We start from the raw sequence: 72,089 nt of genomic DNA, 5'->3' as shown, positions 1-72,089 counted from the left end.
TAACATCAATTTTTAACTAACATACAGAGACTCTCTTGCAAGACAAACTTCTCCAAAAGAAAAATAAAATAAAACAAATAATAATACACAATTTAAAAAAAAAAAATGCAAAGAGCTTCCACGCATTGAAAACACTACTAACTAGTTTCTATGTAAAAGTTTGTTCACACAGTCATAGAAACTAATCTTAACTTATTCAACAATTTTGTTTAGTTTTCTTACTTAGTTTCTACTGGAATGAGTGTTTGTGCATAAATTTATCCAAACAGACCCCTACCTAATTTTGAAATGAAATTCCCCTTACATAGATAGAAGAGTTCTGTTAAGAAAAAAACAAGAACCTGGAAATTGCGCTGGAAACTGTAGCGTAATTCGGGATCAATTTCGATGGAATCTTCATCCTGGTGAAGATGGTTGGACTTGGAAGCCGGAACGTGCATGGTTGCGGTGCCATCACCCTGCCTCGTCACTTTCAGCTTTCCCTCTTCAATCACTTCGCTCTCCTCGCCTCGCCACGGCGCCGATGACATCAGTTGCTTCTTCCCCTTCTTCGCCATCTCTGAAATTTCAATTCTCCTTATCCCGATTCTCTTACTTCTTCTTTTATCCTCTTATATTAGGTTATGGTTATTGTTATTCGTCTTTTTCTTGGGAACTCTTTAAATCAAAATAAAATGGAATAATTGAATTAATAAAAATAATTAACTAACTGCCATTTGTAATTTTCAGTATAAATTATAAACGTGTATTTTATATAGTTATGAATTTTTTAAAATAAATAAATTATAATATTATAATTAAAGTTTATGATATATACAGTAATACAAAATTACTGATAATCAGTTTAAAAATATAAATAAAAGTAGCATAAAAGAAATGACAATTAAAAGGTTAATTTTTAGTTGAGAGATTATATAGTTATTGTTAGACAGAAATTGTACTATATTGTATTTTATGATATAATAAATTTAGTTTAATTTAAAATAAAAAGTAAATTAGTCTTTTAAGAGGGATTAATTGAAATAAGACAATATACTTAATTTATTTTAAAGATCGTATCCAAAAATTATAAAATAATAAATTTACGGAATTTTTTTATACGGTACATGGTGGTCAACTTTTTTAATACGAGATTTAGAGTCCGAACATAGATTAATGGAGATTGCTTTGTACTGCTGATCTTTGTTATCATATTTTGTTTAGAATGTCAGGTTCTTATTTCCATGTTCAGAAATGGAAGATCACAGTGAAACATTCAAAAGCTAAAAGTTGAACACTTTATTTTATTCATTAACCTCAGAATACATGTTCAAGAAACAGATAATGCTCCCTGAATTATTTGGTAGAAAGTTTAAGAATTTGCAGTGAAATGACTGCAGAAATGAAAGACTGAATTCATTAGCATATGCAAGCAGATGTGAAACAAAAACTTGTCATCACTCACATATGCATGTTAGAATAGAAAAAATGAGATTTAAACCTTCCAGAGAGGACAATTTTCAAGACTTCTCACTGCAGTACTGCGATTGAAATCAGTCTCTCGCTCCTCTAGAGTCTCCAATGAGTACACATCCCAACCTCCATCCCTCCAATATGAGGAATAAACTGCTGGAACATTTTTAGCTCTCAAATAATCTTGACCTCCTTTTGGATGCAGTCTTGTGATCAATTCTTCAGGCATGTCAAAAAACTCAATTGATTTTAGTTTTGTTAGATGTTCAATGCCAAAGGGTAGCTGCTTCAGTGAACCACAGCGTTGGATGATGAGCCTTTTAAGACCAGGCATTGCTCCCTCCTCCACAGTCATAGATTTGAGTTCATCTAAATCATCAAGGCCTAAAACCTTCAGACTAGGAAACCCTTTAGCCTTGAAATTCAATGTCTCACCTACATAAACTTGAAGAAATTCCAGATGTCTTAGATTTGGCAAATCTTGAAGGTGTACCAGAGGATCCTCTGTTAGCCTGCTCCATTTAAGAAACACTCTGACCAAATTCTTCATAGAACTTATCCAGTGGGGGAAAATGTCTAAACGGCCACTCAAGTATAACTGGTGGAGATAAGGAGGAGGCCTGAAAATGTTGTGAATATCAATTATCTCATGTTTTTCAATTGCTGTGATGGACAGTGAGCGGAGATTGATCATCTTCTCAATGGATAAACTTAAAGCAGCACCATCTTGTTGCCTCATCTTTCTGATGCCAAGCCTTCTGAGTTGAGTGAGTTTTCCTAGCTCAACCATCAAAGCCTGGTCTGCCTCTATAAAACATAGCTTTTGCAAAGATCTCATGAGTCCTATAGGGGCAGCCACCTTGAAGCCGTGCCTTGAATGGAAATAAGCATAAGATTCAATCTCATAGCGATACACCAAAAGATGTCGTAATTGTTGCAGCTCCACAATTTCAACTGGTAGTACAGTGACCAGGGATTGTTTAAGATCCAGTGTCTCTAGCTGCTGCAGCTTCTTAATAGTACCTGGAATGCTTTTCACCTTTGTATTCTTCAGACTCAGATACTTGAGAAGGTAAAGGTTGACAATTTCAGCAGGGAAAACCTCCAATGGTGCATCCTGCAAATCTAACACCCTGATTAACTTATAACCAGTGGAACATAATCCACGTATAGAAAAATGCTCCAGTGGATCTGATAAGTCAAACATTAGTAGAGAGCGTAGTTGGAATGAAGCTCTATTTTGTCGCACATTATCCAATGTATTTATGATTGATAGGCGTCGAACTTTGTCTGGCCAGATTATGTCTTGATCTTTGGCTATTGTCGCAAAGTTTTGATCTTTTGCCTTCAAATTCACAATCTCCCTTAGAAGATCATGCATTCGACAAGTCTTCATTCTGCCATCACTGGTTTTTGCAACAACTTGCAGCAGACTTCTGTCCAAGAGCTCCTTGAGATAACTGTCAGCAACTTCCTCCCTTGTCTTTCCATCTTCACCATTCACAAAACCTTCAGCAATCCACAAGCGAATCAGTCTCATGTGCTCAATAGCATGAAACTCAGGGAAGATGCTTAGGTACAACAAACAGGATTTAAGATAGTAAGGCAACTCATTGAAACTGAGGGAAAGCACTTTCTTCATATCCTCCAGTTTGTCATTGCCTTCAATTTCAGACCCAAAACTTCTGCAAACCATCTGCCACTCTTCAATGTTTGCCCTCTGTCTGGTAGCCAAAGCACCACCAATTGCCACAATTGCTAGTGGCAACCCACCACACATTTTTAAGATCTTTCTGCAAACCTCCTCCAGATGAGGAGGACATGAGTTACCCTGAAATGTTTTCTTGCAGAAAAGATACCAAGCTTCTTCCTCAGGTAAGAATTCATGGTCAAAATCCTTACCCAGTTCAGCACAAGAATACAAAGCTATATCTTTTTTGCGTGTAGTAATCATCACTCTACTTCCACGGCTGCTACTAGGCAAAGCAAGTTTGACAGAATCCCATACCTTTACATGCCACACATCATCCAGCACAATGAGGTACCTGCTACTTTGAAGCAAGTTCTTGATCAACTCTTTGAGCTCCTCACTTTTCATTTGCCCAACTGCTTCCGGAGCTGGTTTTCCAATGACATTATGCAGCTGTTGAACCAGGTCTTTAAGGAGCTCTTGTAGCTTAAAAGACTGAGAAACGTTAATCCAAGCATGAATCCTAAAACGCTTCTTCACTTTTGGATCATCATAGACCTGTTTTGCCAAGGTGGTTTTTCCCAACCCTCCCATTCCATAGATTGGAATCACAGCCCTCCCTGGTTCTTCATTGAAAAGCAAATCACAAAGCTGCCTTTTGGGTTTGTCAATACCCACCAGATCAGCTTCTTCAAGCAGAAGCGCATCTCCTTGGCTATCAAGGCTTGAAGAAAGCCGTTGACTTGACCTGGAGCCTATCCCAGGTAACTCTGGTCGTCCCTGGGATATAACGTTCACTTTGGATTTGATACTTTGCATATCTAAAGCAATTCTACGCCGAGCTTTCATGGTCTTAAGGCCGAAAGTAAACCTATGAAGAGAAGAACCGTTGCCTTGTCCATGTTGATCAACAAGGCGAAGGTTGAATTCGTCTATGGCATCTTCCATGTCATGAGCAACACATCTCACTCCTTTGACCCATGCTTTGAGTTCAGGGTCTCTGTCCTCCATAGCATCAGCCACCCTTAAGATGGCTTTGTGACGTTCAAGCTCATATTTGATGTACTGAACATCTTCCCGAACCCCTCTCTGCAGATTCACTTCTTCTTGAAGTAAAGCATTCAGCTTGTCCAGTAAAAACGATACTGAACTATCTGCCATTTTTTTCTAATTCCAAGAGTTGTTGCAGAACTTTATCATGAGATTTCTGGGTCGATTTTTTGTGTATAAGAATAGAAACAGTTTGTAGGATTTGATCTTGGGATTTATGAATTCCTTTCTGGCTTTGGTGTTGTGCTTATATGGCCTTTTTCAAGGTTACGTGTTACAATAACACTCCGAATATGTGAAAGAAAATGTGCTGTTACTAGAGCCACCCAGGAAATGGTCAACTGCTATTATTTGATTGAACGTCTTATGTTTCCGCGTCACAAAACTACTGCGTAATACGATGTCTTCGATGAAAAAGATGTTATGTTGTATTTTACGAAAACTAAACAAAAGAAAAACACTAGCAAACTTTTTGTGAGATTAATGAATCAAAATATTCGCATCAGTTGAAGAATTCTGGAGAATAGTTTAAGTATTACGCGTATTGGTCCGTTGTTTTGAGTCAAAATCTTGCGTGAATATCAACTCTACTAGAGTTGTACGGTGTTATTGTGAAAGAAGTAGAACAATGAGCAAATTTGACTCCTTTAAAATTAAAATTAGAAAGTAATTATTTATTTGGTTAAATAAATCTTCCTTCGATAACTGTACATGAAAGTTTAGATTAAATTAAAAGAGATATCGCCTTCGAATAAAATTAAAGGAAAAGTATGGGTTGTATCAAGATTTTTAGAAACATATTTGTAAGGAATTATCTCAAAACAAATTTACTACAAATAGAGAATAAAAAGAGTGAAACCTGCAAAACTATACGGCAGAAGGAAATTGACGTTGTTCAATTCAAGAGTTAATGAATTTCAATTTATGTTGATGGAAGAATTTACTAAACTCAGATATTACAGTTTCACAAATCAATGATCAACTTGTTGAATTCATCCCGTTATTCATTAATTGTCTTTTCATCACTCATCTTATATGAGTACAACACTGCTTCAGACACAAAATGGTTCACTAACTTTATCATGTACAAGCTCTTAAGGTTAGTCCATGGTCCTATTGCTTAGTTTACTATTTTTTTTCTTAAACAGTAAGGATTAAGGCAGAGTCTCCTATAAGACAACCAAGAGAAAGTTATCATTATAAGAAATGTGCATTAAGGAACATGATGGAGATCCAACCGTTAAACCCAAAGAAGAGGTCTCGTAGGTCGATAGAGATAAAACAAGTTGAAGGTAGCGTATAAGGTACACCAAAATGAACCACTCTTTTACAAGTTAAAGAAACTCTATTACCACTACTACTTGAAATTGTTGTTTTTTAATGATTAAAATTAACTGATTATAATGTAGTAACTAATTTAGTTACCAATTTATAAACTAAAAGTTATTAATAACTAAAATAATTTCTATTATAAATAAAAAATTATAATTTTTAAATCGATAATTAAAATAGTTTTTATCATGTATATCTAAATTATCACTTACATTAGTTATTAAAGTTTTAATTATAAAAAAAATGATTTTTAATTAGAAAATTAGTCTTTGAATATATTTTTTATTACTAAAATTAGTCATTATTTAAAAAATTTATTGTAGTAGAAAAATATTTGTTATCTAATATGATCATTTTTAGCTTCATAATGATGTATATGATGCACCACTTCATATTTTAATTTATAGCTTTATCATTAACCAAAAAATATTTTAGTGATTAAGTTAAATTTTCTTAAATACTATGAAGAGAATTACGATATATTGGTTAAGAATGATTAGTATGAACAAATTTGCCTAATTTTAGAAATGTAGAGATTCAATCAAGAGAAAAAAAACTTGAATAATCAAAACTGCATATTGTTCAAATTAAGAAAATTATAGTAGTAACAAGAATAATTTGCCCCCATCCATAGGCGGCTATTTCTCCTAATTGGAACATGAGAGAATGCATCCTTTGACCACCACCCATTGAAGTGTTATAAAGAGCATTAACTAAAATAAATTGCTTACATACCCGTAATAAAGGAATAACTTTTTTTTACTTAAAAATATGTAGTTATAAAAATAAAAATGTATATATTATATTTAAATGTAACAATTGTTAAATATTTAAATAATTAAAAATTTTCAAGAACAGACATTGAATATTTCTGCCTTTGTTGCATAAAGGAAGAACATATATTTTTCCAAAAATCGTGAGTTTCTCTGCACCTTCTCAATGAATATGTTCTTCATATGCACTGCCAAACTCCTATATTGCGTGGATAATTGGCTACCTGCATTCAATTTTTTGGTGTTTTCTTCGTACCCAATGAAAGCTAGTAAAGTCGAATGTTGACACGGACGAGGTGGGAAACTTCTGACATAAATGACGGTCAATTTCGTAAAGAGAGTTTTTGTAGAGAGGGCAAAGTAGGAAGTTAATTCAATCAATCTTTTCACATTAACTTAAAATTAACTTATATACCACAACTTTTCATAAAGTAATTTATTAAACTTTTTCTCATTTCCCGTATTAATTCATATAAATCTTCTTCATGCAACATTGCTAGTTGATTATTATTAGTTTCATCCTTATTTCATTTAATTTTAGAATTTAGAATTTGTAGTGAGTTTTATTTCATACAAATTTTCATGCAATGTAATACAAATCTGTAAATCTTGTTTAATGAGCTCCACTCCACTTATAGAAATAAGCTGTTGTTTAACCTCTTATGAAAAGCAACCTTGGGTGAAATGGTTAAAAACTTATACTTTATGTTCACTTTAGTTGATTGTACGGTTGATGAGAAAAATGAGAGTGCATATTTACAGGGACGCATTATGTTCATTTGATTTGATTTTGAAAGAATTATTTGAGTGGATTTGGAGTTTCTCACTTTTGAGGTTATTCCATAAGACATAGATTGGGGTGATTTACATTAAAATCTCGTTTTTGTCTTCATAGTTTAAGGAAACACCACGTTTAAATTACAATTTGAATCCAATGATTTTATAATCGATTCCATAAAGAGCTATTGAAGAAGACCATGAAAATCAGAGGTTGAAGAAGGAGTTGTGCGGTTCCAATGGAGAGAAGAAATGCAAAAATGACTGTATTTAGTTTTCAGCTATTCGTATTCAGTTCCAGTTGAAGAAATGAACTTATGCATGTAATCGGTTCCATCTTCTCGTATTCGATTACACTACAGAGAAAAAGTGCAGTGAATGATTGTATTCGGTTTCCCACGGCTGTATTCAATTCCCCTCTCATATTCCTCTCATATGGTGGTGATGGGCATGGTGCCTAACAACTACACTTTCCCGTTTTTTGCTGAGTGCGTGCTCTGAGACTATGACGCTTTCAGAGGGTGTTCAAGTTCATGGGGCGACTGTTAAAATGGGTTTGGACGGAGATACTTTTGTCAACAACTCTTTGATACATTTTTATGCTGAGTGCGGGAAGGTTGAATTAGGGCAAAAGTGTTTGAAAAAATGCTTGAAAGAAACGTGGTGTCTTGAACTAGTTTGATAAATGGTTATGCTGGAAGAGACTTGGCAAAGAAGGTTGTTTCTTTGTTCTTTCAGATGACTGAGGTTGGTGTGAAACCCAATCAGGTGATTATGGTCTGTATTATATATGCTTGTGCCAAGTTGAAGGATCTTCGGTAAAAAAGTGTACCATTGGTTTTTTTTTCTTACAGTATTTTATCTACTAATACTATTTTAGTAGGTTAGTCATTCTTCAATATATTTTTTAACTTTATTTTTACATTTTTAATTTTAATAATTAATTTTAATTTTTTTCTTCTTTATAAATCTTTTTATAATTAAATATAACATTAACAATTATTATTTTATATTATTTTAATAAATATATGTATTTTAATAATCTTTAATTTTTAATAATTAAACAATTTTTTTATTTTCAATTAAATCCAATACTAATTTTCACAAATTTTACTTCTAAATTTATTCTTACTCACCTTTAAATCTACTAAAAAAATAACAATAACAAATTCACCGTCATATTCATCCGGTCACTCTTTCCAAATCATTCCTTTCAAATAAACACACCCTAAGTAAATATGATCCGTGCATAGGCACCCAAGAAACTAAAGATAATATATAAAAAATTAACAGCATAATAAATCGGTGTACCAACCTCCGATTTAAGGAGATGCAACCAAAGGAAAATAGTAAATTAATTAATTAATTAATCAATTAAAAGTCTAAAAATATGTGAATTTAAAATTATCATCTTGTAACGAGAAAAAAAAGCTTACAGGCACACACAAGTGCAAGCTACAACAGGAAAAGACTCACTAACCTATTTATAACTAATCTTTCTTTATTACCTTTTAAAGTAATAAATAACTCGAATAAAGAGTAAGAAATGACTGAATTCACATATTCCTTCAGCCAAAGATAAACACAGAGTCAATCATTCATCGTCAGAGTCGTCAAATGTTTTCTTTTGAGACTTTGGAGCATCAACAGGGATTTCCTTGAAGTGCGCCCCGTAAAGCTTGGACTCCTATAATAGATTGCAAAATTATAATTACAATCAACCAAAATCAAATTTTAATCCTAGATTTATCATAGAAAAAAACCTGAACAAGTGCAAAGAGAAAAATGGGGAAGAAAAAGGACCTTTTTCTTTACATGTGTGCCAAATTTCAGGAGGTCATCGGGTACGACTTGCCCTGCTTCCCTCAAAACATTCACCAGCTCCCCAGCAAGTCCCTGAAATATTTCAATTCTTAATTGATACCAGGGTGAAAAAACTCAAAAAGCAACAAAGTAATACTATAATCTAGGAGGATTAGAGTTGTTAGTTAGTACTACCTTATTCTGCTGTGTGAAGAATGTATGGGCAACACCTTTCTTACCAGCTCGTCCAGTCCGCCCAATTCTATGAACATAATCTTCTGTAGTCAGAGGAAAACTATAGTTTATCACTACTTCAACATCTGGAATATCCAATCCCCGTGCAGCCACATCAGTAGCAACCTGATCATTGAATTATGTCAAATAATTGGATATAAAGCAACACTGTTTGAGGGATCATGTCCCGTTCAATAGACATAAAGCTAGTTCTGTCAGAAAATTTCATACTGTACCCACTAAAGGCATTATTAGCAGGAGTCCTGACAATAATATTAAAGTTCAAAAATAGATTGACCTAAATTTTTTTTCCTAAACTGAACTGAATATTTATCGTTGAGGACTAACGGGAATTAAAAAGTGGGTTTAAATTCACCCACAGTTCAGAAGTGTAAAAATAATAAAACTCAAGCTTTAAAAGGGATAAGAAACAAGTACTGACAAATTTGCATAAAAACATTTTCCAGAGTTAGCAAGTGCAGAAAAACATATTGGTAAAATATAAAGTCAAATTGATGCGAAGAAAACAACCATTCTCATATATAGCTACAGTATCATGTAGAAAACAGTCAAACATTGCTGTGATACCAATTCATAAATTTCATTTAACTTTTGAGTTGTCATGCTGATATAAAAATTTATCACTAATAATAACAGTGTAAAACAAGTTACCATTAAAGGACAGCTTCCCTTTTTGAACAATGAGAGTGCCTTTGTGCGATCATGTTGAGCTTTGTCCCCATGTATTGAAACAACCTTCCAACCCCTGAAGATGGTATTTAACACATCCTAAGTATCTATTATATTTATATCAGCACGCACTTAGAGCAACCACCAGATATTTTCACAAGGAAATTATTATAAAGTGTGAGGTGACATACCCTTCTTGAAGCATATTTTCAACTCGTTTGGCTTCATTTTTGTACAAAACAAAGACCAATACTCGATTGCTGAGAAACAATATACAAGATCTTAGCAACACGTAGCAAAACAAAACACGTAAGAAGCAGATTGCAGAATATACCTTTGAGATTTGTGGTACTTTTCCAGTAAAGCAACCAGGCGCCTATCACGAGCACGATCATCCAAGACCTATGAATGTGAAAGGAATCAATATTAACCAAAAGCATATATAAGTATGAGTAATATAGATTTGATCAAATTCACACCTCAACTATCTGCATGACATCATGATTGGCAGCCAAGTCTTCTGAACCTACAACAACCTGTCACAAGTTTAAGCATTTTTTCCTCCAAAAACTTGTATGAAAATAGCTGAAATCTTTTTTGAAAAAGATACAGACTTTTACAGGATTGGGATCCATGAACTCCTGAGCCAAGTGATGAACTGCCAAAGGCCATGTAGCACTGAACATAACCATTTGACGATCTGCGGACAAGTATACTCTTTTTATTGAGACAAAAATGAAATGGAAAAACTTTAGCAAACAAACTATCTATGTAAGCTTCTTGGAGAATCAGTCGTATAGACCAGTTTTTACAATAGCCAAATATTAAAAAACAGTAGGACAAGATATTAAAAGGAATAAATTAATGACTAGTTATAGGGGTAACAGCTGATAACAATGCATCATACCAGAACTTGTCTGACCCAGTATAGAGCGGACTATTTGCTCAAAACCCATGTCAAGCATCCGATCTGCTTCATCAAGTACCTGGAACAACAAATAAATGACAATGTTTGCAAAAGTCTCACTACATTTTGCTTATAAACAAGCATCTACTTCTAATTCACATATTTAAAGCCAGAGAAAAGGCCGCAACCGACAAGCAAATTGTGGTAATTCAAAATGCATCATGTGTAGAACAAAGAGACTCAGACTGACCTTCCCACCAATGAATATAGTAAACAAAAAGATAAGATGGGTATAACAACTTGCTTAAATAGTATAAAGTGCACTAAAAAATAAGAGGAAAATTAACAACAGAATTCTGCTTGAAAATTACAGCTTACCACAAAAGATACTTCTTTGAGGCAACAGACACCCATTTCAATTAGATCCTGAATACGACCAGGAGTTCCAATGACAATGTCCTGGGTGGAAAAAGTGGTATTAAAATATCCATATGATGCTAATGAAAAGAGGACAAAAAAAATACTCAACATGTAAATGAACAAGCATTTAAATTCAATTGATATTTGAGTAGCAACAACTTACCATGCCAGATTTTAGTGAGGAGATTTGAGGGCCTTTGGAGGTTCCACCATACAAACAGATTGATTCCACACCACAAGAACTACCCGCATCACAGATGACATCTGATATCTATAAAACAATTGAAGAAAACTGTTAGATATTATCATTAAGTAAATCAGTAATACAATTCAATACTCTTGGACGTCGGAAAAGTAAGAAACATTGGGTTTGGTGGGGGTGAGGGGGGGGGGGGGGGGGGGGGGGGGCTTGAGTTGTAAAATTCACATAACTGTAAGAACTTAGAAATATTATTCTAAAATAAATAGCATCAATCAATTTCCTGTTATACACATATAGTGTTCAGATGTGTGTAAGTTATAACAGTTCACGTGACACCGATATTTAACACATCACACGCCATTTAATTTAACAATATCAGTTAGGTGATTAATTGTCTGTGACCCATCGTTTCTCACGTTCGAGTATACATCTCCTATAATGAGGGAAGTAGCAACTACATCATTCACACTGCAAAGCCCTTTGATTTGAATTTGAAATCCAAGTAAACCTCTCTTTTCAGTAACTTGAGAGAGATTCAAATTCTCTCATTTCAACGGAAGTAATTTAGGACTCTAATTTCAAATTGCAACTGAGAAGTACAAAACAGACATGAAATGATTAAAGAATGAAGTTTAAATTCAAATTCAATATATCCAAACTTCTTACTTGTTGTGCTAGCTCTCGAGTAGGAGAGAGCACGAGGCAAAGAGGGTTCCGTCCCCTGGAACCTTTACCCTTCCGCTTTCCCAAAACATGCATAATCGCCGGTATCCCGAACGCCAACGTTTTCCCTGAAAGCAAAAGCACCAAAATCAGAACTAATTTCAAGTCACGCGAAACACACATATACACAAACAACAATGCACCTGATCCAGTGGCAGCGATTCCAATCAAATCACGGCGGTCCAATAAGAAAGGCCACGCCCGCGATTGAATTGGAGAAGGCTTCTCGAAACCCTTGCAACACTCCAGCACATTCTCCGGCAGTCCCGATTCCGAAAAGCTTTTCACCGCTGCGTATTTCGCATCTCCGGCATTCTTTCCAGTAACCACTACAGAGCCGTCCGCCACCGTTTCATCGCGATTAGCGCCGTTGTCGTTGTTCCTTTCACCGTTGGTTTCCTCTGCATTCTCTTTGGAGTCGTGGTGTTTCTTCTTTTTCTTCTTCTTCGATTCGGTGCCGTTTTGCGGGTCGAGATCGTCGAGCTTTCGTTTGGGGCTGTTTTCGCTTTCTTGCTGCATGTCTTTGTTCTTATTCTTCTTCTTCTTCTTCTTCTTCTCGGAATCGAGCTCGGGGCTGTAGGGTGCTTCTTCGGCAACTGGTTTGCCGACCAAAACGGCGTCGTGTTTCCGCCCCATGTTTGGAGATTGTGGAAGGTAGTGGGGAGAAGGGAAGTTAACAACGCCGCGAAACAGCGAAAACCAGTGCCAAAAAATGCATGAAGTGCAAGCACGGAGATTTATAATTTTTAGGGTTTTGACTTTTTGACTTTGCTGGATTGCTATAATATATCATAATTTATAATAATTATCTTAATTAATATAGTAATCATCTTTATAATTAATTATAGGTTTAATTGATTCCAAGGTGCTTATTTCTACGTATTCGTGTCAATTAGGTTTTTGTATTTTGAAGTAGTATAGTTGTATTCCTATTTATGTAAAATTAAATCATTAAAGTCCCAACCGTTAAATTTTGTGGACGACGTCAAAAGTGTTGTCTAGTGGCATTGTGAGGTGACATTTTATAACCACGTGGCACATAAAGACGTCATTACGTGGACTTAAATGAAAAGGGTGCTTTCACAAGCACGTGGCACATAATAATTCTTTGGATTTCATTAAATCCTTGAATCTGAAGCTCAAAATCCCTAATTAAGTTGTGTTTACTTCCTATATATAGATTTTATTGTTATTGGTTGTGTTAGGGTAGCTTACCCATATTTGTGTGTGTTTGTGGTTGTGTGTCTTGCGATGATCATATAAATTTTGATTATATAGGAGTAGATGTTGCAAATGCTCCAGATGCTTGGTAGAGACGCGAGAGTGGGAAAAAAACTTGTGTTATTTAAAGTTTTGTGTTATAAATGTTAGCGACAATGTAATTGAGTTTACTTTTATTTCATTTTTTTCGGTATTATATAAGTGAATTTTCGCAATGGTATTATGATTTTAAAATTTTCAAATTTCACTTGTAATCAGGATATCCCAAAATTAGGGATGTTATAGAGGTGATAAGCTGAAGATCGCCTTCATTACAGAGGAAGCTAGCTACTATTACAAGCTCATGTCCTTTAGCTTAAAAGACGTTGGTGCAACATACTAGATACTTGTGGACAAAATTTTCAAACACCTAATCGATAAAAGTGATGAGGTGTACGTAGATGACATGGTGGTGAAGTCCTTCACCCCTACCCAATATTCCCAAGACATGTCTGATGTGTTCTTAGCCTTACGAGTGTACAACTTGCACCTTAACCAGAGAAGTGTGTGTTTGATATGGGGAGTCCCAAGAATGTCAGAGATTCAACAACTTATTGGGAGTTTAACAACCATCTCCTGTTTTCTCCCAAGGTTAGTTGACAAAACTAGATTGATGATAAAATTTATGAAAAGGTCTACCAAGTTTGTCTTGGATGACTAATGTCAAGACAGGTTCAAGCAATTCAAGCAGATTTTGACATGCCCACCCATCCTGTGCAAGTTGAATAATACTTAACCACTCTTGGTCTACATAACAGTTATTGCAAATGTCATCAATTTAGCTCTTGTTCAGGAGAATGATAATAAGGAAAAACTCATTTACTTCGTAAGCAATACCCTTCAAGATGTTGAAATCGGATACTAAATGGTGGAAAAAGTAACATTGTCCATTGTCACAACAACAAAAAGGCTGAGGCCCATTTCTAGAATCATATAATAATCATCAAAACTGACTATTTGTTATAAAAGATCTTGGAGAAGTTATACCTAATAGGAAGGATGTCGACATAAAGAATTTTTAGAATTTAACATTCGATATGAGCCGAGAGGGTCGATAAAAGCATAACGTTTAGCAAATTTTACTAATGAGTTGCAAAATGAGCATGTTTTGGAGGATGAGGAGTTATTATTCTAATCTTAAGGAAGCATGAGCCAATATAGTCCTTGAAGGACCAAATGAAGTTTTAATAGAGAAGTCATTGCACTCAATTTCAAGACATCAAACAACCAGTCCGAATATGAGACTATAATAGTCAGTCATACTCTAGCCAAAGAAGTTGAAGCTAATAAAACTTCGACTCAAAATGGAACATTTTACAAGAAACTATTAGGTTTAAGATGCCTTACTACTACAATATTATCACTTAGTCATAAATCTTATTTGATAACTTTATCGAGGTAAAGCTTGAACAAGTCTCTAAAAGAGATAACATGAGAGCTAATGTGCTCTCTAAGTTAAGAAATACGAAGAAAAAGGAAAATATAAGTCATTATTGCAAAAGTCATTGTCGTCACCCTCCACAGATAAAATGAACCAGCGTATGCAGGTGAAAGTGGAGAAAGAAACATGAATAATACCATTTGTCCAATATCTCAACACATGAAACATATCAAAGATTAAAAAGAAAGAATGGATATGAAAAGTTGTCCGTTGAACAATAAAAATATTATTCATAGGTGGATGTTGAACTCAAATTCTTTTATAATGTTTTGTTCAGTCCAATTTAGTTTTATTTATCTTCAAAATGATTTAAATTTCCAGGTTATTGAATGTATGATATATATTTTAGATTATTTTATATTTTATAAATACTGCTTTATAATATTTATAAGGGTTAAATATGTTTTTAGTTCCTAAACTATCACGCGATTTTGGGTTTAGTTCCTATGCGAAAGTTTTGTTCCTTTTAGTCCTCTTAGTTTTGAAACTCTTATGTTTAGTTCTTAAAATTGAACGGCGTTAAATTTTTTTTTTTGATGTGGCAAACGACGAGCCACGTTTGATGCAAGTTATTGTGCCACGACGTTTTGGTTTCTAAAATCATATTAGGGTTCTTAATTTATTTTATTTTTTAATTGGGGAAAAGTGATTGCCTCCTCCTGGTGAATCGTGATGACACTGTTCAAGAGCCTCTTCGAGATTGGGGTGCTTGCGATGAGATCCGCCTAGAGCTAGTAATCAATGGAGTGCTACATTCGCAATCACAACCAACTAACGCAATTAATAGATCAAGAAACTGTGAGGGATAAAGCGAGGAAAAACGGGAGGAGAAGGAAGAAACTTGTTCAATGAGATGGTGAACGTGACTTCCATTGGAGGTGAGATTGGAGGTTTCTCGGTACGTCCTTTTGACAGAGACGTTCTTTCTGCGTTTGATGAGGAACAAAATGGTGATGAGGGAGAGGAAAACGACACCGGAAACTGCACCAGCAACTTCAGCAGTTAGGGGTCTCTTGGTGCTGCTATTTTTCTTCTTTTAGATTTTTTTATTAGGGGTTTGTGGAAGAGGGTATGGGTTCGGTTCAGCGAGAATACCTGTTGTGTTGTTGATTTTGAAAACTTCAATTGCATTGAGTTGTTCATCCTGAATGAAGCTTTTACTATTAGGATGCATTTCTAGTGAGGCATGACCGAGACCGAGACCGAGCGGAGGCATGATCGAGACCGAGCGGTCGGTGAAGCAGTGGGTGGATTGAGTCTTGGCAACCGAGCGGAGGCATGACCGAGATCGAGCAGTGCATGATCGAGACCAAGCGGTGCATGAATGAGACCGAGCGGTGGTAGTTAGGATTTTGAGTTTTGATAATATCTTCTCTTCTCTTCCTTGCTTGATCATCCCAATTACATTTCTTATCTCACATTCATATACATCATTCATTTTGTCAGGACGAGTCCACTCGCATTTTGATCCCAACCCCATAATTTTTGTTCTAAGCTTCTTGAAATTGTTATGTTATTTTGATTGAATCTTGAGTTTAGAATTTTGTTCAGGTTTTGAATTGCGTATCCTTTTTAAATGCATCCATGACTGAAACTCCATAGAATTTGTCTCGACTTTTATTAATACGCTTACTAGAATCTTAAAGATTTCAAAAATTGAATTTCTTTGACTTCCCATGACACTAGTAGTGCTGGCTCATCAAGTGTATCTGACAAAGGAAAAACAACAATCTGGTATGGAGTTCTGAATAAAAAGAGAAACATAAACCAAGCTGGGAGCTGCATCTGGGTGGCGGCAACTTAAATAGATGAATAACTTTGAAAGAACTAGATCAGGTCAGTGTTATGGCGAGCTCAAAGCAAGTTTTAGGTTTTCTTTACTTCTGTTTTCTTTTTGTACTCGCTACTTGGGAACCTTTTTGTCTTTCACTCGCGTCTTCTCTTCTTCTTCCAACAGCATATGCAGAGAAGGTGTCGCCGGCAGAGGAGCGAAGCTGGGGATGGAGATGAAGGAGGTGAAGGTGGAGGTGACTATGGAGTCGCATGAGGATAAAAAGAAGAAGAAAAGAAACATGGCATACAATAACGAGGGAATGTGGCATAACATGTGACTCGCCGTTTGCCACATCAAAGAAAATTTAACGCCGTTCAATTTTATGGACTAAAAATTAGAGTTTCAAAACTAAGAGGACTAAAAGGAACAAAACTTTCGAATAGGGACTAAACCCAAAATCGCGTGATAGTTTAGGGACTAAAAACATATTTAACTCTATTTATAATTAATATCGAAATAGATTGAATATTAATATTATTTTAATAAATTATCAAAATAAGTAAAATTGAACATTTTAATTTTATTTTCTTGTAAATATATTATCTCTTAGTGTGTAATATTTATGGAGGCGGAGCTTTAGCAACAAGAGTCTAACACATAATTTTAGTATTTTCATACATATTTTTTTTATGGGACCCTTTCCACTTAAGTTCATTATTTCACAAATTAAAGGATAAAAAATAAAACTAACATCTTTTGATAAAATATTTGTACTTATTAATATCTCTTTTACGCCTTTGAATAAATTCAACTAGTCTAAAATTATATAACCACATAGTAGTACAGGCATAAAAAAAACTAATAAACTCCTACGTGCATGCATTTTACGGACGATGCAATGAGAATATTATATTAACACACAAATACATATTTGTTCTACTCTTTTATTTATCAAATGCTTTTCAAAAGTATTTTTTGTTTGAATTAATTAAAACATAAAAAATGAATTATGTGCAACAAGATAGTTCGATTAACTTAATTACGTTAAAGTTTTTCAAAATTGAAATATCTTCAATTGACTTTTTTTTTATCAAAGTATTTGAATTTTTTATATTTTCAATTATTTTTTATTTTATTTTTGTAACGAGGTAAAAATTATTTTGTTTATTTTATTGGTTAATATAGAATAATATCACAATAAATACAAAAATAACAAGTAATTTTTATTGTTTTAATTAAAAATGTATTACATAACAAATAAATAGATTTAACAGCGAATAAACTTTGTTAAAATAAATTTTAATAATACGTTAAGAAGTAAATTTTAAAACGTAACTTAATTTTATAAAACTGTCACGTCCCATTAATGTCCATGCTGAGTCACCTAGCTGCTTACATCAATGCATCATGCCACGCAACTCAATGCATTAAAAGTCCACTGAGAACGAGCCCTGCATGCACGCCACTTGTCAATTTGGAAACTTCTGAAGTCAGTGGTGGGGTGCAGGTGTCGACTAGAGGGACGTTCGTCCGTCTGACAGTGGGATTGAACAAAAGTAAAATTTTCTGGAAAATCTCCCACTCTACGCGCACCTCCTCCCCTTCCAAACTCAGAATTTTCATTTCCTCCTCAATCTCTCTAGAACCTTTCTTCTTCTCTCTTCTGCAACTCACCATCCTCTTCTCCGATCACATTTCAGAAAACGCAGAAATCTTCCCTGCACCGAGAGCTCCGAACAACTTACAATTCTGGTAAGTTTCACTGGACACTCGTTTTTGGATTTCCTGCAAACTGTATTCAGTTGCATGCAATGGTGTAGACTAAGCCCTTCATTTTCTTTTGGTTAGTTTAGTTGGAGAGCTTGAGAGAAACGTTGAGAGAGCCTCATATAGACGAATCAAGATCCACTCATTTTAGGGCGATCACTACAAATCCGGGTAAGGGAAGCTTATTAAGTTTAATTCTTGTGATTTTCTGTACTGCATGTGCGTTATGTGTTGAATGAAGTATGATTTATGATAAGTGGATTTTTGGTGTATGAATATGATCTTGAATTGATTGTATGGAAATGATGAAATGTTCTATGGTTGGATTAAACTGAAATGTGAACTGTATGATGAGATGATGCATGAAAATTGTAGATTTTGCTATGATATGCTTAATTAAATGTATGAAAGTTATACTGGAAAATGAGTTTACTGTAAGTGAGAAATTGAAAATGAGATTTGTATGATAACAAACGTTCGTTATCGAACGGTCCTTGACCGTTCGGTATTCTCTGTAACTTTTCTGAAAAAGCTGAATCCTTTCATTTGGAAAGAATTCTCGTGGAGGACGAACGCTCTCTTATATATATAGCTTTACGTTTGAGCGTTCGGCCAAACGTAGACATCATGAGTGCTGTATAAGAATTTGAGAAGCCTGAAAATATACCTTTGAACTCTTAGTCAAATTATTAAGACATAAACTTTAAGTATCTCATCTTATATAAATCCCAAATTTCTATGATTTTGAATCTGAGAATAGCCTCGACCTAAAAGCGTACGTCCTAAGTGGCGCTCGGTCTTAGACCGAACGCTCGTTCTTTCCGTCATTATCAACGAACTGTAATAGCGTTCGTCATAAATTTAAATAGCGTTCGTTCAATAGATTTATTAACGTTCGTCCAAGACTTCAGTGACGTTCGTTCAAAACTTCATTAAATGTCTATTTTCGCGCTCGGTCATCGACTGGCGGTTTGTCTCCTGAATTAAATCGTGCTCGGTTTATTTATCTAAACCATTTGTGATGTATATGTAACCATTGGATTTGTTCTAGCGTTATTGAACTTAAATTATTCTAAGTATTTTCCAGATCGTATTAGAGTCAGTTCATCTAACTGATTCAAGTTGTAATGAAGTCCGTCTAATAACCTGTATCCATTTTATTCTACTCGTGAATGAGTCTTCCTTGGTATTGTATTAACGTTCGTCCTCTATTACAAAGAGGGCTGAACGTTCGTCCTTTTATGGAAGTGGAACAAAGAATGAAAATGTAATTAAGAGGAAGTCTTATGATGTGCGAACACTATGAGAACTGAAATTGTGATTGTGAATCTTGAACGAGCGTTCTAGGGTGGAACGACTCTTGAATGGAAATTGAGAATTGTAAGTATGAACGTGGTAAGCTTAGATGGTGGTTCATCCTGATATTCCGTGAGTGCTCGTTCTCAAGTAGAGAGGAGTATGTCATGTGTGGGAATGACAGGAGGTCTAGTCCATAACTGTAACTTGGACAGAACAGACTAACCTCAGGTGGTGACTGATGAGCATTCCAGTTAACCCACCTGTGTGCACGAACGCCTTAGCTACACAGGATTCATACAGTCCGGACGGTCGGTCTAGTATCAGGATTTGGATGGAGATAATGTATGAATTGAATGTATGTACTGTGATTTATTTGATGTGTTTGATATGTATGAAATGTATGCTTAACTTGAATTAAATTCAATAAGCTTACCGTTGCATTTTCCATTGTGTTGTCTGTATATGTATATCCGTCTTGTCCTTGCAATGATCATCCGTGTGGATGTGAGCAGAAGGAGATGCTTCACTGGAGCAAACTCTTGAAGAGGAAATCATAGCTGAGGAGAATCTCGTAGAGATTGAGGTGAAGGCCGAACAGTGAGGCGTTCGGTTAGTTTAGTAATTGTAGTTAGGAGAGCGAGCGGTTGTGAGCGAGCGCTCCTTTTGACTGTGTAAATATTTGGACGTTCGGTAATGATTTTGTAAACCGTTTGTCCTCATTTATTTTGTGAACGCTCGTTGAATTATATATGTAAGGCCGTTCGGCCATTTATGAACTCTGTTTCCTTTACTTTTAAAACTGTTTTGCCATATTGATACATGTGATTATTCTAAGTATATAGTTGATGACTGTATAATTTTGGGATGTTACAAAAACTATTTAGAAAATAAATTTTACATTACTTACAGTGTAAATTAATTTTATTACAAGATTTTTAACTATTTCTTAATCACTATATATAATAATAATACGAAAGTATTATCAAAATATCTTGGATTATTATCTAACATGTTTTCAATTAAAAAAACAATAAAAATTAGTTAACAATATTATTTTATATCAATTATAATACTATATATGAAGTTAAATAAAGTATATAACCGAACAATCACGTTAATTAACGGGAACAATAAATAGCAAAAATTTAATTGAAAAATGTAATTATTTTGAAAACTTAAATTAAAAATATTTAAATTCATGAAAAATTTAAATTTAAATTATAACTAATTCAATTTAATTTGCTTAATTTTTATTGTAATTTATCTGTCTGCTTTGTGTACGTGGAGTTCCATGTATGTAGTAGTGGTGGCAACTTAACATGTTTCCATGTTCAGAGTCACCACTTTTACTTTTTTGACCTTGAAGTTAATTTTGCCCCTCGTTGTATAACCAAACACTTTGATTTGACTTTTGATGACATAGTTTTAATTTATTGAAATGGAGCACAAGGAATTGACGAAGAAAGAGATACGTGCAATTTTTGTTTATCCATATAATGTCATGAAATCAATATTTAATAGGGTGCGAAACAAAAAGTTGTTCGAAATGATGCATGCAAAGCTGCTTTATTTCTCAAAACAAAAAAATGAATCAGCAAATGCATGATGTAAATTTCAAATTTAAAATATACATTGGTGGTTCGAATTTCAAATTTGGTAATGAACTCACGACTTGTGCCGAGATGCAAGTTACCTGTCCCTAAAGAAGTCCGTTGGGACCAAATTTTGAAAAATTTATGAAAGGAAGTGATAATGTTGGTACGAAACGAAGTCACCGCTTGCACGAGCAATGATCCACTGACGTAGCCTCCACAAGTTACCATACTCCATAGCTGAAGTGGCCAACCAACATTCCCCACATGGTACACCTGCACGCGAGAATCACGTGAACTCTCTTATGTTTCACACTTCACACACCTCACTGAAAGCAGCAGCGTACCGACGCAATGGCACGAATCGTAAATGTGAAGTAATGAAGGGGCAAAGTGTTCAAATTCAAGTTTAGTTGCCTTTTTCTCCCAATTCCAAAACTATATCCCGCGTTGCAAACAAGCCAGGTAGCTAGTGAAAGCGTGAAAAGTGCGGTCTCTCACCGCACGCACTACCACTGTCTCACTCCCTTACGTACCCAATATCATCTCAACAATCTTCTTCGCACATTTTCACGGATCTAACTAACTTTTCGCCATGAATCGCAACCACGATCCCAATCCGTTTGACGAGGAAGAAGTGAATCCTTTCTCGGTAATTTAATCCCTTCAGTCTCTTTCGATTTCTATATTTAGTTGCTTACAAGATTCTCAATCGGATCCAACGGTTTTTCCGCTCTAAATTTCTTTTTAACGGTATTAGTATAAATATAGAACTGCTTAGGTGACTTGTCGTTTGATCTGGATCTGTCGTTGATTTGCGACGCTATGCTTTCGCTTCGGTTCTTTTTGTTTGGCTGCGGACGTGATTAATTGAGAAAGAGTGTGTTCTGAATCGTAGCGTGTGTCCTGTATCGCACCGACACGAGAAATCGGTGCGGGACGTAGTGGAGATGTTTGTGGAGGACTTGGATCTGGAATTTTTGTAGGTTTGTTGTTCGGTTACGGTGTTTTCTGTCATGCTCAATTAAGTGAATCCGCGAATTGGAAAATGTGCGATGAATGAAATGGTTATTCGATGCTTAGCTGCTAGCTGCAGTACGGTGTTTTTATTCTTTGTTGTGGTTCAATGTCTGGAACATCCATAATTGGAAAGGGTGAGTGAGTTAATTGGAATTAGCCAATAAGTGTTTTTTTGGTTTGAAATGATTGATGCTGCACATTAGTCTTTTGTTTGCTCAGTTTTGCGCACAACTGAGTAGGTCAAGTTACTCCGCATGCTAGTCTGTTAGGACAAGCATAGCCTAGATGAAGTGTTGGGTTGGGTTTGCTGAAGGTAAATGAACAAATGTAGTTTGTTAGAATTTGTACATGCTTCATCTGCTGTATTAAGCGTATTTTTTGTGAACCGTGAAGTCCCTCGGTTGTTGACTATTCAAATTCCAGTTATATGTCGTGGGCTTGTAGATGTACTATTCAAATTCCAGTTATATGAAAAGAATAAAAGTTTAATTACATCTCCATTGTGAATTTGTATGTTAAAAAAAGTTGTTCTAATGTGTGGTTGTGTGATAGGTTTGGTTGTTATGCATTTCATTTAGTTAGCAGGCTGCGTGTTAGTTTGCTTTCACTTGCTATGTTGCCTAAATGCGATGTTTATCATTTACAACAGAACATAACCGAGGTCTTGGTTTGGGCATGAGTCCAGAGTTAATTTAGCTGCATGTGTGTTTACAAGAGATATTTAATTAGTTGAAGACCTTGTAAGTTATGAGGAACTAACTTTAAATTCTAATTTAGAACACATTTGTGAAATAACGTTGACACTATAACTGTCATCACTTGTGCAATTTACTACTTTTGAAAGGCTTGATATTTAATGTTTATTGTTTGATTTAATTCACGGTGTGTTTTCTTTTTCATGCTATTGGTTCTTACAGAATCGTGCACGTAGTCCACCAGTAGCATCTGAACCACTGGGTTATGGTCAAAGACATGATGCTACAGTTGATATTCCTTTGGATACTACAAATGTAATGTCATTGCTAATTCAGAGACTTTCTCTTAAGACTGTAAGGTTCTTTTTGGATGGGCTGATTTTATTCTCCATGATATTTTATAGGACTCGAAGAAAAAAGGTCAGGAGCTAGCAGCTTGGGAAGCAGATTTAAAACGGAGAGAGAAGGTAGATTTTACAATTAAGCATTATTTTTGTTGATGTCATCAACAGTGATATACCTATATTCCCTTAACTGATTGAATGTACAAGCCTTGCTCTTGCCACTGTTAATTTTATCCTATACTGTTTATTGATTTTATGACCCTTTGAAAATGCATCTGTAGGAAATAAAAAAAAGAGAAGAGGCTGTTGCTAGAGGTGAATGACAAACCCCCACCATGTTGGCCCTTCAATTGTCTCTATATTTATGCTGAGTTAATAACATATTTTTCTTGTTTGAAAAATAAATATGCTTATCAGCTGGTGTCCCTGTTGATGATAAGAATTGGCCTCCATTGTTCCCAATCATTCACCATGATATTGCAAATGAGATACCGGTTCATGCTCAGAGGCTGCAATATTTGGCCTTTGCAAGTTGGTTAGGTATGATTGCTCACATATTTTCTGTTTATTCATTACAAGGTTGGTGGATTACATGCTTGTTACTGGGTAATATAACTTTTTATGTGTCTTCTTTTATTTAGTATTTAGTAACTTCTGGTAGTTCTGCCAAATAAAAGTGTTTTTCTCGTAATCATAACTTTGGGCTACACTTATATTAACTAATGATGGATTGTAAAGAATGAAAATTTACCACCTTATTTAAACTCGAGATTATACTCCCGGAACACAATCTGTTTTTTCCCTAATAAGTCGAGAATCTGACATGTGAAACCCAACTTGTAAAAGGCTGCCTATTCGTACATCCATAAATTTTGAATTCTTTCCGTAACCAGGATTTACAAGGTGATATGAAATTGTGTAATCATGCAGTTCTTCAATTTAAATCATGATTTTTGACTACATTGAAAAATACTTAACTGTGAATGGATATTTTATAAATGATGGTAGGAAAATTTTTGTTGCATAATATGGGAAGTAAATGAGATGGTTAAGAAAAATAAATCAGTTCTTCCCACATTCCTCAAATTAGAGGGAAGAAAAATAGCTATCAGATGGCATGAACTCCATCATTTTAAATTTTATTCCTCTGCATTCTATTACTTTCCATCAGTCCAAACATATTCTTAGTAGAAAGAGGCTAGTATCCAGAGCCTCGTTAATAATTTTTTAAAATGCATTCCTTGTTTATAGACACTTTTCACTTCATAGACACACTGTAAGTTGTAAACACAAACGTTCCCTGCAGGTTCCCTTATTTTTTTCCCACGTCCTTGGCTCCTTTATAAACTTGTGTGTATCTGATTTTTTTCTTCCACTTATTATGTGCTATATTTGCAGGAATTGTTCTCTGCCTAGTTTTTAATGTAGTTGCTGTAATTGTCTGTTGGATCAGAGGCGGTGGTAAGCTCATTCTTCTAAACTTCGAATATTTACAGCTATCTAGTTTATTGATGTGATTTGGACCTTAATGCGAAGCTTTCAATGTCCAGGTGTTAAAATTTTTTTCCTTGCGGTGATATATGCTCTAATGGGTGTTCCCCTTTCATATGTTCTTTGGTATAGGCCTCTCTATCGTGCTATGAGGTAAGCTGTGTTGTTCTATAATTGATTAGTTTTTTTTGTTTTTTACAATCTGTCACTGGAAGCTGGTATTAAAAAAGTGCTTATTTCTCGTAAATAATCTGACTAGAATAGGCAGTTGATTGTGCAAATGGTTCGAGCTCATGATTATCTCTAATATGCAGGACGGATAGTGCACTGAAGTTTGGTTGGTTTTTCATGTTCTACTTGGTATGTTAATCTATATTACATTATACTTGTTTCATACTACCGAGATAGTGTCTTATTAATTCTTTTATTATTTTGGCTTGATGCAGCTTCATATTGCATTTTGCATATTTGCTGCAATCGCCCCTCCAGTTGTTTTTCATGGGAAATCATTGACGTAAGTCCTACAAATTGTATTACACAGTTCACTTGAATTTATGGAGTTTTTTTTCTTTCTTTTATCTGGTTGCTATTGGGTGTGTACTTTTTGAATAAAGTGTGGTTTAAAAGTAAGTGCTGATAAAAAATATGGTTTAAAAGCCAAGTCACCCCAAGGATGGAAATTTTAAAAACCTGTGTTCCAAGACTGTATTGGTTTGTACTAGTGATAGGCCTTTTCGGTGTATGATGGAGCAAGTTTGCTAAAATTGGATGTTTTGTAACCAAAAGTTCTTTTTCAGCTTGTTTGGAAAAAATGCCCTTATAAAACACGAGTCTAAGGGAATGATAGGATATTGTAAGTTTTCCGGAGGTTTGGGTCAGGTTTTTTTCATTGTGTAGGCATATGCAAGCAATGAACATCAGTGTTTTTATATGTTTATTGGTATTTTGTCATATCATTCAAATCGAGGTGGGGAAGAAAACACTACTTGACTCTAAGAATGATCAAATCCTTCATAAATTTATCAATAAGTTTTTTTCTGTCACCCTTTTCCTTAGTCGTATGTATTAGTAAATGTATACACGAATATATATTTCCTTTTAGGTACATTTCAATTAATTTATTTTAAATTGCAGGGGCATCCTTGCTGCAATTGATGTCTTCTCAGACCATGTATTGGTTGGGGTAAGTTGTATTCCATGAACTCAACTATTTTTGTGATGGGTAAAATTGTTAGCTATGTTTTAGAATATCATAATTTAATATTAATGAGCCATGAGAATTTTATTTTCTAAGGTTGCAATTGATATGGTTAAGTATTTTGTTTCAAATAATATTTTGCATGATGGTTAGAAACATTTCTATTCATGCGTTGCTCGTGACTATTGGAATTTCGTAAATGAGGTTCTTTTTCCGAAGGAATATCTGCGTACCAAATTCTAATATTATGGTTTTACATATTGTGATATTAATAATTTTGAAGTAAATACACATGAAGGCTATTAATTTTCTCAAGTTGAATACGTCTTCTTCCCTCGGAATTATGATCTCGTGTACAATATATTTGCACTAAGTGTCATGGGGTGTTGGAGAATGTTGAAGTAATGATGATTTGGTTGACTTTGTCTGAGAAACCATAGACAATGATTATCATAAGGACCATAGTCTGCTCTTGCTGTTGTATTATGTTTTCACACAACTGTTTAGGTGCCGTAAACTATCAAAGGATGGGTGGAAAAACATTTGATCGCATTTATCAATTCTTGAAGTAGCCGGAAAAATGAAAATTCCTATCCCTTTGTTATTTTGAATTTCTGGTCTATAATGTAGGTAAGATCAAGCTTCTTATCCTTTTTCCCCGTGCTTACTTGTTTGATGCTACCAATGTTTTGTATTCTTGCAGATTTTCTATTTGATTGGATTCGGGATGTTTTGCTTGGAGGCTCTTCTAAGCTTATGGGTACTCCAGGTTAGGGACATCTTCATTGATTTGAATTCTCTTTTTTCTATTCCCATAAAATAATCTTCGGGCTATTTATTATTTATTTTTGTATTTCATTGTGGTTTATATGTCGTTTTCGCATATAAACAACAGACTCCGCGGGAGGGCTTTTTTTATGCATATTTTTACTTCAGTTTCTTTGACTTGCCCATGAAGTATTATAGAATACGTGTTTAACATGGTTGTTTCCTTTTCGTTTGTGTCTGCAGAAAATATACATGTATTTCCGAGGGCATAAGTGAGACTCTTCTCAGGATTTTGATCTGACGGCTTTGATAGTCTTGTCCTTCCCAGTGTGGCTTAGCATATTCTTTTGTCTATCCTCTTAATTTTGTCATACAATATCTTCGTGTGTAATATTGGTTGTGTTCTTTGTAGTTACTGTACCCGGGTTTAGCTTGTACAATACTGTGTAATGTATTTCCCTCCGCTGAAAAGAGAATCTGCTTTCGATAGGCAGATATGTAGTGGATTTTCTGTGAAGTATTATTGTAGTTGTATTGCAGTTTTGATGCGCCTTAAAAAAGATAGTTCTCCATTAGAAGGGTAAAAGCACTCGTATTCTTGTCCGAGATTAATTCTCTTTTTACTTTCGTACGACTAATGGTGTGTTGGGTAACACTTATTTTTCAATGGAAAACAATACACATACCAAGGAGTTGGATCCTTATCAGCATATTTGTCACACCTTGCCAGCTATAACCTGTTTCATGGTTATCGCACACATTCGATAATTTAATTAGTTACATTTTTTTGGTGGGGATGAGTTGAGCATCCACTTGCCCGCACTTTATATTTATCCGTGTTGCTCGGGAAATGTTTGTTAATACTAAAAAGTACTGTTTCAGTTTTTCCCATTATAGGGCAGTATTATAATGATCAAATTCAGTTTAGAATTTTTCTAATATTTCTTCTCAATAATCAGGTTCATTTTGACAAATGATTTTTATGCAAACTAACCCAAAAAAGAATAACAGTACCGGTAAAAAAGAAATTAAGCAAGAAAGCTAGACGTCACCGGCCGCACCAGCAAATGAGATCCGGTTTTCTGTGGCTCGTGGGGCAGGCGTCATTTTGTCTACTAAAGTTACATTCTTACCTCACGATAAACACTATTTGATTTTTTATGGTTTCCATGCTTTCCTATTAGTAAATTATTCGTAAGTTTCACTTATTCAGATTACCCTAGGAAAATTATTTGCCAATTTTCTTTTAATTATAATTATTTGACGATGAAGAAGATAAATGGCCTTTATTTTTCATATACACGTTTATTAATACTAATAAAAACGCAGATATTGACGTGCATATTAATATTTACTGAAAAGGAAAACAAACATATCAACATTTTCACTAACTAGACATTCGATGCTTCAAAATTAGAACTGGAATGGGCAAATTTTCGTTTCCCTTAAAACCGAGCTGTTATTATCACCTTGAATAGCATGTTGGGAGTTCACGTTTGTGCACTTAAGTAGAGGCCTTAGTGTATGAGATAATCCCAGTTAAAATGTCAGAAAGAATTATCATGTCGTCGATTAATAAATATTAGATATTCAAGAATATTCTCCGCCGGAAAGCCCAAGTATTTGTAGCTAATGCTACTTGAATGCTACTTCTCGTACCAAACTTTGCATAGTATACATTTCTGGTATGCCAAATTCATAATAATTTCCACATTCGCAAATTTATAATAAGCAACATGCTCAAACCATTTTCCTTTGGTAGTAAACGCCAATGGTTTATTGTACGCAGATCAACCCAAAATGTTTTTAAATCTGTGACGTACTTCAGAACTTCGAATCATTCTAAACCTTGCGTTTTAAACAATTCAAAAGTATACCTTTACATTTTAAATTGATGGCAGTACAAAATTGATGGCAGTACAACGACAAAAGAGTCGGCAAAGTGTTTATAAATATATAATATATTGATCTTGAGTAAACCAAATTGACTTCCATCGGAATGTCGTAAAAGAGTCAAAGCATGCAACTTTCAGCGTCCGTGTGCAAATGACGAACATCCCTTCTTTAAGTTTTCAAAGTCAAAGGGATGTTTATATCTCTATATAATAGCTTGGTTGGAAAATGACCAGAATATAGACTAACTGGTTGAACAACTTCGTAAAGCTTTTGCTCAAAGAGTTTCTTTAATAGCGATTGGGCATACGCAAGGTATTCTAATTGTCATCGAACATCATCAGCCAAACCAATGCTAATACCATTTGAAGCTAAGATCCACGTTGGTCTTTTGACTTTAAAGGGTCTGTTTATTAAATCAAGAAAATTCAGTTTAAGCTTCTCTCAAGAATTGTTACAATGATATCATTCTTAATATTGTTGCCAATAAATAATTTTTCATCGGATTTGGTATTATTCCACTAATGAGTGTTTTTTAATCAAAAGTATCAAAATACAATTAGTTTTCATTTTCCAATGGTAACAATGAAGATTGAAGTTATAAGGATCCGGTGTATACTCCTAGATTGATTTTTATGTGGATAATTATGATTCTAAACTAATTACTATTCTAACTTTAATTAAATTATAATATTAAGATGAGAATATTCACTATCATTTTATATTATGAATTACTTATAAGAGTTTAGGGAGGTTTCACACACATACATATAGGATTCTAAGTAAGCGTGTCCCGTTAAGGTGAAGGGCGGTACAAAGGGGTACTCGTGGTTGGGAATGCTTCTGCTGGAGGGAGAGTGTACAAATGTGAAAGAGACTCACCCTTGAGGGGGAGATTGTTGGGAAAGTCCATTAATCCATTGCAGGTTTTGGATAGAGAGTGGTGTTAATCTCTTATATGTTAATCCCTTATATGGTTGGGCTCATATCTCATTAGTATTGTGTCTTCTCGGTGAAACTCTTTGATAGACCCAACAAAGAGATCATATAATCTCATAAACTTTAAAATTTAGTATGAGTTTTTTTCTTCAACATATTTTTCAATTGTTTTTATCATTTTTTATATTTAAGATAGAAATTTTAAATCAATTAAATTTCAAGCATATAAAAATAAAAATGATTTTAAACTTTTAATAAAACAATTTTTTTTAACATGCATCAACTAAAAGAATTTATATTCATAAGATACTTAAAACTTAATTAAACCTTTAACTAGTTAAGTGATTGGTAGTGATTTATTCTTTTGGTTTCTAAGTTACCTCCATGAACAGAACCCTGAGAAACACACACATCACACATATTACTGATAAACGATACCTTCAATTTTAGTAGCATATTGATTTCACCATATGGTTCTTAAAATTGCTATCAAATTGAACTTCACATTTTCTGGTATGCTTTGGTTACCACACCACCTAACCACATCTTTTAGTGAGATTGTGAAAGAAAAAAATGTGGTCCTTGATGAATCATGGTCCTCCTCCTTGTTTTTATAGCAAGCCTCACACTTCATACATTGTTGATCAAAAATAAGAAAGGGAAAAGAAAAGGGTCATTTGCACACACACACACACAAGGACTAGTAGAGACCAAGAGACCAAGATAGAATTGGATGGCATACTCTCCTCTTGAAATCTACTTCACTCTTCACCCCAAATCCCTCATCTTCAAACACCCACTAAACTCATGCCACGTGTCATATCAAATATCCAAGCTGCACCAGCCACTCAGCTCTATCAGCTTCCATGTTTGATTATTCATTCATGTCTGTCATAATCTGATCAAATTCTCCATTTTTTAATAACTCAAATAATGCAAAAATATCTGGTGTGCTTTTGTCACAGTATATTATTTTCTTAGGGGAAAATATAGAAAGACTGCTATACCCTTTTGTTGCTGATTGATTTTGATAAGGCAGTAGCTTTTGTATCATTCAAATGACTTCAAAGGTTGTCGAAAACAAGGGGTAGTCACAGAAACTCAAACAGGAAGATACCCTTTTTTTCTTTTCCTGCTTAACTGCCTTTTGTTTTGGTTTTAGTTCCACCTCATATTTTATATGTGTTCCAAACTTCTTCTTGGAATGTAACTTCCTTAATAACCCTCCAACAAAGGCCACTTCAACATCTCTTGTATGAAAATTCTCTAGAGGGGGAAAAAGAGAAAATGGCAGCTTGCACTGTGTACTCAACACAATCTCTCAGCACAAATTGCTCCATCTCAACCCCATCAAAAACACAACTGAGTTTTCACCAAAAGCAGGTAGTATTCTACACCACAAGCAGGAGGAACAGCAAGAGGGGCATCAACAGTGGCAGAAGCTATGTGATAACATGTGCAGCAAGTGACCAACAGACAGTGGTGATTGGTCTGGCTGCTGACTCAGGTTGTGGAAAAAGTACCTTCATGAGGAGGCTTACCAGTGTGTTTGGAGGAGCAGCAGAACCACCAAAGGGTGGCAACCCTGATTCCAACACTCTCATCAGTGACACCACCACAGTCATATGCTTGGATGATTACCACTCATTGGATAGAACTGGCAGAAAGGAGAAGGGAGTCACTGCCCTTGACCCCAGAGCCAACGATTTTGATCTCATGTATGAACAAGTTAAAGCAATCAAAGATGGAATTGCTGTTCAAAAACCAATCTACAACCATGTCACTGGTCTCTTGGACCCCCCCGAGCTCATCAAACCTCCCAAAATCTTAGTCATTGAAGGTTTGCACCCAATGTAAGTTTCTCATTTTCTCATTTCATCGTTAGAACTATTTCACTGAATTAATCTTTCTTTTATTTAACTTTTCAGGAAACTTCTGTCACTCACAGTTTAACTTTTATATGAATTGAAACTTAGGATTAATGGTTAATTGTATTGCATGGAGAATCTTCAGAAACTGGGTCGAGTTGGGGATGTTATGGTGTTTGAAAAATTCTCTAACTTTCATTCTGTGAAGTGTGGAATGAAATGTGACACGAGTTGTTAAGCTGATATACCTTATCTATTTTTCTTTGATTGTATGGCTGAGGAATTTGCTAGTGACTTTCTAACCTATGGTGGGCCAACATGGATCCACTGTTACTCTTTTCTGATTCTACTCACTGTTAATCTTTTTCTCATACTATTATTCACTGTTACTCTAATCTTCTTTGACTTCGATACTTTCATAGTTCTGAACTACACTTATAAAATATTAGATCGATTTTGACTTATACTTATTTTTCCCTACTTTTTTTTTTATCATTTCTATTCTCTTTCTTCATGACATGGAATTATTTCACTTTTCACCTTTTTTTATCTCTCATCTTTTTACCCGTTTCACACTCAAAGAGTGTGAAAAAAAATCCATAATTATATATTTGAAGTTTACGTAAAAGGGAAATAGAATATTCGATTAATTCAACCTTTCATGTCTAAACTGAATACATGACCATTACGTACTCGCCCTTTCCGTTAATATGGCTAAGTTTCTTAATCATTTTAATAAAGTTTTTCTCCCCCTTTCTGTGTTTCTCTCCCTAGTCTTATATTATTATAATACTTTTTTTCTCATATAGTTAATCCTCTTCTTATACTTTTATCCGTTGTTATTGTTCTTCTCAGTAGTGCATATGCTGGTGATCATGTTTGGCTAAGACTTAAAAGTGTATATGCATTGTGGCACTAAGTGCTTATTAATGACACTTAAATATAGAAAAATAGTTACTTACTTTTTAAACTTTTCTCGAATCTAATAAAAATAAAGAGTGTTTTCTTTGAAACAAGTTGAATAAACCAGTAATTGTCTTGCATCTTATCAGTTTATTTGATTGTGAGTATGATGATATTGAAACTCCTCCTTGAATGCAGGTTTGATTCCCGTGTCAGAGACCTCTTGGACTTTAGCATCTACCTAGACATTAGCAATGAGGTGAAATTCGCTTGGAAAATTCAGGTAATTTTAAACACAAAATATACAATTCAATAGGTTTCTTATATTCTTTCCATTGCTGTGAACTAACACCATTAGTATTTTGCAAATATTTCAGAGAGATATGGCAGAGCGTGGACATAGTCTTGAAAGCATCAAGGCTAGCATTGAAGCAAGAAAGCCTGATTTTGAAGCATACATTGGTAATGGATAAGAACTCATCACAAACAATTATAACACTGTCTTTCAACAAGAACTTCCTTTCTTCATACCCAACTATTGTGTGAATGCTTGTTATTGATGATGATGATGATGTGTAAGTTAACCTCTACACTTGTTTTTCACAGATCCACAAAAGCAATATGCAGATGCTGTGATAGAAGTGTTGCCAACTCAACTGATTCCAGATGACAATGAGGGTAAGATTTTAAGAGTGAGGTTGATACAGAAAGAAGGAGTTAATTTCTTCAGTCCAGTTTACTTGTTCGATGAGGGCTCTACCATTTCATGGATACCATGTGGAAGGAAGCTTACATGCTCCTACCCTGGCATCAAATTCTCCTATGGACCAGACACTTACTACGGAAATGAGGTACAAACTCCTCTCCATTTATGCTTCAAAACCCTTTTGGTATACACATTCAAAGACTTTACACAACTTTTCTTTAACTTTTAGTGTTGTTTCTTATTGAAAATGAAGTTTTATATGAACAAAGCTTCAATTTCAATTCAAAAACTGTTTAAAAATAAGAGTTGTCCGTTGACAGACTCGTAAAACAATGAGCTGGTTTGATTAAACAGTTTATATACCATAAGATTGTGAAATTTGTCTGAACTAAATGCTTTTACAATTTGAACAAAGTCCACTAGATAATGGAATGTTTGAAGTAAAGAAAAGCAGTATTCAAAATCTAATGAGGTGGTTCAATTCACAAGCTTTTCCACACACGATCTGAGATGTTCTTGAATGAATGCATGCATGCATGCTGATAAGCATTTATTTTTGGTGATTTTGTTTCGATTTGTGTGCAACAGGTGTCAATTGTAGAAATGGATGGACAGTTTGACAGATTAGATGAACTAATATACGTTGAGAGTCACCTAAGCAACCTTTCTACCAAGTTCTATGGAGAAGTTACTCAACAGATGTTGAAGCATGCTGATTTCCCCGGCAGCAACAATGGCACAGGTCTCTTCCAAACCATAGTTGGTTTGAAGATAAGAGATCTATATGAACAGATAGTAGCCACCAGGGCTGAGACTCCAGTAGCTGCAAAAGCTTAGGAACCAAACCTCCCATTTATACACATATTGAGCAAGAAAACCATTGAATTCTCAAATCATTTTCTTCTTCATGCTATCCACCATTCCACTCTATTTCGTGTTATATTCTCTCCTATTAGGCTGTTCTGCATGATGATAATGGAAACACTATATCTATGTATGTATGTATGTACTTATCCGAGAAGAGAAAAGGAGGCTGAGATTGATTGATCAGTTGTTTTCATACAATATGTTCTGCCATCATGACATATACCAATAACCATGAATTTTCTTTCTTATCATATATGTGAGTGGTTTAAATCAAGAGGAATGAATTATCTATACCAGAAAAAAATGTTTCCTCTTTCGATGAATAACATGAACCTCAAGTTCTATGTTCATTCAAAAAATTAGGCCATAGGTTATTTCTTAGGTCAAATAAAAAATCATGGTAGGCCAATGCAATGATTTTCTGATAGGAAAAGGACAGACTCACTACATTGACGGCTTTTAAATGGCCTTCACTTGACAGATTTATTCAAACAAAAATGAATATCAACCAAACTTTCACACGCTTACAGTCAAACAACACTATCCTTATTTTTGAGGTTGGAACATGAGGTCACATTTCTTACTTTAACACACATTACAATTATTTGATAATCATAAAAAAATAATGAACGTTTACAAATGATTGCAAAAAAAAATTGCGTGTAAAAGTATCATTACTCCATTCTTTTATCTTAGGCTAATTCTTCTTCCATGAATACTACGTTTACTTACTCTTTTAGATACAAAAATTCAATAGGTAAACCTGTTATACAAAAAAGATTTATTTTCAATATGGTTTTCAGAACAACTCAACCTAGGCACAATAGACGTTGTGACAAGCTTAAAAGGTTTAAAGTGAGATTAAAGAGAAAGATTCTGATTCAAATCATCCAAAAGAAATACACATTATATTACTTTGTTCTTTTGTAACACAATTTTATGGGTGCTGTTATTTTCACTCCCAAAGTTACTGTTTAAATCCCAACAATTAAAAATGTTATTTTCATACTTGGGTAAAAAGAGTTTATATGTGAAGACGATAGATAAAAGTGTAAATTCATAAAATTAAAATATATTAAATTTAAATATTTTTTATTTTAAATTGTTTAATTTTTAAATATTTGGTTTAATAGCAAATTTTGTCCCCAATTTTGTTGACAAATCTCAATTTAGTCCCTCATTTTAAAAGTGTTTGAAATGGATCCTCACTTTTAAAATTTTTAGTCAAATTAGTCCCTTACATTAAATATAAACAAACGGCGTTAAGGATTTGATGATTTGGCAGAAAACAGTGCTAACATATTATTTTATAAATATATTTGTGCTGACGTTTTAGTGAACTAGAAGTTGAATGTGAAGAGTAAAGATTGTCGTGGAAAGTATTGTGCTTCGAGGAGCTTTACACCATGCGGTTGAGAAACCATCCTTCTAGGCTTTAAAAAGTTGTGCTTCCCATGGTCGGTTGTATGATTGGTAGCACATAGCTAATGATTCTCGCTGTTTTTCTGATCTAGTTGAGTTGCTTGCTTTAAAAAGTTCAATTAAAGTAGCATAGACTTTTGTTCCCGTGCTAAGGATGCAACCTTTTAATCATTATTTCAGGGGATGTTCCACGGGTTGATGGACGACTGGCTGTGTCAAGGGCTTTTGGTGAGCCTGAAGAAACATTTGAGTTCAAAGTCATTTGTGACAGTGGAGAATATAAATGTTATCTATAAATCATTAAACAAGTAACAAAATAAGAAAGGAAAGAAAAAAAATGTTATTTAACAGAGTTACCACTACTATGTAGATTTGATTTCCAAAACCTCAAATATTCAATTGAAGAGGAAAATGTTCTTCTCTTAATTCTACACGGAAAGCAAATCCAGACCAATACATAATATAATAAATCTTGAAACAGAAAAAAAACTTCAAATAAAAAAGAGATAAGATAGAGTAAAAATGTTGAGTTGAGTGGAAGAAGGAGAAGAGTGACGACGATGTTTCGAATCTCGATCAAAGTTACAATGATTGCGAGGCAGCAACGAAGGCGATGACGTTGGTGATTCTGATCGGTATCGACGATGATGCTATCGGAGGCTGAAGTGAAGCGGAGGAATTAAGGCTCAGGACGAGTTACGATTTGTGTTTGCGATTCGAAGAGGAGAAACACGTGATTTGCTCCGCAGGACGGCGGCGTTGTCATCGGTGGCGTTTACTCAGAATCGAAACCTAATGGTAGCGACCGCGACGTCATCAAGTGCGCACGGAGGGAGGAACACTGTAGTGGCTAGCGGTGTCTCTAGCAACGATGGGTGCCGCCGACGACAATTTTGGTCGTCCAGAGGAAGGCACAACGTCGTTGGTCATGCAAAGGGCAGAGCTGTCGCTAATGAAGGTGGAGAAGAGACCTTCTTTTCTGAAAAAGAAAAAAAAGAAACCCTAGAGGGCTTGGGCCTCGCTTAAAAAATATCAAGTGCACCTCTAAATTTCATCTCTGCACTCATTCACTAGCACCTCAACATAAATATATCTATAAAATAACATGTCTTCTGCCAAATCATCAAACCCATAACGTTGTTTGTTTTTATTTAACGGAAGGGACTAATTTGACTCAAAATTTTAAAAGTGAGGATCAATTTCAAAAACTTTTAAAACGAGGGACTAAATTAAGATTTGTCAACGAAATTAGGGACAAAATTGACTATTAAACCTAAATATTTTATTGGATAAAACTATTTAATAAATTATACCAATTACCATTAAATATGAAAACTACTCTTTAAAATTATATATTTTCAATAAAAAAAATCTTATTAACATTTATTTGAGGTATTTGTGGGATCGGTTCACTAATCCAACTCAATTTAATATAATTATATTGGATTGAGTTTCATTTATAATCAGACAAAACTTGTCCTCACTTAACTTAAACTAATACTTTTTTATACACGTTGGATGATGAGTTTAGTATAAATGACTCCAGATCTATTCTTTATAACATCCCAAATTTCACGATGTTACAGGTTATTCAAAATCAATAAATTTCAAACTTTAACATAATGTGGAAATGTATTTTTTAAAAACCTTCACTTTTAAACCTGCATAGTTTAAAACATAGTAGTTTTAAAACACTAGTCTAATGGAATAACAAAAAAAATAAAATAACTTCAGCTACATTGTCATAATAACTTTTAATAAAAATCCCAAATACGTTCTCTGTCATCTCTCGAATCTATCATGTCTCAGCATCATCTGCAACATTATTTGCTCATGCATAACACATTATACGATCATCATCGATAATATCATTCACAAACACACAAACACATGCATATGGAGTAAATTACCGATAAAACGATCATAATAACAAGATATAAACATATTGATTATATCAATAATAATCAAACACACCATACATAATTCTAATAACAATAGGATTCCTAATCCTCTAACATAAACAATTCAATTATAATGAATTACTCGATCATCGACCCTCGATCTTTAACCCTTGATGTCACCACTAACATCTCACACATAGACCTTTGGTCTATCTACCCATTAACACCTATGCTAACTACCTACTATAACCATTATAGTAACACTGTTATCAACATAGCAACACTTGGAGCATTTCAACTGTCATGATCATTATCATAGGTACACCACCATCATGACTATCCAAGTCATGAACAACACCATGAGCATCACCGTACCATAAACACCATAGTGGAAAGAGTTTGTCTCACTCCTGTACCCTACCTCACCGGCTGTAACCGCTCCTATAACCCACCTATAGCCTCCCCTACTGATCTGCTCGAGTAGTCCTGCAATCTAGCTAAGGAACATGTAATCCTGCCACACAAGAACAAGGATCACACCTCACCTTCACAGAAGGAAGACTCAATACCGAAACAAACCTTCCAATGCACACAAGGCAAAAGGAAGCACATATCCGCATATAGAACCAGGATTTACGAGGTATAACAAGTAGACTTATCTTTCACTCTCATGCTCATCAATTACATACTCAAGCACATCCCAACACTCACTCATGCTCCACTCTCAACCACAAGTCAAACTTGACCCTAAACATAACCACTAATCTCATTGTATGAGTATCATCCCGTTCCACAACTCTTCAAGTTTGGTCCACATTCATTCTTCATCAAATTTGTTATTTTTCAAAAAAAAATCTCTATGATAATCGATTATCACTTAAGATAATCGATTATATCAATGAAAATTACCTAAAAACATCACGTAGAAAAGGATAATCGATTATCATCCCAGATAATCGATTATTCCCGAAACCAAACTCAAAACAATTTCGCAAATCATTGATTATCACTAATGATAGTCGATTATTGTCGAATCGAATCACATCCTGGACAAAACTCAAGTGTTCAACATTCATGCAACAACCCTAAATCACGAGGGAAACTTCCCCAAAACATCATGCATGCATTCAAGCCTCATATACCCTTATGAATAGACCCTAATATATACATTACATCACTTGAATAATTCAAATCTAATCATTGACATGTTATACCCCAATAAACCTTAAATATGCTGCATATGATTCTCACTACACCCTTACAACATATATTTGCATGAAAACTCCCAAACATCATTACTTTGTTCTCCCTTAACATTAAACTCTTTGTTGGGATAACCCAACAAAACATACATAATACATTCACAGGAAAAACTCATCACAAATATTACCACAAACTTATTCCTATGCACACATAACCCTTGCCCAACAATAATAACATCTAATCATAATCATAATCATATACACATATATCAAACACGGATTTTCATGCAAGTAAAACAAGAATACATAGCATACAACAAACAATGGTAAGTTTCCCCATACTTTGGCCAATACTAGGGCTTTATCTATTCTCCAAAAACACCACAAATCTTTCCTTACACTAAGTTTTTTTGCAACCCTCCCTCTTTTCTCCTAGAAAACGTCTTTTCTCTCCCTTTTCTCTCTTAATTTCGTTTTTAGAATTAGGGTAACAATGCGCAGATCCCTTGCTCTCCTTTTCTTTTTATCCTCTCCTATTTTATCTCTATCTTTTTGGTTAAAATAAGATTTCTCACTTAATCTATAAAACTACCAATATTTTCTCTCTTATTTTATCTTATCTACTTTTTAAAATACCACCAACCACCAAATCTCTCAACGATTCATGTAATCTTTTAACGTTCAGATTTTAATTTTATTCTTTTACTTTCTACCCCCCTTATATTAATTTCTACACCAATTAATAAAGGTAAAAGATCATTTTTCCCTTATCCAAAAATACAATTAAAAATCTAAGTTTCTCTTAAACTCTTCTCCTAAGAATTGGACCCACATACAATCAACACCTTATTAGACATATGAACTCTTAAAAGAAAACATGATCAAGTCTTAAAAAAAAAATTTTCTAAGACCTTATTTTTTTCCTAGGTCTTACATCTTACGGTTTCAATATCAATTAACTATTATTTTTATAGAAAAGTAAAAATCATATAAAAAATATAATACTATCAAATATTTGACATCAAAAATACATATTTTGGTATCTTTACTATCAAACATTTAGAAAAGAATTATAGTTATACAAATTTTAAATTAGAATATCAAATAATAATTGGATAAAAGAGAAATAATTATATAAAATATTTTAATATTACATATAAATAAAATTTCATGAAAATTAAAACATTTATAAATCTTGCAAACACTAATGAAACAAAGTTCCTAAAGTTAAAAGAAAATTTTAAAAAATTATAAAAAGAAAACAACTCTTTAAATTTAAAAATATTTCAAATGTTTTTTTACTAATCTTCACCAATAACGATTATATTAAATAAAATCCCATAGAAGAAAAGTATTAAATTAATAATAATTCAAATTTAGATATAAATATTCTATTTTTTGAACTTCAATCTATGTTAGATGATGTAAACAAGAATTACACAATAACATTAAATTATTATATTATAGTAAATAAATTATGGTGATAAAAATTATATTTATGAGAATGAATTAGAAAATAAAAATAATTATATAAAAAATCAACAAAATAATATTTTACATAATAAAAATAAAAATATTTAAAAGGTAAAAATATTAAACGATTTGATATATTATTGAATAAAATCACACAAAGAAAAAATGTATAGTTAAGGATATGATAAAATAAAAATACCTTGGAAACTTGAGAAAACTTTCGAAATATCAAAATAGTCAAACTACTAAGAGATAATGAACATTGTTTCAGCATAACAAAAAATTTTCAAATAAAAAAATTAGGGATCAAAGAAAATAAAAAAGATATGTTTTTATATTATCTAGTAAACGAATGACTTATGTGATTCAATACTTGAAACTAAGAATCAAACTTTTTAATGTGAAAAAAAGTATAACAAGAAATAAAAATATTAAGAAGGATTAAAAATAATCAAATGTTAGACGTAAAATATATTTTATTCTCGTAATACATCATCTTAACATAACCATACAAAAAATGTGTAATCAAGATTTTGGTAAGAGAGAAAATATAATGAAGATATAAATGATTTTTTTTTAAATATAAAACGGGTCAAATGTCTCTCTTTATATATATATATATATATATATATATATATATATATATATATATATATATATATATATATATATATATATATATATTTGTCTAATAAATTGTGATTACTTTAGAAATTTAAATGAGATGAGATGAAGACGGAATATGTATTGACACGAGTATGAGAACAGAGGACGAGACATGTATGTAAATGTTCAATCCCTTGGGAATCTAAGTGTGAGTCTATGTTCTACATTGCGTATAAATGAAGCAGTGGAACATATGATAATGAAGATCCATAAATCCATTGCCTTAAGGTTTTTGATTGAGAGTATTGTAAATCTTTTATTTGATTGAGTTCAGGTCTTCTCACTTTCTATCTATGTTTCATCAAATTCATCTTCTTCATTCATGTTCAGACATCTCCTCACATTCATCTCCTTCATCTACATTCATCATTTTCATCCTCACATATTGTAAGAACTCAGAAAATAGCCTGTTAAGAGTAGATAAATGTATTAAAGTAATGAGACCCAACATTTGTGTTAAAATAAGCCAGTATAAATAGAAATTTAAAACATTCGGTTCATTATCTAAATACTTTCTATATCTCTCTGAAAACACTATTCTCTACCCTTCCTCTCCCTTCTCTCTAGATTGTCTCACTGGAGATTCATCTTATTAGCGATCAGAAGCTTCCTAGACGATCCAGATGTCAAGAGCTTCTTATCCAACTGATCAATTTCGTGTTTAGAACTGGTAAGTTTCGTTCTCCGGTTTTAGTGATTTCTGGTTTTGCTGCATGCAAGGAACAATCCTGTTTGCATGTGTTCCGCATTCTCCTTCTTCCTTTTCTGATTTCATTTTGGTTCTACGATTGGTCTTCTTTCATCAATCGGTGGTTAGTAGGTGCTCTTAGGATTTTCTTGAGGTTCAAGCAAATTTTCTGGAGGTGTAGAAGTTGTTTGGTTCTATTAAAGGTATGGGAAGTTGGTTAATTTAATTAAGATTTTCTATGTATGAAATTTACTATTTGGATGGTTGCATGTGTGTAATTTGAATGTTTGATTGAAATTGTGAATGTTGGAACCTGTGAACAGTTTGGAGTTCTCTGTATTAGTGTTCGGTTTGTTCTAGTTTTGAGGAAGTGAGTAGGTGAAAATGAGAGTTTAGGGTTAGGAGTGAATTTGGTCAGTGGGAAGAGTTTGAGCAAGTATAATTGAACCTGTTAGAACCCTTAAGTCTCTTTAATATGTGTAAAAAGTAGGAAATCTGATTTTAGGTCCTTGAGTTGAAGATTTTTTAGGATTGACCCTATAATCTGAGATGAAACTCTCTCAATGATGTTGTAAAGGTTTAAATACTCTTAGTTGGGTGTTAGTACCCTTAAGTCTCTTTAATATGTGTAAAAAGTAGGAAATCTGATTTTAGGTCCTTGAGTTGAAGATTTTGTAGGATTGACCCTATTATCTGAGATGAAACTCTCTTAATGATGTTGTAAAGGTTTAAATACTCTTAGTTGGGTGTATAGATGTGTAGGATCCAAGTTTGGAGGATTAGAAGTTGGGAGAAATGTTGGGATTGGATAAAGATGTAGTTCATAATTTTGCATTTATACTGCAGAATTATGCAGTTTGAGAAGAGGAAGCCGATAACCGTTCGGCCTTCCTCTTGTTTTCGGTCTTAACTGAGTTCTGCTTCCGTGGAGCTTTACAGTTAATGACCGATCAGTCTCGTACTAGTATTTGGTTTAGCTATAGAGTTAGATCTTGTACTGGTGTTTGGTCTTAATGGCGTTTGGCCCCGCTCGGCCATGCGTTGATTGGTCGCTCGGCCATCTTAAGGTACTCGGTCATTAACTAGGTTCAATCTCTTTAGTCTTACTCGTTCATGATCGTTCGGTCTTAGATGGGTACTCAGTTTCTTAGTAGTACTCGGTCTTGTACTAGCACTCAGTTTCTTAGTAGTGCTTGGTCTTGTACTAGCACTCGGTTTTTTAGTAGTGCTCGGTCTTGTACTAGCACTCAGTTTCTTAGTAGTGCTCGGTCTTATACTAGCACTCAGTTTCGTAGTAGTGCTCGGTTTTCTACTAGGGTTCGATCTAACCTTAGATCTCGGTCTTACGTTAGTATTCAGACTAAGTTTTAAATGTTCAGGATATCCTAAATGTTCGATAGTGTTTTAACGTTCAGTTCTTAATTGAGTTTGGCCTATCTTAGGCTTGACTGGTCGTTGACCGATCGATCGTAGTCAGGGGTGGTACTGTTGCCCTTTCGGTCTTCTACTACAAAATGTTATTCGGTCTTTAAGTGTTGATTTCACTGTTTGGCACTGATTTTTTATTTTAGTTGCATTGATCTACTATGTATGAGAAATTATATTAATATTCAAATAAGGTATGAAGTTCCAAATGGTATGAAAGAGAATTCCAAGGAGGAATGTCTTAGTGATTGGTTATCAAGGAGGTGGTAAAGTATGAATATGGACAGCGAAATCCACGGCGTTCATCCTGACATTCTAATGATTACCAAGTCTCAAGTAGAGATGGGTAAGTCATGTCGTGAGAATAGCAGGAGGCCCTAGCCAAGGGGGGTCCTACGGTGAGTGATAACGGGCTAACCTCGTGCGACAACTGATGGGTTTTCAGTTACTACACCCACGAGTGCACGAACGGCCAAAGGTACATATTCATACTAGTCCAAACAGTCAAGTTAAAGTGGTCGGTTCAATATATGTTTTATACATGTTGTATGAGTATCTTAGTTGCTTGTTTAATTGTACTTCCACATGAATATTAAATTACACTATAGCTTACCCTTGCTTTTCTATGGTTTGTCTTTGTATGTTGTTTTTCTTTTGCGATGATCACCTTAATGGTATAAGCTTAGGGATGCAGTCTTTTCGGTGGAGCAGCTGAAGGGGAAAAAGTGAAGCTTGTAGTATAGGTAGTTATTTTTGTTCTTCACATGAAAATTTTTATTCACCAAATTTGTAGTTCTTGTTTTGTCATTATTCATGTAATGTTTATTTTAGTAATTTTAGATCACTAAATTGGAATATGTACATATATATATATATATATATATATATATATATATATATATATATATATATATATATATGATTTTTTTCTTATCTCTTTTATCTACTTTCTTCTCCTCGTTTCCTTCATTCATATTCATCTCATTCATAGACATTCATTTTGTTCGTCCAGGTTCATTTCCTTCATCTATATTTATCTTCTTTACCTACATTTGTTTCATTAATCAATTATAGTTTTCTTTTATATTTTTTTGGTTTATATTATTTGAACACGAAGGTGGTATGATACAATTTCTTTTTAAGTTAAAATCATAAACCGAAACAAATTAAGCCAATATTAAATGGAATAAAATAACAACGCATTAGTATCAATCAAGTTGACGTTAAACAACTATAATTAAAAAATTAGTAATAAACTACGACAAAATCGTATACTTAAAGTCAAACTTCAATAGACTCTAACGAAATATAATCAATGATTTTAGAATTACATATACATGTGCCATAATTTGATGTTAATAATTATTTAACGTAAAATTTTTCTATAATTGTTTAATGGACAAATTGTGTTATAGTTTTTTCTTTTCTTAATTTAGACAAACTTGTTGTAACTTACTTTATTAATTATTCCGTGAAAAATGTGTTATTTTTTAATTGGGGTCACACTAAAAAATTAAAAATTGTGAAAAGAAAAAATAATTTTCAAAATCTTAATCCAATTGAATGTGGATTGAATTGAATAGAGTTTAAAATAAAATTAAAAAAGAGAGCATAATATAAAAAAAAAAAAAAAGCAGTCGAACCCATAGTATATCGGAGAGGGTTACTTCCTACACCTCCCCATATTACTTCCTGTATCACCATATTTTTTAAATATCTCAAAACTAATCTTTATATTTTAAAAAATCCTACATCCCCACTTCTTTTCTTCAACGGATGTCGACTTCCGTTGAAGAAAAAAATTCTTCAACAGATATGTCACATTCGTTAACAGATGTGTCTACATCCGTTTAAGCTTTATGTTTTTTTTAGTGTTTAGTTAATTAATTTATTGTATTAATAATAATTATGTAATTAAATAAAATAAAATTAATTTACATAATATATTATTATAATCTATAAATTAATTAAAATATAATATTTAAATAAATTAAAAAAACGTAAACAGACGTGGCCACATCCGTTGATTATAATTAATTAAAAATATTTATAATTTAAATAAATTAATAATAATTATTTAATTAAATAAAATAAATGGTTAAATATGGTTTTAGTCTCTCAACTATCAAACAATTTTGTTTTTCGTCTCTCTTTCAAACTTTGTACGCTTTGATCCTTCTCTTTAAGGAAATCATAATTTTTGGTCCTCCAAAACAAACGACATTAAAAATCAAGTGAGGTGGCTAACAGTGAAGTGTCACGTCATTTTTTTTCTGACATTGAGTCAATCTGTCCCTCACTGTTCGGTCACCATCACCATTCAGTCACCATCACCGTTCGGTCACCATCACCATTCAGTCGTCATAACCGTTCAGCCATTACCAATATCGTTCAACCATTACCAATACTGTTCGACCACTATCACCATTTAGTCATCATAACCGTTCGACCATTAAAAATATCGTTCGGTCATTACCGGTGAGGGACATATTGACTTAGTGTCAGAAAAAAATAATGACGTGGCAATTCGTTAACCAATGCAGCCTAATTCTAACGTCGTTAGTTTTGGAGGACGAAAAATTATAGTTTCCTTAAGGAGAGGGATCAAAGCGTACAAAGTTTGAAAGAGGGACGAAAAACAAAATCGCTTGATAATTGAAGGACTAAAAACATATTTAACCCTAAAATAAATTAATTTATTACGTAGTTATATATAAATTAATTTATTACGTAGTTATATATAAATTAATTTTATTTAATAAAATAATTATTATTAATTTAATTTATGTATATTTATTTAATTAATTATTTAAATATTTTTTATATAATTACTTAAACGGATGTGGCCACCTCCGTTAAGGTTTTCTTTATTTTTTTTAGTTTTTAGTTTATTAGTTTATTTTATTTTAAATTAATATATAAATATTATTTAATTTTTTTAAATTTTATTACGTAATTATATATAAATTAATTTTATTTTATTTAATAAAATAATTATTACTAATTTAATTTATGTATTATTATTTAATTAATTATTTAAATATTTGTATATAATTACTTAAATAGATGTGGTCACATCTGTTATGGTCTTTTTTTTTTTAGTTTTTAGTTTATTAATTTATTGTATTTTAAATTAATATCTAAATATTATTTAGTTTTTTTTATATTTTAAATTAATTTATAAAGTTTTTAATCTTTTTTGTTTTTTATAATATATTATATAAATAAAAATATTATTAAAATAAAATCTAAGATAAAAACAATAAACTAAAATATAAAAAAAAGTTAAAATATGTAAATGAGTGTCAATATTCGTTGAAAGTGAAACGGATTTAACATCTATTTTATAACAAGAGTAAATTGGGTATGGAGTCGTGCATGGAGTATGTGCTAGTGTGGAGGAAACAACACTCTAGATCAGATAATAGGTTTACCAAAATCTTACCAAATCCAACTTGCAAAAAAGTCTTACATTTACCAAAAAAAAATAGTTTCACGGACATTTGTTTTTAAATTCTAAAGAATCTTAAAATGTAAATAGTTGTATTATAGGGGATAAAATATAAAAAGTCTTACATTTCCTATAAACTAGTCTCACGAACATTATTTGTGGAAATAATTCATATTAACGTTAAATATAAAAACTTTAATATACATTACACGAAAAATAATCTTAATATTATTGATAAAAGAAAATCATTTTTGTCTATGACAAAAGATAACTATCAATATAAATTGGAAAATAACTTACATATAAATTAATTATTTAACAATTATACCAAAGTGCATGTAATAATTCAAAACGTTCAAGTATCACTTTTAGGGATTTTCGTGTGTTTAGTTAACAAATATTTTTACCAATTCAAATTAAGAATATAAATACTATTTGATTTGAATTTCATAACAATGATGTGTATAGAATCAAAAGGATGTTAAATATTAATTAGGTTTGTATTACTTGATCGGGACAAAGGTTAACCGAAATTAAATTTCATGAACTCAACTCAATGCTATGAATCTAAGCAATATAACCTGAATGTGGAAATATAATATGTTATTTTTATATAAGATTTGCATTAAGAATAGGTGTTTAGAATGACTAAGAGATTATAATCTATATCTAAAATCAAATCTCTGAATTGGTCAATCTTGTAGAAGTTTTAAAGTATTTTTTAATGTTTAAATACCATAGAATAATATAGATGATCAATCATTCTCATGAAGCATAAAAATATATACAAGAATCATGAAAGAAATTTATACTATAAAAATAAAACTACATTAAGTCGAGTTACATTACATCCATGACAAATAAAGAGATTAAATAAGTATGAAAACAAGTATTACACTTATCAATAAACAAAACAAATAATTTTGTTGAGGTTAGTTATGAAAAATTATAAACGTTTAAAAAGAACATATTTAACATTATTAAAAAATAACGTTAGTGTGTATATGAAAAATAAAATAGCATTTAGTTTAACAACAAAAATATAATCAAATTTAACCAAAATAGTGTAGGGAGGGACAACACACATACACATAGATCTCCATCACGGTCACAACACTGAGCATCTCTTGCTCTCCACCTCTCATAATTCACTTCCAGGCTATTTACCGGTCACCTGCCAAGGTTGGTAAGATATTGTCAGCTTTGGGTAGAGCCCTCACAAATTTGCTTTTGGTACCACTCCAAAAGGCCTCTTACCAATGGAGGTATCTTATGTATATATATAAACCTATGTCCATCTCTTATTTTATCCGATGTAGGACTTTGTTTGTACCCAACATAACTGATAGGAAAATCTCACAATATACACACTCTGATATTTTTCTGAAATTGAGTCTTGTTATTCATTGATAATTGAAGGCTTTAAATAGCCGTGACACTTACAATATTAGGATAAAAATAAAATCTGAAAATAAAATATCAACTATCTTAAAAGTAAAATCTCAATAATCTATCACAAAATAATATTGTACCTAGATAAACCGAAAATCATAACTATGTATCCCTGTTTTATCTCTATCAAATCAAACTAAATATTACTATACCCAAAAACTAATAAAATAAGATTTAAACAAAATTATTGATAAAACCCTAATTTAAGTTTATCCCAACAAACTCCCCCATAAACTTAAATTCTTCCTTCCTTCATTCCATTTTTCATGTGCATCATCCTACATTGGGTTTGCTTCTTTCAATCAGATTTGACTTCTTCTTTTTCCTTATGACCCTCTTGTCTTTTACCTTAGTTGACCTCTTTAATGCTTTGGCTAACTTTGTTATGCTCGATTTCTCAATAACTTTGATCAACTCGTTTCTAACCTTAGGCGATTTCTCAACAATCTTGGCCGACATCTTCATCGGGTTATTCTCAACATCTTCCTCTTCTTCTGGTTCAAGAACACTAGATGTTTTCTCTTCCTTTTCAAGAGTCATCTTCTTCAACTCCTCAAGCTCAACCCTTTGTTTATTCATAATTTCATTAGCTTCATCTAGAAGCCTCCCTATCCACTGAATCTCTTCATCTTTTTGTTGGATTTCTTTCTCCAGGTTTTCCTTCTCCATAATTGTTGCATCCTTCACCAAGATTACTTCATCCATTGTTGGGATTGGGCTCTCCATGTCCATTGCATCCGAACTCTTTGCCATCAACAAGATTCCACACTCTTCTTCAACATCTTCAGTAACGAGATTCGTCTGCCCCTTTGTCTCGATCTTGCAATACTTTGCAATATGACCAACCTTGCCACAATTGTAGCACTTGCTTGATCTACACTCGTTTGCATAGTGGCCATACTTGCCACACTTAAAACACTCAACTCCTGACCGATCTCCTCAGCCTTTTTCTTGTCCTCAGTCATGCCAATTCTGCTGACCAGTTTGCTCTTCATTATCATTCTCAAAATTACCTCGACCACGTCCACCTCGTCCTCGGCTTCCTCGCCATCTACTGCCAGGACCTCGACTCTGAGTAATCCGAGATTTATTCGGGTCAAACTGTACCTGTAGTACTTGATCATCGGGTTCCCTCTTTTTCTTTTTCTTCCTCAATTCGTGGGCTTTTAATGACCCAGCTAACTCCTCCACAATGAGAGTTGAAAAATCCTTTGTCTCTTCAATAGTGACCACGATACTTTCAAAATCATCCATCAAATTTCTCAAGATCTTTTCCACAACCCGGTTAGGAGGAACCTCTTCTCCGTTCATTCTGAGTTGGTTGACCATCTTCTGCACTCGAGCTATAAACTCGGCAACTCCCTCATTTTCATCCATCTCCATATGTTCAAACTCTCTTCTGGGAGCTTGTACTCGGACCTGCTTCACGCGGGTATCTCCTTTGTATGTCACCTTCAGAATTTTCCATGCTTCTTTTGCTGACTTTGTATTAGCTATTTTCTCGAATCCAGATTCTTCCACTGCATTATACAGAAAGTACAAAGCTGATCTGTCTTTCACTCGTGTCTTTTTCAATGTAGCAATTTGGTTCGTCTGATGCTCACCATCCACGGGTTCATTGTACCCGTCCTCCACTATGTCCCATACATCTTGGGATCCAAGAAGAACCTTCATCTGTAAAGACCAATTGTCGTAATTGGTATTTTCTGACAATTGTGACACACTCATCCCATTGACTACCTTTGTTATCTCTCTCACAAAAAAAATCAAGCACTCACTTTTTCTCTCGTGGTGTTTGACTCTCTCCTATCTCTCTTTTCTCTCTCTTGGTACTCAGAGCATAAAGCTTTGATACCAATGATGGGAAAATCTCACAATATACACACTCTGATCTTTTCCTGAAATTGAGTCTTGTTATTCATTGATAATTGAAGGCTTTAAATATCCATGATATTACGAGAATAAAAATAAAATCTAAAAATAAAATACCAACTATCTTAAAAATAAAATCTCCTTAATTTATCACAAAATAATATTGTACCTAGATAAACCAAAAATCATAACTACGTATCCCTGTTTTATCTCTATCAAATCAAACTAAATATTACTATACCCAAAAACTTATAAAATAAGATTTAAATAAAATTATTGATAAAATCCTAATTTAAGTTTATCCCAACAAATACGTCATCCAGTAACACTAGTAAAAAAAATGATATTGAATTCAAAATTTAACCAATTTTTTTTTTCATTATATACCTGAATTCACACCATGTCAATGGAAATACGTTCATGTAGTGTTAAAAGAAATTAAATTTGTTTATGTTGTGTTAACTTTTTTCAACAGAAATACTTTTGTAAAAAGAGATAAAAGTTGAAGACTTTATATCGTAAAAAGGAGGAGCCATGGGCCAATTCCAAAGTGTAGTGGGTGTTGCTCCCTCCACCCCCACACATCTCTTCCTCCACCTCCCCTTTACTATTTTGTCCCTTCCTCCACCTTTCCTTTACTATTTTGCCCCTCAGTAAAATTTTATTTTTAAAATTGTTGTTTTTTAATTTTATTCATTTATAACATATTTCACTGTTAACCTACGTAGTTTCTTGTATGAGTAAAATATTTTTCTACAAAGCTTGGTGATCGTGAAAAGAATTATCAAACAATCTTCTTCTTGTTCTCGGTGCAGTACGTGGTGCAGTGCGTTTATGGTGTAGTGTCCTTGTCGTGGTTCCTCTCCAGGTACGTAGTCATAATCTTTCCAATAATCCTAAACCCTAAATCCTTCCCATACTTCCAATAATCCTTTTAATATCCAAGCCTATAATCCTTGCATGAGCCGCAAAACGTAGTAAAATAAAAACGAAACGTAAAAGGAACACTGCCTATGGACGGATGACATCCTTCAACGGATGTCAACATCCGTTGAAGGCAAAACGGATGTCGACATCCGTTTAAGGCAAAACGGATGTCGACATCCGTTTTGCCTTCAACGGATGTTGACATCCGTTGAAGGATGTCATCCGTCCAGAGGCAGTGTTCCTTTTACGTTTCGTTTTTATTTTATTTGTTTATTTTATTTACAGTAATTTATATTTAAATTTATAATTTTAAATGTTATATATGGTTAGTTTTTAAAGGTAATAATTTTGTTAAAATATGAATTTGTTAAAATATGAATTTGTTATAGGTGGAGAAGAAGCTTAACGGAAGAGAGAAAGGTAAACGAAAATGGAAGAGAGGAAGAGGTGCAGAGGGAAGTAAATAAGAAGTTTTAAATAAATTAAAATATTAAAATAATAAAAATAAAAAATTTTAACTTTTGAGGATATAATTGTCATTTTAGAAGGATATAATTGACATTTTAGAAAATTGGGGAGGTGGAGGAAGAGACGTGTGGGGGTGGAGGGAGTAACACCCAAGTGTAGTTTGTTGTTTTGGACGTTATGTGACGTTGATGGGTTGATCCGATAAGAAGAAGAAAGTAAGCCCAATAATTAAAATAATCTGGCGTGCCTAATTATTAAAAGACAAAATGATTATTCACAACAACAAAAATATCAAATAAAATTCCTTTATATAACATTAAGTGAATTTTTTTCTTACTAAGAAAAAAATTATAAATTTGACTTAGTGGTAGGTGAGAACTCATGGCCTCCCTCAACATTCTTACCTCTATATATGAATATATGTATGGGTGAAAATATATAATTGGTAAGATTTTTTTTTGAATTTTTAAATGTGTTCTTGATGGAAAGTACACTACAAATATTTTACAAGAAGTTTTTTCTGTTTTCACTCTTCAACCTCTTAGTTAATATGTGTTTAGATTCAAATATCGTCCTAAGCCTATAAACACTAGTGTAAAAAAATGATTTAAATTCGTTTAACAAATTTTGATTTCAAGAAGAAAATGAAGTCTTTCAAAATGTGATGATATTTTTGAAAGACTTTATTTTGGATGTGAAAGTATAAACTTCAGTTTAACCTAGAATCAAAGCCTATACTAATCTGCATAGGATAAATTTGTGAAAGGTTGTTGTTTCATTGTGTAACACCCCAATTAATTTAAAGGGTATTACTGGTAGTAAAGACTAAATTAATTTAATATCTGATATAAACAATCAAACTTTATTTCAATTCTTCCAAAGTACAATTCCAAACTTACAAACTTTAAATAATATAGTCCTCATCACTTAACATAAATTCGAAATTTAACTTATAAATCTTACACAACATATCCTCTTTTTTTATGCAAATTTATTCTTTTTATAAAAAGCCCTGAAAGTTTTTCCCCGCATCTCTCTCATCATCTCTAAGCTTTGTCAACCACATCTGCAACATTATCTGCTCACATATAACATGAGTTATATGATCATAGCACAAACAAATAAGGGTAAGTCAACCATATCATACAATCATTAAACTTTCTTATAACAAATATTTCAATCATGTATCATTATCCCGATATCATTAATTCATAATCTTTCTCTTTTTCATAAACCTCACGAGTATACCATGCTTACTCACGAAGCCTCATGGTCAGACCGCTCTCTGTCTGCTTCCTTAAGCCTTACATGTATACTATGTCTCACTTTCTGAAGCCTTATAGTCAGACCTCTCTCTGTCTGCTTCTATAAAACTTACGAATCATATGTTTATGTCAAAGCCTTATGGTCAGACCACTTTCTGCCTGCTTTCATAAACCTCGGGTGTTACTTTGCTCATATCAAGCTCTCATGGTATAAACCGAACATACTACTCCCCGTAGTAAACATCATCTCATAAGCAATGATTTCTTATATCCACTTCAACATTTCATTAAGTCAACATTTCATACCCTCTTATCCACTCCAACATTTCATCAAATCAACAATTCATAACCTCTTATCCACATAACTCAATCATATTCATTCTCTAATCATAATTTGACAATAACCTGTTTTGGTGTCAATAAATTAAACATATTGCCAGATATCATACTTCTTATTATAAATTCATTTTGACCATAACGAGTATAACTCAACATATTTTCACCAATCAAAGATCATATATCAGCCAAAATACATCAACATATCTTAGGAACTACATATTAAAGTCTGGGCTCAATATAATGATAAATAAAATATATATGAAGTTTTTACCATGATAATATTATGCATCTACAATCAACTTGTTTTATTTTATTTTCATCCTAGTAGAGATTTTTCTTTACCCCAATTGGTCACCGGAGAGGACCCAGATGTCTGAACGCATCAAACTCACCTTCGACGCCAGCACATATGACTAGTCACAACTGACTGGACCAGGCCAGGGCTGCTCTATGATCAGGGATGTGCCAACTCAGGTTTTTAAGGTTCCTCTATCCTACCAACAAAGAAAGGCCCTCAATAATTAACAATTGATTTATTTAAATTATCTACCATGTTCTCTTATGCTCTAAATTTGAAATGCCAAATTTTAATATTTTCACTTCCTCTCACAGCAACCTCAAACAATATATGTACATCTATTTAATACCCATATACCAGCTATTACAGAACCCTTACTCCAGACCTTCCAACAAGATCAATTTCAGCCAACAAACTCATTCAAAACAGATTAAATTCATCACATCACAACATGTACAATTTCACAGTTTCAGTTATCACACCTAATATAATAAAAGTCATAAATAGTTTCACAAGAGCACACCAGTTCAACATTCATATGCAAATATTTTATAAAATAAATTCATACAAAAATAATTAGCTCCCATTACCATCAAAATAATATTAATATAAAAATTCAGGGGAAACAAGAAGTTGAATCTGGCAGAGCCGGTTAGACAACTTCTCATCCTTCCAGAAAGATGCAATAAAAAAAATAGATAAAACAATAAAATTTCTGGGGAAACAAGAAGTTGAATCTGGCAGAGCCGGTTAGACAACTTCTCATCCTTCCAAAAATACAATATAAATAAGAAATAAAAGGTGTGGGGAAACAAGAAGTTGAATATGGCAGAGCCGGTTAGACAACTTCTCGTCCTTCCAAAAATACAATATAAAGATATAAGAAACAACCAAAGCTTTGGGGAAACAAGAAGTTGAATCTGGCAGAGCCGGTTAGACAACTTCTCGTCCTTCCAAAAATACAAAAGAAACAAATAAATGTTCTCATTCAAAATTCAAGACCATACAGCAACAAAATACTCCATATTCAAAATTTAGTACTAGAGAAAAGCAAAGTATAAGAGTGGCTTCCCTTACCTCTATTCCAGACTTAATTTCCTCCTCTGAAACCGTTCTCCGAAAACTTCCAGAATTTTCCTTCTACACCTAGAATTTCCTCCAACTCTCTTCTCTCACAAATTTTTCTAGAATTTTGGTGTAAATTTTCAGCCTCTCCCCCTTGGCTATTTATAGTAAAAAATTTACTATTCATTTTTACTATTCATTTTAACTATTCATTTTTTTATTCATTTTACTATTACAAAAATAATTTTTTATTTGCAAATTGGTGAATTCTGATCTCAAAGCTACGTGGAACACTTATCCTTTCCAAAAATAATTTTTTTTTACTATTCACTATTTACTTTTTTATTTTTTTTATTTTTTTTTCTTTTTATTTTTTTTATTTTTTTATCTAGTATCTGACTTACAAATATTTTCAAGGATCTTACACATTGCACCGTTGCATTCTTCTCTTTTGTTGCTGAAATTTTATATTTTCCTTTATTATAGCCTTCGTTGAGGTTTTTTTTGTCTTTATTATCGTTTATCTTCCTTTTGGTTTCTCGCTTATCTTTTCCTTTCATTCTTGTTTTTCTCTTCTTTTGCTAACCTTGTTTTCTTCTTGTTTTGGTGTCGTTACTACATTTCGAAGGTCATTATCATCTTTTCGTGTTGGGGCATCACAACATTGCAAGTTCATGTTGATTTTGATCTGTTGTGTTTGACACCACAACGTTGTTGTTGTGTTGGTTGTTGAATCACATTTGAGTGGTTATTCTTGATCTTTCTCGTTCTTGCTCTCACTCTTACTCTTGTTCTCGTTCTTGCTCGCGTTTGACTGAAACCTATTGTTTTAATTTTATTTTATTTTTTTAATCACTTTATGTTTTGGTTGTCTTACCAACAGAAGCTTATTCTTGAAGTATAAACTTCGATTAGGAACAAAAGCTTAAACTTCTCCTTTTTTACTTCGTGGATAAATTTTGGTTGTAGAATCAAAATATAATAAAGAAAAAATTGGTGTTCGATAACATTGATACTTACGAGCTTTGGTGTGGTTGTTTTAGAGAATACAATTAACTTTTCCTAGCTTCTACCTTTAGTTTATCCTTAAATTTATCTTGTTTTTGTATCCTTTATATGTTTTAGTTGTTTTTGTATAGGAAGCAACTATGATGGAGGAAAATAGACTAGACTTCAAGGAAGCATAATTGTATAAGAAAATATTGATTTTGAGGTAAATACCTGTGTCGAGCGCTATAGGAATCGCTCCCAACTCTATAAAATTAAAAAGAAAATTTAGCTACAGAGTATTAGAAGGCTAAATGGTGGCTTCACAGAGGTTGTTGTTTCACATTTTAATTGATGGCGCCTAGTGGTAATAAGATGACATTAGGTGGTAATGTCGCTGACATGGAAAAATTGGGTATTTGTACATGTCTTCTTGAGTCATTCTCTTCCTTCCATGATTTTTCTTCATCTAGAGCGACTAAGAGAGGTGCTCGAAGCTTGTTTGGGGTGTTGGGAAGCTCTCTCACTCCTCTTTGGGTCTCCAGTCTTAATTCATGGTGTTTTCCCCCTTTTGGGGCTGATGAGGGAGTTGATCTACGAATTAGAGGCATTGATGCAAAAGGGAGCCACAATTGGAGCATGGAGCAACTCTCAAGAACCTTGGGAGATGACTTGCATCTTCTCTATCTCTTCTATTTGGAAACCCTAAGTTCTCCACCGTGGAGAATTACTCTATTTGTTGAGATTAGATGTAATAAATTGATTTCTTGTGTATTTGTGATGTTAATACATATGTTTTTCCATTTTAATGTTAGTATTTGATTTCCATGCTTAATGTTTGCTTTGTTTTGGTCACTCATGCATGATTTATGATTCTTGAGGTGTTGGAAAATGTATTTTGAACCTAAAACTAAAATTGAATTCTTAATAAAGGGGATAAAACATGATTCAAAGAATTGTTTGTTGAGGACTCTTGAACTTAAGACTCTTGAACTTAATGCACTTAAGACTCTTGAACTTAATGCATTGCTTGTTGAGGATTTAATGAATTGAAACTTGATAAGTTATCATATGCTCAAAGTCTTTAAGAATATGATTTGAGTATTATTGTAAGTTGATTTTAACTTGAATATGAAATTGAGATGTTTGTGAATGCATGAAAATGAAGTCAATGAAATCTAATATTGACAATTGCATATACTCAATGTTAAATTTCTATTACACAACAATTGTTTGATAAAAATACAAAAGATGGTTTCTTTGTGTTTTTGTGAGTGTTGTTTATTTGAGTTATGAATTGTGAATGTTGTCATGCTTGCACGAGTCCCTTATGGAGATAACAATATTTATTACTTGCTACGTGTGATTGGTGTAGTTGTCGTTTTCATTTTAACAATGCTAAAGTCCTTCACTATGTTATTGATGAGGTGTGCTTGTAGAAGACACTCTTGACACTCAGGGGTGCGTGTTATAGTGAAAATAATAAATGTTGTAATAATGAATATATAATTAATTACCTCATAAACAATGTTATTTATATTAGGTTTATAGACCCTTATGTGCGCATGGACAAAATAATTACCTAATTAATTTGTATAATTATCTTAATAATATGTCTTAACTATTAACATTTTTTCTTGTTGTAGCGTGATGAGACTAATAATCTTGGTCATCACAAGATGGGATGATATCAAGTATGTATTCATGGACGTCTGAGATGATACAAAAATATGATGTGGTCGAGATACTCTTGATCACACGTGAAACAACAATTTTAATAATATAAGTCGAAACGATATTGAATGAGTTAAATACATTTTCTGATGTGTTGCTCGATGTCAAACACATACAATACAAAATGTTTTTAAATTTATTTTGAATTTAAGTTATTTAGAATATAGAATTTTAATTTTAAATTTAGCAATTGGAAATACAAAAGAATGTAACCTTTTTTATAACTATTATTGAAATTTATATTAATATTATATTTTAAGTTTCTATTTTTATAACACTAGCCGTTTAGGCTAATTTAAGAATATTTTTTGTTCACACTTATTCAATTAATTACTTTTTTTTTTCTCTAGAACTATGTTTTTCACATTTTCAAAAACACAATTTTTTTTTTACTTTCATATCTTCGTAATGATAAAGGAAAACTAGTCCAACTATATCTAGATTATTAAGAATAAAGATTATTTAATATGTACATAGTTTATTACAAATCATGATTTTTTTTATTGATATTAACTATTCAAATATGATTTAATGAGGATCTATAATTATGATTTTTATTACAAGAAGACACTCTTGTATTTAAATAAAAACGCACATCCAGCTGTTATTGTATAACCGTTAAACAATTGAGGCTTCTTATCTATAGTGAGCTCTACAAATACACTTACTTTTCTTAAGAGAGGTGTTGGAGTCTTATTGTAATGAAAGTGTTAAAATGTTTTTGAAGGAAAAATGATAAAATATTTCATCTCTAGTTTCGACCAAGATTTGTGCAAGACAAAAAATAAATATCATGCTAATCCACCAAATATTTATACATTGAAGCCTCTTATTTAACAACCAAGCACAAATTAAGTAGTAATTTTTTAATTTTTAATTTTTATTTAATTAAATTTTAAATACTTTGTAAATTTAGATATTTCAAAGTCTATTAAAAAACCCATTCTATAGAATACTCAAAATATTTAGTTTATTCATCTAAATGTAGTTATTATTTTTATCATTTTGTCTATCAATTAGAATTTTTTCTTTTTAATGTATTTTAATTTTTCGATCAATTTGTTTATTTTCTCTCTGCAAAAGTTAGAAAATAGCAAGTTGAAAAATATTGGAAAGAAGAAAAACAAGTTGATTGCTGTAATAAAATTATTTGACAAAAATAACAACCATGTTTTCTCATTCACATTAAAATTAAATAGTTAAACAAGCAAATGTTTCATATATATGACTCACTCAAGTGAGTTTATCATTTGATACTCTTGTTTAACTAAACCAAGGTCATGAGTTTTAATGTTAAATGCATTAAACTTTTACTATATCCATGGAGTTAAAGTATGAAATGCTAATAAGAAAGGTGTTAGTTTCTAATAGAATTTGCTTAGTGAATATTTTTTTAAAGGTAAAAATAAATAATTTTTACTAAATATTGTTTGTTATATGAAATTATGTGTAGTCTTTATATGTGTATGTGTTTGTGACAAAGGAAAACAATAACACAACAACAAAAAATATTAAAGTATGTAACATAAATAATTCTCCCAAACTTGGAGAGTCTAAAATAACAATAACAACATAAAATAGAAACAATACTTACAAAAGAGAATACCAATATTTTTAAAGTAAAAAAATCTTTCCAATGTAAGAAGTAAAAACTTAGGGGTACAAATCAAATATCAGTACAAGAGACTCAAATTAAAAGCATAAACACATATTTACAGTTACCCAATACATCAAAACAATAATGCTCTAATATGAAAAACAAAGAAATACAAACATAAAATAAAACAATAGTACAAAACAAATTTCTCTAACCACAAACCTTAAAGTCTTCTTGACATAGGATCAGAAAATCATATCCTTATCATGATGAACGAAAATAGTGGTAAGGATACTTGTGGTTTAAAATGTTTTCGTTCGAGGGAAAAGTACTAATGTGAAAGAATTCACACTTAAGGGTAAGATTGTTAGAAATCCAAACATAAATCTTAATCTCACATTGAATAGATACGGGAAAAATTGAACACCATAAAAAGATTCGTAAATTCGTAAGATCTTGATTGGAAGTAGTGTTAATTCTTTGTGTATAGTGAATTCATGTCTTATTTGTATTGTGTTTTCCTAATAAATTCTCTTACAAGTTTGATGAAGTGATTATGAATTAAGTTAAATTATGAATTTTAGTGTTGAAATGAAATGTAATAGAGTTGTGGTATTGTATAATTTTTCTGGATGACTTACACTCATGCTTGTTGCTTGTTGTGTAGTAACTTATTATGAATTAATTGTGTATATTAACTAGGTTAGAGCCATATATTAAAAGAGATAAAACATTGTAAGTTTTCTCTAAGATTTACAGTATAGAGAGTATATCTTAGGTTGATTATCACATAACACATATTCATTTAATTTTTAATATTCTTTCGCTAAGAGTTAATTTAAAGGTCTAAAGATTCAAAATAAATTGAAAATTTAAACCAAAATGTCAAACAAGAAGATAAAAGATCAATTAACATATTCAATAATTAATAAAATAATCTTATCACAGTTTTTCAAGAATCAAATATAAAAAACTAATTCATTCAATTAATCCATTAAATTAGTCATATAAGTTAAATCAAAATATCATTAATTTAATTTGCATTTAATTATTAAATTGATGAGTGTCAAATTGTCCAAATACTTAATTTACGTAATAGTAACTCTTATCAACTTTGAAATTTATAATATTTTAATTTCTAATGTATATAATTAATTATTCAAATAACTAAATTATTTGTGCATTGAATATTAAATGATTGAGATATTTAAAAATAATAATTGGTGAGAAAGTTATATTATAACCAGTTTTTTTTATCTTATAAATTTATTTACTTTTATTTCTTAAAAATGAGAAATTATCATAACTATTTAAAATTGTTATAATAACAAACTTTTAAACTTTTAAGATGCTTAAACCAAATTCTATTATTTTATACTAAAATTAATACCAAGGACTAGAAGTATATTTTAAATTTAAAAGAATGAAAATCAAAGAAAATTATGGTATAGGAACTAAACCTAATATCAAACATTTTATAAGAATTGAAAATATTAATTTTTGTTTCTATAAAAATTAAAAAAAACGAAAACGTTTATAATAAAAATTTATTAATTGTATACTATAATTAAAAATATATTTAATAAAATTAAATTACATAATTAAATTAAATAATAATAATATACATAAATATACTACTAATTTGTTATTATCAGTTACCAGTTTTTTTATTCTTATCTATACATACATTGGTGTGCATCCAATCATATAATTTTATATAACTTTCAATTTATATAAATATTTTAAGATAAAATTAATCCATATCATCACCTATAAGTCTATTTTATAATATGTGTAAAAATAAAACAGAATTATTTATCATGATATAATATTTATAAAGCAAACTTATTAATATAACTTACACAAAATACAATAATGATCACTTTCAAATACAACTTATTCTCTCAAATTATCTATGTATATAACTATTACACTTAAAACTTTTTTTCAATCCTCCACTGAAACTTAGCCTTACCATATTTTCACCAGAGAAATCAGATACCAATAACAGTTCAAAAGAACGAAACAGATTCAAAAACTTGTAATGTGTTTAAGATTTGTGATCATTACTTAACATGAAGATACATATTAAGATCTTTAATTAAGATAACTAATCCTGAAAATGGAATTTTGGTGAGTTAATTAACTCATATGTGATCACGTGATGTTGTTGTGTTTTCTGAAAAGAGTAGCCAGAAGGTTCATCTCCTTGGAAGCAATGAATATTAGAAGGCCAATGAGACAACATAGTGAATCGGGAAACCCTGCGATTAGCGACAAAATCGGTGGAATAAGGGGTCAAATTTCTTTGTACACATTTAAAAGTTGTCGTTAGGGTTGTTTCTGATTTGGCACACTGCTTACTAGTTATTTGTGTTCGCTGCATGCATAGCAACGTTATCAGACTGAATGAGACCCCTCTTTCTTGCCTGTCACGGGCACCCTATCATTTCTTCTGAACTATTTTGGATACAACGTTCTCATTAATTATATTTTATGTTTATTTTTTCAAATAATTAATTCACATTACAGGTTTATAAACACTGTTGTTTTTCTATGTTATATTTCTTCATGTGATACCATGATGTGTTTATGTACCAAACACAAAAGAGGGTTGCTGTTGTAACTGTCTAACCCTAATAACTTTTCGATGTCAGTCGTCTTAAGAAATGGGATAGTTACGCCAATCACGGTGCTTCGGTTACCACTTTCTTTATCTTGAAATTCTAAATTTCATAACTCTCTGTGTTGAATTTCACTTCTTATTTATTTTATTTTATTTATTTCAATACATCTTTATTAACTTTAATTATGATGAAATTTTCATTTCAATCATATACTAAGATAAAATATCAATTGGATTCTTTTTATTGAAACAATTTGAAAATATTGACCACTTTGTTAGATAGGAGTTCTTTATTTCGATGACAATTTCATTCATATGATAAGAAATTCCTTTTAATCTTTTTAGTGCATAGAAAAAAATTATTTGAGTCAATATAATCATAAAATGAGAAATAAACATAAATCTTTAATCTAGTATACTGAAAAAAATCATAATAAAATAAAAAACATTATTCTAAGATAAACATGTATCATCAAATAATATATCACATAATCATAATAAAAGTTTTGACGTTACATGTTACTACTACTTGAATGAGATTAATTATATCATTGAATAATAATATTAAGTATCATTTAATGTTATCTCATTCGTATATATGTTTGAATTATTAAACTCGAATAGATATGAGTATAAGTATTAGTTTTAATTATTCCAAGATCAGATAATTTAAGTAACACAAATTTACGTAAATTATTACACAAATATATAAGTTTATGTATTTATATTTGTATATAAAAAACATAATTAAGTTTTAGTTTTTATAAATTTGTGTATTTTTAACTGAATTTTTATTAATTTATTTTTTATATGTTAAGTACTTAAAATTTTTATATTGTTTAGTTACTGTAGTTTAACTTTGTTAATTAGATGACGTGACTCTTTTTTTTTGTTATCTTACTTTTAATATTTATATTTTTAGAAATATAAAATTTTGTGATTAATAAAACAATATCGTTGGTAATATAAAAATTAAATAGAGGCTGTTAAAAGTATTTAAATTTAATAGAATTAAAATCAAGCCTATATAAAATAAGTTTGTTTCAATTTAAAAGTCCAATTCTTGGTTAGTCTTTTCACTATGTATTTTTTTTTATTTTAAAATTAAAATTATTCTTTTTATTTTTATTGCTATATAATATTTATTAAATGTTTGTCTTAAACTAAAAATCAAGTCTAACAATTATAAAAACTGGTATAACTAGTACTATTATTTTGAAGCAATGTCAACAATAAATAATTCAAAAATATGTTTTTTGTTTTTCTGTAAAATGAAATGTTATGAATCGATATTAATGATTTCAAAACTTAAACAATAAAAGTAATAAATACTTTATAGAAATGAAAACAAAAATTCACACATTTCATAAAGATTACACAACAAATTTAAAGAGATTAAAAAAATTACACAAACTGAAATTATAGCATACTTATTCTATAAAGTCAAAAATATTAATTAAACCCAAATTTTATAACATTTTTATTTTTTCTGATCATGCCCCACTAGGTCACACCCCACCGTTACCATAAATTTACCCAGTTTAATAATTTGAAAGAAGGCTAACAATGCGTTTTAATTATTTTTTAATATACTCTAATTATTAATTAAAATTTTCAAAACTAAGAAAAATGAGGGAGGTCCATTTGAAACTTAAAATTTTACTATTCTTTGACAATTTATTTTCAAATAAAATCATACATTATTATAAATTTTAACATCTCGATTATTTTTATTTTTTAAATATCATAAATAATTTATCATCACATAAAAATTATTAAAAATAAAATAAAATAATACAAAATATGAGAAACTATTTCAAATTTATGATAAAAATTACATCAATTATAAAAATATAAATAAATTATATTTATTTTAAAAAATTATAAACAAATATATAAAGACAAAACATTAAACTATTAAATTTTTCTGTCTGAATGAAACTTAAATTAGTTACATTACCAATGATTTCTCTTTAATTAGAAACATGAAAAATTTGAAGTTACTTTTCAAGAATTCATTTCAAAAAGAAACATATATAACTCGCATTTTAATAATTTCATGCTGCTACCTATCTCATTTAATCTTCACACCATTAAGTTCATTTCCATGATATCATTCATTATCAAACATATGTTACTGAATAAAAAGATCTGAATTAAAACAAAATATCAATTTTTTAAAAACATTGTGTAGTTTCTAAGCCTAAACAGAGACATGTATAGTATCATCTGCGAATTGGACAGCGTAAGCCGATTTATTGCCGCGAACGTAGCGATTCACGTCATTACGGCGAACTTTCCCGCCGCGAGGAAAAGGCGATATAAAAAAAATATCAAAGTAAAAAGATTAGTCCCTTTAATTAAATTTTCTTTTTTGTGCCTTTTCAATTCTCTTATCTTATGCATACGATCATTGAGACATAGATAGAGACAATCACAAAACCACGACAACAGAGAATGATAGGAAAGAAGACTAACATTCTACCTTTGTAAGGTAACATTACATTCTTAGCAAAATCACACAGAAAAAAAAAAGAAAAACATGCCACTCTGTTTAGAGAAAATCCTTTCTCATTAGCACATGAAAGCCTCTCTTGCAAAGTGCTCTCTTACTCATCACAATCAAACAAAACCCAACTCTAAAACTTTAATTTTTTAAATAAAGTTTATTAATTGATGCTCAATAAAGTCAAACAACAGCAAAGAACCCAGCTTTTTTTATTTCCACCCTGCAATAAAGAATTGGAGTTACCAAGAATCAGTTATTCTTTCCCTTCTCATTCTTCTATTCAATTCTCTTCCTCTTGAACACCCCATCTCTTTTCTCTCTCGCTCTCTCTCTCTCTCTGGACTCTTTTGCTTTCTGCAATGGCAACCCTTGCAGACATTGGTGTCTCAGCTACCATCAACATTCTCTCGGCCTTTGCTTTCTTGCTGGCTTTTGCTCTGCTGAGAATTCAACCCATCAATGATAGGGTCTACTTTCCCAAGTGGTATCTCAGTGGAGGGAGAAGTAGTCCTAGGAGTTCTGGGAATTTTGTGGGCAAGTTTGTGAACCTCAATTTCAAGACTTACCTTACCTTCCTGAATTGGATGCCACAGGCTCTCAGAATGAGTGAGTCTGAGATTATTAGCCATGCTGGCCTTGACTCTGCTGCTTTCCTTAGAATCTACACTCTGGGGTACTCCTCTCTCCTTTTACACCATTCCCATCAGCTTTCACTTTTCCTTTAAATATTAACCACGTCTCTTTCGTCTCTACTGTTGACTCCATTGTTGTGTTGTTTGTTTTCAACAAGCACTTGCTGCTTTCAGCTCAACTCAATAAAATTACCATTTTTTTTCCTTATCCATCGTAGAAGATTGTATTTGTAAGCATACTCTGTATTTTTTTTTTAATTCAATGTGCCAAATTCTGTGAATTGTGTGATTGATGTGATGGATTATCGTGCGGCGACCATGCTTGCAATTTGTTCCTTTTTTTTATCATCTTAATGCAAAAGTTTTAAACTTTAGTCAAATCAAGACACTGACTACTTTTTTTACATTTATTTTTATCATTGGAAAAAAAGAGACTGAACTGACATGCTGTTGTGTTTCTGGGAATTGTAATTTTTTTTGCTGGGGAATTGTTGCGATGCATTGTTGCTGCGCGGCAACTATGTTTGGAAAATTGCTCTTCTTCGAAAAATGTTAAGCATTCGGTTGTTGATTGAATTTGTATTTCCATGCGTTTGATTATCAAATAGATTCTAGAGTTATGCCGTGTGGTTGTCAACTTTCTTTTTGGTTTTGCCAGCTTTTGTTAAATCTCTTCCGTGGAAGCTTCACCTTCTACGGTGTTGTCCAATTTTCTACGTTTTCCACTTGTCCTTGTGCTCCTCCCTCTGTTTCTGTTTTCTGTCAACTTTTATCTGTTGCATGTGAAAGATGCACCTTTTTTTCTGTCTATCGTATTTATGAATGTAATCTTTTGATGTGAACTTTGGAGGCATGACTTTCAGATCGTGAAAAGAGAGATAAGCGTCTCCTTTTCAACTTCTTGTTAATGTCGAAATTACTGTACTGGGTTACTAGTAATCTGACTAATTTTTATCTCTTTCTTTTCAGCTTGAAGATTTTTGTTCCAATCACAATTGTGGCGCTCCTCATTCTTATACCAGTCAACGTATCAAGTGGAACGTTATTTTTCCTGAAGAAGGAATTGGTAGTGAGTGATATTGATAAACTCTCAATATCAAATGTTCCTACTGAATCTATAAGGTATGTTTCCTTAAACTCCCCCAAAAAATTAAACAAATAATTCAGAACTTTCTTTATGAAGTAATGCTTCGCTTGAGGTCCAAGTTTTGTGTTTTCTTCTCTTGACTTTAACTACTCGCATCACCCAAGGATTAAAGTTTTATTGAGAAAAATATAATTGTGGCATATATCTTATATTGTCTCAGGATACATGGTGTGACAGCAAACCAGAAGACTGAGTTTAACTGTTTGTGAAAATCATTTCAATAATTCTTCTAAGGAAATTTTTACATATATCTTCAAGAAATCATGAGATATCAATCAGGCATGGTGTACTACTATTTATCGTCTCAAGTAATTTGTAATGCTGAACTATTATGATCCATGTTTTAAAACAGATTTCAGACGTATCTAGCTACAGTTTAATTTTCTTTCATCAAAGAGTTCATTTTTTTAATCATATGCCAGTGAAACAAAATAGATATAAATTTTTGCAATGTCTGGTTAACTAGTGTCATGACAACTAACCCATAAAGGTTCCATTGAAAAGGAATCGTATTCAATTCCTGATATCTAATATCCTCTATTTAAATATTTTCTTTTCATCTCCCTGTCTCTCTTGTTTTGGTTAAATCTTGTATTGTTTATTTTTATGTGTATTGCAACCTACATTACATTGTCACGATAGTAATTTTGTGTTATCAATTAGCTAACGGCTGGAATTATAAATTTCAGATTTTTTGTTCACATAGCATTGGAATACCTGTTCACATTATGGATTTGTTTTCTGCTGTACAAAGAATATGATTATGTCGCAACAATGAGATTGCATTTCATGGCATCACAACGCAGGCGTGTGGAGCAATTCACAGTAAGTTAAAAATCTTAATTCATTTTTCATCGGGTGGAATAAAATTGAGATTGTTTGTTATTGTTAGAAAGCATTTCTTAGAGCTCTTCAGTCCTCACCATTTTTCAATTGCAGTGAAGTGTCTGATCCTTTTTTATTTTTTTTTTATGTATTATGGTAAGGCTTGGATTGTTCATTTCATCAGTTTATCTTTTACTAGTTAGCAAAGAATTCATTGGGCCCATTCTCACATTATGAATGCTGCTTAAAATGCTCCAAGTATCCTTAGACAGTTTGTAAATAGAATTACTTGCATTTCCCGAGTTTTTCATTAGGCTTGTGAGAATAAGATCATGGAGAAGATGCAACTCTGGCTGTGCTTCTTTGTCATTCTTTTCAAGGAGCTAATTTTCAGTTTCTAGCTTTGAATCCATTCTTGGTACTTGAAAAATGTGGCTTGTATGGGGTTGATGCTTACACTGAATTCTTAATAGCCAAGATGCTATGGTTTTAGAATAGAATACTTTTCAGCTTGTATTGTCACACCTATGAATGCTTATCTCCTCTAGTTTTCTTTAACCATCTTTTCAAATCTTCATGGTTTGCATTCTTCTTACAGGTAGTTGTCAGGAATATCCCTCACATGCCTGGTCACGCAGTATCAGATTCTGTGGAGGGCTTCTTTAAAACAAACCACCCAGATCATTATATTGGACACCAGGTAATCATTTTAATTACATTCTTAATTGGCGAAGTTTATTAAAGATAAACTGATAAGGGAATTTATACATGTTAATGTTGATTTATTTTAACTCAGCAGAATATATTTCTTTACATTAAATGATTCATATTGTTATGCACTCATTTTATTCAGGCTGTCTACAATGCAAACAAATTCGCTAAACTTGCAAAAAGAAGAGAAAGACTCCAAAATTGGTTGGACTATTACCAGCTTAAGTCTGAGAGACATCCTGGCAAGAGGTCCACTGTCAAGGTATGTAATTGCTAAGAATGTAAGTGGTACAATGTGACAAATAATGTGTTTGGTTGGAACCTGAATCTGACATTGTTATTTTTCCCTTTAGACTGGACTTTTTGGTCTTTGGGGTCGAAAACTTGATGCTGTTGAGTACTACAAACATGCAATTAAGGAACTTGATAACGTGGTAAGTTGGGTTTGTTTCTCTTTTCTGTGGCATATTACCTTTATCAGGTTTTTCCTTTTTTGATTTTGAACTATGTACATGGTAATTTTCTGTGTCCTTAAGCTAATACACATGCATTCACTATTGAAATTGAGATACTTTAATATAGCTATACTGCATACCATATGCAGATGACATTGGAACGCCAGAAAATTATAAAAGATCCCAAAGCTATTTTACCAGTTGCTTTTCTTTCATTCAATTCCCGTTGGGGAGCATCAGTTTGTGCACAAACCCAACAAAGCAAGAATCCAACTCTTTGGCTAACTGATTGGGCTCCAGAGCCACGTGATGTATACTGGCGGAACTTGGCCATACCATTTGTTTCTTTAAGCATCAGGAGGCTTGTAATATCATTGTCTGTGTTTGCCTTGGTATTCTTCTACATGATTCCCATTGCTTTTGTGCAATCCCTTGCCAATTTGGACGGTCTTGAAAAAGTTGCTCCTTTCCTCAGACCAGTTATAGAATTGTAAGTGAACTTAAGTTTCTTTTTGAATGTAAATAGAGAAGGTAATTAATCTAGAAGTTGATATACATTGTTATAGAATTTCTTCATTAACTGTTTTGGCTTCTTTGGTAGAATATATAATGCTCAATCTTGATTTGTTAGTTTAGGTTTTTGGAATTAATCAGGACTGGAGTAATAAAGGATGCAAATGTCTGGAAGGCATTAGAATTGACTATTTTACCTTAGCGCAAAGCACATATTCGTTATCTTCTATTTTAGAAATCACTAAAGAGATTGATTTATCTTATTTGGTTTTGTAAATTCAACTATCTTTTTTATACACTATTTTCTTCATTTATTCTGTTTCGATGAATTTTCAGTAGTAAAATTAAAATATATGGTAAACTGTATACTTTACTGGCTCAAATGTCTTGTTGTTAGCTTAACAGAGATTTTTTGGCTTTTGACAGCAATTTCATCAAGTCCTTTCTTCAAGGTTTTCTTCCTGGTTTGGCTCTTAAAGTATTTCTGTACATTCTACCAACGGTTCTGATGATCATGTCAAAAATTGAGGGATATATTGCACTGTCAACACTTGAGCGGAAGACAGCTGCAAAATATTATTACTTTATGCTGGTGAATGTTTTCTTGGGAAGCATAGTCACTGGGACTGCATTTCAACAACTGCATGCTTTCCTGCACCAGTCACCTACACAGTATGTCTTTAATTGAGCAGTTTTGAGTTAAAGCAACGTCTGACTGGCTATATATTGTGTTAGATCTGTTATAATCTTGCAGCAACGTTCCAGTTTCATATATTTAATGCAATAAATACAATAACTTTTTGTAACATTATTAAATCTTACACTGTCTGATAAATCTTGTTATTGTCTATAGGATTCCTAGAACAATTGGAGTTTCCATTCCAATGAAGGCTACTTTCTTTATAACATACATAATGGTTGATGGCTGGGCTGGAATTGCTGGTGAGATTCTAAGATTAAAGCCATTGGTTATATACCATCTCAAGAACATGTTCATAGTTAAAACAGAAAGAGATAGAGGAAAGGCCATGAACCCTGGGAGTGTGGACTTTCCAGAGACTATTCCAAGTCTTCAACTATACTTCCTTCTTGGAATTGTGTACGCTGTGGTGACACCAATCCTTCTTCCCTTCATACTAGTCTTCTTTGCCTTTGCATATTTGGTTTATCGTCATCAGGTCAGTGTCTCTGCTAGTGTGATCTTAAAACATGCCTTGTTTTGCTAATTGGACTTACAGTAGCTTGAAGATTTCTTAGAACCATAGCATAATTTCTAGAACAAGCATGTTTCATGTAATCTGTACGAGGGCATATTGCTCATGAGCTTGTAACATTTTTGTGTGTCAATTCAATGAAACAGGATGTGGTGATGTGTAATCTAAATATAACTTCACATGATGTTTAACTATGCAGATAATCAATGTCTACAACCAACAGTATGAAAGTGCTGCTGCATTTTGGCCACTAGTTCACAGCCGCATCATTGCAAGCATGCTAATATCCCAGTTTCTTCTGTTGGGATTGCTTAGCACCAAAAAGGCAGCTAAATCCACACCTTTGCTTGTTATATTACCAATATTGACATTTGCATTCCACAAGTATTGCCAGAGACGTTTTGAGCCAGCATTTCGGAAGTACCCTATTGAGGTAAGATATGCACCATGCAAAACCTTTGGAATAGTGTAGAATTCTCTACACTAAACTTCCTTTTGTTCTTCTCCGAAGTTGGCTACATGACACTTAAGATGGTTGCATGAAAACTGATTTCTCTTGATCTATTCAGGAAGCAATGTCAAAGGATATGTTGGAGAAGAGCACAGAACCTGACTTGAACATAAAGGCTTATTTGGCCGATGCTTACTTGCATCCAATCTTCAGGTCATTTGAGGTTGAAGAAGAGGAATTGATTGAAGTCAGAGTAGATAAACATCAAACCAATGTTGCTGCTGCTAGTTCTCCATCGAGTGAGCCTAGTTCACCCTCCCCACCCCATCATCTGCATCAATCATTACCAGCCCATCATCTGCATCTACCATCACCACCCCATCATTTGCATGAACCATCCCCACCCGATCATTTGCATCTACAATCTCCACCATCCCATCATTTGCCTGAATCATCATCACCGCCCCATCATTTGCCTGAACCCTCCCTACCCCATCATTTGCCTGACCTAATCCCACCCAATCATCATTTACATGAACCCTCCCTAGCCTTTCCACCACCTCCATATAATGAGTATCCACCAGGTTATTACTACCAATACCATCCTCCATCTCCTCCTCATCATGTTTATCAGTACTAAGTTCAGCCCTGAACTCAACTCATGCATTGTTGGGAATAATCTAAGTGCGAATCAAAGTTGGTAAACCCAGCATGCATGCCAATGAACCAGGTTGCTTGAGACTTGCCGAAAGTTTAGTATTTCAGTGGACTTAGATCTGTTTTGGTTTCTTAGCTATCCATTTCAAGTGTAAATGATTTTTCTCCTTACATGTAAATGGTTTGGTTTCATCCAAATTTGGGCTAGCAGGATTTTACTTCTAGGGAGATTTCAATGTTATTCTGATAAATAAGTTATTGTATCACCTTGAATTTTGCATTTATGAAAGTTATCAATTTATGCTCTCTTTGGATTCAATTTAGTAAGTATTATAGTATGATGTTTTTAATAGAATGATCTCCATGACATCAAAGTAAGTGACAATATAGAAATAAATTTTGTTTTCTAATTTTTAGATTTTAGGTTCATACTTCACTAATTTTATCGAGTGAGAAGGGGATTTTATTAGATTTGAACTTGGAAGGGAATCAAAATAACCCACCATTTACTTTTTGGCAAGGAGCTGGTAAATCATAGCCTTTTTTATTTCATCAATAATTTTACAATTTTGCTTTCGTGTCTAGATTGTTTAGTTTTTCAAATGTCTTTTTAAAATTTATTATATTTTTTTTATGTAGATAAAATATCTCAATTACTATATATATATATATATATATATATATATATATATATATATATATATATTACTAATTTAGTTACTATTCTATATAAATCTTACTACTTTATTATTGTAGACACTGAAAGGAATTTTTGATTGAAATTTTTTGAAAAATACTTATACTTATCAACTCTAATCTATATGGACATATAAATAACATTCAAAAAGTAATTTAATTAGTATAGATTAAAAAAAAAATCATGATTCACATGAATTGAATAATAGAGTTATCAATCTTTGTCAAGAAAATGTTGGTAAAAAAAAATCTCAAATGACATCATCAACTGAAAATTTGAAATAATATTTGTTAATTGAAAAAATCGTGTTTGATGTCATTCAGAAAGCATAATTATCAAAAGAACCTTAACTAACATCAATACTAAAAAACTAAAGAGTAATCTTAGTGATCTATTTAGTAATCAAACTTTTTATATTTTCAAGTCTTTTTGTTTATTTTTTTGTGTGTGATATGATTGTTATTTTGTCCATCATCTACTTGTTTCCACACATTAAAAAAATATTGTGGTTAATAAAAAATAATATTGCTCTTATTCAAAATATATTAGATAATAATATTTTCATATTTTCAAATGTTTTTTACATTATGGTCAACAACAATTAAGGGACTATCAACTACTACCATTGATAAAATTATACTAATATGTTGTGGTTAATAAAAAATTACCATTGATAAAATTATACAAATATGTTGTGGTTAATAAGAAACGATATTGTACTTAAATTTTTATTTTTCTCAAGATATGTTAAATAATAAGATTTTACGCTCTCAAATGTTTTCTATATAGCAATTAAGAAATTATCAACTCATCATTGATAAAATCACACAAATAAACAAAATAAGATAAAAAGATAATTGTCACGTAATTCAATTATTAAAAAATTTAAATAGTAATAACTTAATTAAAAATTATAAAAATTTTAAATACTCAATAAACTAATTATTTTTTAATAAAAACTCCATAAAATAAATATCAAAACCTATCATAGCTTCAAATTTAATTAAGTCCAAACAAAATGACATCTAACTATTCGAACAAGCAACATTTAAATTGTAGTCAGACTTATAATATCATAAAGTAAAAGATAAAAATAAAAACATGACATAAAATAAAGAGACGAGAGAATACGAAGAATGTTAATTTTTTTACCATTTTAGGTAAAAATTAAAATTCCCATACTACTCTTATAATTTTTTATAATTTTAATTTTTTAATATTTTCTCTCTAAATTGTATATTTTATTATTTTTTGATAAAATATCTCAAATTCTTTTTCAGAATGTATTTTATGAGTTCTGGAAAAAAGGACCAAATTCCAGAAAAGTTTCCGTGGGAAGTCACTTAATATATGTATTTTCAGAATGTATTTTCTATATCCAATGTCCGATACATCATGCGCTTATTTTTCATATTCTACGTTATTTACTTTTTCATTATCCATTTATAATAACTTTTCAAAAAGTTTGTTTTTATAAAAAATTAAGTAATAACTTAATTCTAATGATTGTTTACTCACATATATTTGAAATATTAAATATGT

The 72,089-nt window shown here is 32.2% G+C and overlaps 7 protein-coding genes across 7 annotated transcripts in view; 3 read left to right on the top strand and 4 right to left on the bottom strand.

Moving 5' to 3' along the window:
- The window catches only part of LOC124827820 (zinc finger/BTB domain protein), a 2,876-nt gene extending 2,264 nt beyond the window's left edge, over window positions 1–612 (bottom strand). The window contains exon 1 of the mRNA XM_047300969.2: window positions 342–612. Within this exon, the coding sequence (XP_047156925.1) occupies window positions 342–557 (216 nt within the window). The 5' untranslated portion in view covers window positions 558–612. The remainder of the gene's footprint in view (window positions 1–341) is intronic.
- A 651-nt stretch (window positions 613–1,263) lies between these two features.
- On the bottom strand, window positions 1,264–4,496 carry LOC124827819 (disease resistance protein RPM1-like). The gene has a single exon (XM_047300968.2). It carries the CDS (start codon window positions 4,301–4,303, stop codon window positions 1,475–1,477), a length of 2,829 nt encoding a protein of 942 aa, XP_047156924.2. The 5' UTR covers window positions 4,304–4,496; the 3' UTR covers window positions 1,264–1,474.
- Window positions 4,497–8,416: 3,920 nt separating this feature from the next.
- On the bottom strand, window positions 8,417–12,780 carry STRS1 (DEA(D/H)-box RNA helicase family protein). The gene is made up of 13 exons (XM_047300967.2): window positions 12,197–12,780; window positions 11,997–12,121; window positions 11,292–11,399; window positions 11,087–11,167; window positions 10,709–10,787; window positions 10,416–10,501; window positions 10,281–10,337; window positions 10,136–10,203; window positions 9,993–10,061; window positions 9,784–9,877; window positions 9,073–9,237; window positions 8,878–8,970; window positions 8,417–8,761 (listed from the first exon to the last, which is right to left on the bottom strand). Exons 1-13 carry the CDS (start codon window positions 12,687–12,689, stop codon window positions 8,669–8,671), a joined length of 1,611 nt encoding a protein of 536 aa, XP_047156923.1. The 5' UTR covers window positions 12,690–12,780; the 3' UTR covers window positions 8,417–8,668.
- Window positions 12,781–21,626: 8,846 nt separating this feature from the next.
- On the top strand, window positions 21,627–27,241 carry SCAMP5 (SCAMP family protein). The gene is made up of 12 exons (XM_047309583.2): window positions 21,627–21,838; window positions 23,124–23,216; window positions 23,306–23,368; window positions 23,527–23,560; window positions 23,663–23,785; window positions 24,644–24,706; window positions 24,796–24,889; window positions 25,051–25,096; window positions 25,183–25,250; window positions 25,871–25,919; window positions 26,638–26,703; window positions 26,946–27,241. Exons 1-12 carry the CDS (start codon window positions 21,782–21,784, stop codon window positions 26,976–26,978), a joined length of 789 nt encoding a protein of 262 aa, XP_047165539.2. The 5' UTR covers window positions 21,627–21,781; the 3' UTR covers window positions 26,979–27,241.
- A 3,488-nt stretch (window positions 27,242–30,729) lies between these two features.
- On the top strand, window positions 30,730–34,129 carry PRK (phosphoribulokinase). The gene is made up of 5 exons (XM_047309584.2): window positions 30,730–31,387; window positions 32,504–32,588; window positions 32,683–32,767; window positions 32,912–33,156; window positions 33,600–34,129. The coding sequence occupies exons 1-5, from the start codon at window positions 30,822–30,824 to the stop codon at window positions 33,846–33,848; spliced, it is 1,230 nt and encodes a 409-aa protein (XP_047165540.2). The 5' UTR covers window positions 30,730–30,821; the 3' UTR covers window positions 33,849–34,129.
- A 14,386-nt stretch (window positions 34,130–48,515) lies between these two features.
- On the bottom strand, window positions 48,516–49,286 carry LOC148192143 (uncharacterized). Its single transcript, XM_088100017.1, has one exon. It carries the CDS (start codon window positions 49,284–49,286, stop codon window positions 48,516–48,518), a length of 771 nt encoding a protein of 256 aa, XP_087956143.1.
- A 14,117-nt stretch (window positions 49,287–63,403) lies between these two features.
- LOC124822240 (early-responsive to dehydration stress protein (ERD4)) lies at window positions 63,404–70,157 on the top strand. The gene is made up of 11 exons (XM_047294228.2): window positions 63,404–63,918; window positions 64,847–64,999; window positions 65,714–65,849; window positions 66,448–66,549; window positions 66,703–66,822; window positions 66,914–66,994; window positions 67,165–67,505; window positions 67,955–68,200; window positions 68,382–68,706; window positions 68,942–69,175; window positions 69,312–70,157. The coding sequence occupies exons 1-11, from the start codon at window positions 63,605–63,607 to the stop codon at window positions 69,831–69,833; spliced, it is 2,574 nt and encodes an 857-aa protein (XP_047150184.2). The 5' UTR covers window positions 63,404–63,604; the 3' UTR covers window positions 69,834–70,157.
- Window positions 70,158–72,089: the final 1,932 nt, after the last annotated feature.

The sequence above is a fragment of the Vigna umbellata genome, chromosome 10 (genome assembly GCF_029865625.1).
Source record: "Vigna umbellata cultivar VRB3 chromosome 10, Vumbellata_1.0, whole genome shotgun sequence".
NCBI classification, from domain to species: Eukaryota; Viridiplantae; Streptophyta; class Magnoliopsida; order Fabales; family Fabaceae; genus Vigna; species Vigna umbellata.
The sequence above is the reverse complement of the archived record's forward strand: the minus strand, read 5'-3'. Positions and strand labels throughout refer to the sequence as shown.

What these genes read in the sequence shown, in the direction of transcription:
- LOC124822240 (XM_047294228.2), top strand. Translation starts at nt 63,605, where the DNA reads ATGGCAACCCTTGCAGACATTGGTGTCTCAGCTACCATCAACATTCTC. An exon ending in GCAAGAGGTCCACTGTCAAG is followed by an intron (nt 66,823 to 66,913) that starts GTATGTAATTGC and finishes TTTTCCCTTTAG; the next exon opens with ACTGGACTTTTTGGTCTTTG. An exon ending in TTCGGAAGTACCCTATTGAG is followed by an intron (nt 69,176 to 69,311) that starts GTAAGATATGCA and finishes TGATCTATTCAG; the next exon opens with GAAGCAATGTCAAAGGATAT.
- LOC148192143 (XM_088100017.1), bottom strand. Translation starts at nt 49,286, where the DNA reads ATGAGTGTGTCACAATTGTCAGAAAATACCAATTACGACAATTGGTCT.
- LOC124827819 (XM_047300968.2), bottom strand. Translation starts at nt 4,303, where the DNA reads ATGGCAGATAGTTCAGTATCGTTTTTACTGGACAAGCTGAATGCTTTA.
- SCAMP5 (XM_047309583.2), top strand. Translation starts at nt 21,782, where the DNA reads ATGAATCGCAACCACGATCCCAATCCGTTTGACGAGGAAGAAGTGAAT. An exon ending in AGAAGAGGCTGTTGCTAGAG is followed by an intron (nt 23,561 to 23,662) that starts GTGAATGACAAA and finishes TATGCTTATCAG; the next exon opens with CTGGTGTCCCTGTTGATGAT. An exon ending in CAGACCATGTATTGGTTGGG is followed by an intron (nt 25,920 to 26,637) that starts GTAAGTTGTATT and finishes GTATTCTTGCAG; the next exon opens with ATTTTCTATTTGATTGGATT.
- PRK (XM_047309584.2), top strand. Translation starts at nt 30,822, where the DNA reads ATGGCAGCTTGCACTGTGTACTCAACACAATCTCTCAGCACAAATTGC. An exon ending in AATTCGCTTGGAAAATTCAG is followed by an intron (nt 32,589 to 32,682) that starts GTAATTTTAAAC and finishes CAAATATTTCAG; the next exon opens with AGAGATATGGCAGAGCGTGG. An exon ending in TGATTTTGAAGCATACATTG is followed by an intron (nt 32,768 to 32,911) that starts GTAATGGATAAG and finishes TGTTTTTCACAG; the next exon opens with ATCCACAAAAGCAATATGCA.
- STRS1 (XM_047300967.2), bottom strand. Translation starts at nt 12,689, where the DNA reads ATGGGGCGGAAACACGACGCCGTTTTGGTCGGCAAACCAGTTGCCGAA. An exon ending in AGGGAAGCTGTCCTTTAATG is followed by an intron (nt 9,238 to 9,783) that starts GTAACTTGTTTT and finishes TTCAATGATCAG; the next exon opens with GTTGCTACTGATGTGGCTGC. An exon ending in TCTTCACACAGCAGAATAAG is followed by an intron (nt 8,971 to 9,072) that starts GTAGTACTAACT and finishes GAAATATTTCAG; the next exon opens with GGACTTGCTGGGGAGCTGGT.